The 72,089-nt window shown below is 41.1% G+C and overlaps 1 protein-coding gene across 1 annotated transcript; it reads left to right on the top strand.

Moving 5' to 3' along the window:
- Positions 1–31,763: 31,763 nt before the first annotated feature.
- fgfr4 (fibroblast growth factor receptor 4) lies at positions 31,764–51,713 on the top strand. Its single transcript, XM_084730068.1, has 21 exons — positions 31,764–32,398; positions 34,821–35,031; positions 39,581–39,768; positions 39,862–40,012; positions 40,207–40,257; positions 41,447–41,716; positions 42,456–42,545; positions 42,676–42,842; positions 42,963–43,086; positions 44,044–44,234; positions 44,347–44,485; positions 44,602–44,795; positions 44,939–45,084; positions 45,410–45,531; positions 45,629–45,739; positions 46,059–46,249; positions 48,072–48,194; positions 49,096–49,166; positions 49,808–49,945; positions 50,146–50,251; positions 51,469–51,713. Exons 2-21 carry the CDS (start codon positions 34,944–34,946, stop codon positions 51,643–51,645), a joined length of 2,838 nt encoding a protein of 945 aa, XP_084586194.1. The 5' UTR covers positions 31,764–32,398; positions 34,821–34,943; the 3' UTR covers positions 51,646–51,713.
- Positions 51,714–72,089: the final 20,376 nt, after the last annotated feature.

The raw sequence follows: 72,089 nt of genomic DNA, 5'->3' as shown, positions 1-72,089 counted from the left end.
AGTTTAAAACATTAACATTATTATTAACTACAATTATCACACAACAGATGTAAAGTTCACACTTAAGAGCAAGTCTATAAAAATGGGTTTTAAGAAGTGATTTAAAAGATGTCACTGATTCTGCAGCCTGATCTCCTCGGGCAGGTCGTCCCAAAGTCAGAAAAAGTGCCGTCACCTTTTGATTTAAACCTCGACTTTGGAACAGCCAGGAGGGCCCCGCCCCCCCGGGGATCTATGGCTGCATGTTGGCTCATAAGAGGTCAACATTTCAGCGATGTAGCCAGAGGCCAGACCCATACGGGCTTTAAAAGTGATCAGGAACATCTTAAAATCAATTCTAAAACACACAGGGAGCCAGTGGAGGGAAGCCAGGACTAAAGTGATGTCATGTTTGTTAAAACCAGTAGGAAGCCTCGCTCACTCTGAACCAGTCTGAGACGTGAGAGTGATTTTTGGTTAATGCCAGAGAGGAGTGATCGGTACGAGTGATTAAGTAATTACAAAATTTTCATAACTGCATGTGCAGACTTTGCTTAAGTTTACTAGCATAACTTTTAATAATCTGATTCTACAAAGTAACTAATTACTAAAGTTATCAAATAAATGTAGTTGAGTAAAAAGTATAACATTTGCCAGAAAATGGAAATAATTCGTACATATTAAAACATCTTGGTTGTGTGCAGCGTCATCATAACTGCTAGAAATGATGGTTAAAACTTTGTAAAGTTGCGATTGACCAGAATAATCCTTTAAGTTCTTAGAGGAACAGCAGCAGCTCATTTCTTCTTTCTCCCTAATTTTCTCTTCACTTTCTATTACACAATGAATATTCTGAGCTGTTCTGGTCAAAAGAGGGTTTTTCCCCTCTCGCAGTCTCAATAAATCAATGAGGCTTATGTGCTAATGGGCTGAAATATAACATCTAAACGTGGATGCGTGCGTTGCCCTGGATATTTGGCCCGGTGGCTCGATGCCAACCCAAATCGCCTGCTGGCAGCCTGAATGCAGCAAGTCTGCCTCTGCCTGAGAGCCATTTCACAGGTAATTAATGGACATAATGACTGCAATTCAAGGGGAAAAAAGGAGAGCGTGGGTCGCTCTTATAAATGCACGAACATAGTGATCCACACACACACACACACACACACACACACACACACACACAAAGGCAATTTAGCAAAAAGGCCGGGACACTTTTTTTTTTAATTATTCCTCTACAGAGTTGTATCACTCCGTAAATCTGACCAAAATATAGTGTTTACAGCTCTTAAAATGTGAAAACACATAAGAGCAAATATTTTGACCTCTGCACACTCACAACTTGTCCGTATTTAAACACCACTATACAAACAAAATGTCCTCATTTTCACAATCTGAAATGCCAACTACGCTGTTTCTCTTACAGATTTAAGAATGCACACACACACACACACACACACACACACACACACACACACACGTCTGTCTGAAGAGTTTTCTTTGGCTGGATCTGCGTCATGGCGCTACCACACACGCCTGGAATCACTTATGTCGCCACACATCCATAAACTAACACAGGAAAGACGTGTGGCACCACGAAACTACACGGTTCACCACTCAGGCCAAGAGCTCAAAGTGCTTCCATACTGAACTCTGCAGCTCTGCCCTCCTCGCCGCGTCTTTTACACGTCTGATTACGCTGCCTGTGGTTCGGAGTTACCTGTATTTTATGTGCAGTATATGTGTGTTCAAGTTAAGGTGGTTTCGGTTTAATGTCACAGTTTGGTATCAAGCTTTCTTTTCACAGCACAGCAGACTTCAACACAGCCTCTTGTTGTTTCTTCCGTATCTTAAAGTCTCTGCAAAAACAAATCCACTACAGTCTTCTAACCTTTAATCCAGATCCTCTCATCCAAGTTTTTGTACTCTTTCCAGTTTCTCAAAAACTAATCATAAGAAAAAAAAATCCATGTCAGTTGCTATGTGGGTGCAACAAAACTTCTCTTCTCCTGCAGCTGAAACAGTGATTTTATCTGTCTGACATCAATATCGTTGTAAGTGTACGCTATATTTAGAACATTTCCCCTGTTTGATTTACTGTTAGACACCTATACTGACAGTAAGTCAACTCTCTTCACAGCATATCATGATATCCTCATTCATAAACTCTCCAAATCTGATTTTTATCTTATCTGTCTGACTGAGAACAGTTTGTTACTATTAATAATGAGAAGTCAGGAGTTCCTCAGGGTTCTGTTCTTTGTTTACTTCTTTTTAGTTTATACATAAATAACTTACCACAATCATGTGTTGGAGCAGGTTTTCAGATGAATGCAGATGATAAAGTTATACATCTATCTGGTAAAACTGCTCTTGTATCTACAATAACCCAGCCTCTTATGTTGTTATACAATCAAGCAATTCATATTTTGGACAGGAAACCAATAAGATCACATCATTGCCATGTTCTTCAGAAACTAAATATGTTAAGTTTTCATGGTTTCATGAATCTCAACACTCTTAAACTCATCCACAAATGCCAGCATAATCAGGCTCCTCAGCTGCTCAGTGATTTGTGGTTCCACTCAGATCTTCAGGCTCAGTAACACGTGGAGCACCCAGTGGAACCTGTGAGGTTCCTCCACATAAATCCTCACTTGTACAAACGGCTGTCTGTGTAATTCTTTACCTACAGAACTCAAACTGGATCCTGATTTAGACACTTTAAACTCAAACTGAAAAGGTTTTTGAGGAGGAATCAGTCATGTAGTCATGAATAATTTGGTGATTCTTATTCTATGGTGCTATATTATGTGCCGTAGTTTGTGTGTCGTATTGTTTTGTCTGGATTTTGCACGGTCTCTTGTGTTTTTGTTGCTTAGTCTCTTGCTTCGTTCCAGCTAGGAATGAAGGGCATTGCAAGTTAGCAGTGCTGTGGTGTGTGACACTGATGTATGCTACATACGTATCCCTGTACAAATAAACATTAAATAAATGTGCAAACTTGATATCACCTGCAAACAAATGTGCAAACAGATCTACTAATGGTGCACAGTGAAGATTGTGTCTCTAAAATGTGTAAAACAGACACACTGTCCAATTATTACGTTTGTCTTAATGAATATGCAATATGGGGTGTTTCTACCCTAATATGCAAAATACTGGGAGGAGAAAATGCAAATTAGGTTAAGTTTGCACACGCACTGCAATTTACAGAGCCAGAAAATAATTTGCAGTGACTGTGTCTGTATTTATTACGTTTGAAAGTAAGGTGCTAATCCACCCAGCGGTGCGCAGAGATGGCTGCTGTTACTGCGGTGAGGAGGAGACACTCTGGTTTAAAGGCATTTTTCATGAGCTGTTTTGGGAATGCATTTTCTATTTCATTTTTATTTCATTTTTTATTTTTTTTTTGCTGTAGCTCAGCAATGTGTTTATTTGCCTCCTCCTCTACAACCTCTAAAAAACAAATGTCTCCACAGTGTTTGCACCTGTTTTCATTTACACAATTATTCTAAGATGATCACCTGCATAATGCACACCAACCAAACATGTAATATGTTCGGATGCACATGCAATTCAGCAGTCTTTATTTAGGATCTTAGTAAATCAGGCCCATAGTTCAGGCAGGGTATCATGGAGGCTTGAATATACTAAATTCTAATAAAAATAACAACCTATCACATGAAACTAAGCATAATATTAGCAAGTTAGTCTTTACTATCTGACCAAATCAAACACCCAGCCCCTCACATACTACTGTTATCCATTGTGAAGGACAAAAATAGTCTCTTGGCTGACAGTCAAGACCACATTTCCCATAAATCCTGGTGCTTCCTGGCCCTGAGAGGTTGCTGCTACTCATCTTCAAACTGTTTGTAAAAGTCTGAGAAGACGAGAGCTGTGTGTGAGAGTGTGCTCTGTGTGACGGGACAAAAAGCTCCTCTGTTGTTCTCCCAGAGGACCAATCAGCTGCCCTGCAGCTGTGGGTCTGTACACACTGATGACAGCAGGTCAGTTACACACACACACACACACACACACACACACACACACACACACACACACACACACACACACACTTACCTATAGACTACAATATGCTGGAATATGTGGAAGTGCACATGTGCAAACACATGCACCCTGACCTCTGACCTCTGTGACCTGAGATGTGTCCCAGGAGAGCTCAGCTGGACAGACCCGGACCACCTGCCCCTACAACTACACACAAAACACACACATTCACACGGACATGTCAGCAGCCCCACAACCAGTTCAAGTTGAAAAGTAATCCAGTACCGTCCCGGTTTGTGGCGGGTTATGGTGTGTGAACATGCACCATTTTATTAATTATGATAATAATAATAACGATGATAAAGTTTATTTCTATAGCACTTACCAAAACCAAAGTGTTTTACACGTAAATAACAATACAATAAGTAGTAATGAATGAATAAACAGGCAGGTATAAGGAATAAAGGAGGCATTGTAGAAGCTAGTCTATTACTTAGCCCCTGAGACGTTTAACCCCAGAGTGACCTGGCTGACGCGCTCGACTCTTTGTTGATAACCATACGCCGTGCCGTTCCTTGAATTAATCCACGGGTCGTTCTTCATTGCAGCAAACAATTTATTTCCCTCACGCAATCATGAACGATGTCCATTGTTTCCAAAAGAAAAAGACAAACATTTCAGCATACGGCGTGACAAACATTTGCGCCGTAGCGGTCAAAAACCCTTTGCCCTTCCGGGTCAAACACCTGCCAACAACAGTAACCCAGCCACCTTTACACCTGAGCAGTACAGCGACACCCCATGTTCAAAACAGTGAACTACAACATATTTGGCTCCTACAGGCATGAAACTTAAATTCAGTGCATGATTGATAATAAAACATCAAAGGTAAAATACACAAAGAAGTACAAGACCTGAGTACAACATCAAGAATAAAGTGTAAGTCAACAGTTAAGAATTCCCTTCACTGGCTCCTCATCCACCTTGATTCCACTTGGCACGTCGCCTCTGAAACACAGTTTTGGTCTCCTGCCGCAGGAGCAGCGTTTCAGAAGCAGAGCGTTCTGCCCACCTGATAATGTTGACTTGCTCAGATTTTGCTGATTTTTCCTTGATTTCGCTTCTGTTTTTTGTAATACTTTTTTATTTTTATCGCCAGTTCAATCCCCCGACCGGCAGGATAAATCTAAGTGGATAAAGTTTGCTTTCAAAATAATCTGAATTAAATAATATTTAACAATAATAATGATATTAATAGAAATAATAATAAGAATAATCTTATCATCATATTTAGCCTGTTGAATTGGTGTAATAAAGTTGGGATTTTGTGTGTACTGATATTCATTTCCCTCCATTGTTATTCTGATATATCAATTTGAAATTCCTTCTTAGTTAAATTGTTTCTTTTTTGTCTGTCTTTACAATCACAAGTCTTTTATTTTGAAAATAAAATATATATATATAAAAATAAATAATAATAAAAAACACCCCAACTATGTTGTTTCTCGTGATATACGATTTTAGGGGGCGTTCCAATTGAAATTTCCAAATGGGAACTCCAACTTTCATCAGCTCATGTTTCATTAATCAGTTGGTCTATCTTTGCATGTTGCCTCTGTGTAATGCTAATTAGGTTAAACAAAATCTGAGTAGTTTATTTAATTTTAAGAAAAATATTTCTCTCCTTTGGTTTTGCAGTTCTTGCACCGAGAAGGAAAACACAAAACCTTTATTTTTAACTCAAACTCTCCAGGTGTTAAATGGAAGTGAACTTTAAAAGACCCGAAGCAGCCTGAGCAGAAGGATGTGTGTTTTCTCTGAGGTGAGTTTAAATCAGAGCGCCTTTGGTTGACAGGTGTGTGAGCGGCGTCACCTGAGGGAGGAGGATCAGGTGAGGAGGGTTCGGGGCAGGTGGGGGTGAGGTTAGATAAGCAGAGGTCAGAGGAGGAAACCTTTGCTCTGGGATCTGCATTTTCAACATACCTGAAAACTGATTTTTAGAAATGATTACGAACCCTGGACTGCTCACATGCTACCTGTCAAAGACTCAACAGTTATCAACATGTCTACAATAAGACTGGGACTAAAGTACAGTGTATTTCAGTTTATGTTTTTAGCAGAAAGTTGGCAAAGACAAGGGCGCAGAACTGGGTAGGGACAGCAAGGACACGCAATCTTAGTCAGCAGTCCTCTGGCAGCTTCACTCCACTTGCAGCGTACGCCCTTGTGTGAAATTATAAAATGTTTCTTCATTTGTAATCATTTGACATTTTGTAAAAAGTATTTGGAGGTGTTGTTGTTTAAATGTCATTATGCAGTGGTTTTACTGATGCGGCCCACTTGAAACTTCAAACTGTACGTGGACCACTGAGTTTGACACCTCTGATGGTGTGCAGCGATTCCTCTACTTTTATAACAGGAACAAACATCTTTCAGTCTAGTTATTTTTCTTACAGAGACACATTTATCTTAAAACCTGTCTGCTTTCTTTATTAATGTACAGAATCAAAATAAGTTTTTAAAGTGGAGAAATTGTTGTCTGGTCGGTTGAGCTGCAAGATTTGACTGATCTTCTTCTCAAGACCAAAAACAGAAATATTTAACACTTTGGGTCCCTGGAGCAAAGTTTTTAAAAGCACTAGTCATTTGAACTTACCTGAGAGAAAGTGAAGTCAGCTGAGGTGAGGAGGGCTGTGGAGGGTCAGGAGCTGATGAGCTGCTGCATGTAAACTTCTTCAGGCGCAGTGACATTTTACTCCCACCTCCGAGGCCTGAGAGGACGCAGCGAGGTGCACCTGGTCATTCCTTTCACTGACACCATCCTGTAGGTGTGTGTGTGTGTGTGTGTGAACCAACCTAATGTTTATTTCATGTTCAGATCAACCCTAATGCAGCAAACAAAGTTGCACCTGACTAAAATGTCGCTGCTGCTTTTCCTCGATTGTGTAAACTTGACCCACATGAACGCAACATGACCGCAGCCCTGCTTTTCATCTTAATATCCACTAAATACGAAACAGTTGGCCAAAGTCATTTGATGACTGAATGGAAAATAGTTTTTCCTGGTTCTCCGGCACTAAATTTCTATCTAGTGTGATGAGTTTCCAGTTTCAAGCTGCTTCATGTCCATGTGTCCAAGCAGGTGCAGGAACAAAATTTCCTTCTTAGTAGCTAAATTCTGATCAAGTCTGCTGCAAAGGAATGTAGCTGGACTGCACCCGATCTGCTCCCTTTAATTATAGAAGTATTTGTTCTTTTTTGGAGTGCTTGGGTACAAATAAGCACTCTGAGAGAGCAAACCAGCCAGTGTGGCTATTTACACCCTGAATGCGAACCCAGGTGCAAATAGCATTGTTGGCTACGAAGTTGTATAGTTAGTATAATAAAGTCCGTACTTTGATGCAAGATGATTATATTAGTTATTTGCGCTATTGTCTACTGTGCTTTTTTAAAAATATCATTATAACTATAAAATATATTCTAACAAAAAAATAAGATTCTATTTGTCCTTTGTTTACACAAGGAACATAGCGATCACGCAGATTTTTGTTTGTATATTTGCGACGTGTTCCATCACAGTGAGTCTGATTTTGTAAAGGCCTTCTTATTTTGTTCCAGGCACATTTTTAGTTTTGTGTGGTCATTCAGAGGGCTAAGGATTAGACAGTTTTGAGTTGCCTTGGTTGTTGTGTGTTTTCTTGTGTTATGTACTGAACATGAAAGTTGAATGTGTATTGATGTGTTTTTCTATATTGTTAAAATATTAATGGGAACCCAGGAAGAGTAGCTGCACTTACAATACAGCAGCTAACAGGGATCTAATAAACAAACAAACAGTCTCTGATCCACCTGACTTTCAGATCCGTTCCAATGTGAAGTTTATCACTACCCCCCCCCCCCCCCCCCCGCCTGCTGACGGAGCAGCCAGCTACCCTCTTGCCATAAACCAGCGACAAAATAGCAGCTCCTAATTGTTGAGTTTAACACCTGGTGATTACAGGGGCTCATAAAACTCCCCTCTGACAGAGAAACCCACCCACCCCACCCCCAGCCTCCCTCCCTCCCTGCCTCCCTCTCCTCCAAGGCCACACAGGGCGCCAGTGCCAATCAGCAAGCCTCTTTCTCTGACACCATTTTTTCATTTTACAGCCCAAAGAGGGAGGAGAAGTCTACACTCATTTAGCTAACGGAGACCAATAAACACTGAGAGATTTAGATTAATTGACCATTTACAACCAGGGGAGGAGGCAGGCTGGGTAAACTCTGCTTACTGGAGCGACTGGGCTCACTGTGCTGCTGTTTACCTCCAGAATGACACACATGTTGATGTACTGTAACCCAAGACTGACACAAGCCAAAGGAATTCAGGTTTCAGAATGCATTTACTAACAAAGATTCTGAAAAATAAGAAAGAAAACTGAATTCTTGACTAGAACCAACAAAGGTGAAGTGTCTGTGGCTGGAGGAGACTACAGCCATGTGGCATGTCGGGGCTTTGGGAGACTTGGATCACACCTGATGAGCAGCATGCAGAGTTTTCTTTTTGGTTTTTCCATTTTAAAACTGCTCACCATTCATGTCCATTGTTTGGGAGACACTGCAACAATGTTTTAAACTAAAAAACTGCCAAAGTTATTATTGCCACTGCAGAAGAATAATTATATAACGATGCTCAGAACGGACATGAAAAGAATACGAACTTAAGACGAGTGTGCTTGTATCTGCAGGTTGTGTGTATGTGGATAATGGCACACAAGTTTTAGTCCGTGTTTCCTGGAAGACATTCACAGTGTTGGTGATTCACATGAAGTGACAGACATTGTGTAACAAATAAAAACAGAAAGTTTGAGAGAGAAGTTCAAACTCTCTTTCTCTCCTCTGCATGTCTGGACAATGAAAGTGTGATGTGAGTGTGAAAGTTGGATTGTAAGTTCAGGAAAGTCACAGAAATGGTCAGACACGAGCTTTTCAAATGCCAGTAAAGTATTTTTGACGGAGCTTTAACCTTCACAACTTTATGCCTGACCCCTTTTCACCCTGAAACCGAATCTAAACCTTTGAAAGGTCCTCTCCCTCGGCTGAAACTCAACCACAGAAGGTCCGGCCCAAAGCGAGTCCTCATTTTGCAAAAATGTCCTCTTTCCCAAGGTCTAAAACTCAAAGACAAACACACACATACACACACAGGCGGTGGTGTAATGACAGAGCCATTGTTGTCTGTGTGACACACAGCGTCAGTGAATCTAAACATACAGTAAGTGTCTGTGTATTCCTGAGTGCATCTCCTGTGTAATTTTATTTTACATTTACACAAAAGGGCTCGTCAGACTCTCGGGGAGGCGACTGTAACAACAGGCTGCACACATGGGAAAGTTTTCTGGTAATTTTGACTTTATAAAAACAGAGCATCACAAGCCGCCATTTAAAAGAAAAGATCGATGGTAACACATTGAAGAGCCAGGTTTCCCCTCTCATTTTGGCGGCGGCTGAATGTTTTCATTTTATTTTGGTTCCATGTCGAGCCTCATCTTATTTTCCAGTTTACATTCTTGTCCAGGTTGGAGCACAAAGAACTACTTTCTGGACATGAGAATCTCTCCTCGCCTCATATTTTCGGTTGTTTTTTCTGATCAGGTCTGTTTTGCAGCGGTGGCGGCAGGTTTCTGCCTAATGGATGTGGAGGAAAACACTTGTGTAGTGGTTGTATAGCGTCTTTGTCAGTGGGGTCCTCGAGCCCGGGCTGAAGATGCCTTCTCATTAATTCGGGGGTGCTGGGCCTCATTGTTGTGCTAATCAGGCACAGATGTGGACACCCCGACTCCAGAAAATCATCCAAGCAGTCTTGACAGCAGACGCCTCTCAGGAGGGAGGGGGGGCGTTGAAATCCTGGGGGGACCATTATAATTGTTTTTGACAGGGATCCAATCCAAATATGTACATGCGTGAAAATGAATCAAGCTTGAGCTGTCAACCTCTGAACTGAGATATTTATGATGGTGGTGTGGAGGCAAGAGACGGCTTTCTTTTGTCAGGGATGGGAAAGAGATGATGGGTTGTTTTTTTTTTTTCTTTTTTTTACATTCGGAGCCTCTGGCAAGCTGGGAGAAGTTTGGATTGGAGGAGAGGAAGATTTGGTCCTCCCTTCCTCAGTGAAGACATCCTCTGAGCAAGGCATTTTACTCCCGACTGCTCAGCTGCAGCTTCATTTCACTGTGGAGTTTTGACTGAATAATCAACTTTATTTTTCCCATATAGCCGTGGTTGTCCAGCTCGTTGAGCTGCAACCCTCCAGAATGATCATTTTTGTCTTCACAACCCCCACAAACAATCCATACAACAAACTTAGCAGTTGCAAGTATATACAGGTTTTTTAAACCTGCAAAAACAAAATAGGGGACTGACGCTTGTTCCAGTGCTAGATATCTGATTGCCTTTCTGTCCATTTTTTTTTCTCTGTTTGCTGCTGGTGAGCTGAAACTCAACTTTTGGGCACAAGAAAGCATAGACTTGTTCAGATTTTACTGTTTTGGCTCTCTTTCCTTGCTCTTGGTGGTTCTGCCATGGATAAGTAGTTAAATAGTTTGTTTTCTGTCTTTCTTTATGATCGCAAGTCTGCACAGGATCTTTTATTTTGAAAGTTGACTGCGTTCTCTCTTCTTTTTCTGTCTGACTTCCTGCCTGTTCAACCTGCTCTGTGTAGATTGTCCATCAAAAGTAGACTTGGCACGTATTTGAAGCTGAGGGCTGGTAGAATCACAAGCATTGTGTAGAATGGCTGCAACATGACGCACCGTGCCTGGTGGAATTTAGCAGAAAAAGCCTCTGAGTTGTTAGTTTCTGTCCTGCGTCGCTGTTCGTACTTTTGAGGTCTCAGCTTTAATTTACAGTTCCATGTTAACTTCAGCTTGAGCTCGAGGAGTTTACTGCTGATGAAAACCTAACTTTTCCTGATTTTACTGCTTCAAAATAAAAGCTATTAGTCGGCATTTATTAGGAAGAATTTCTAGGAAATAAAATGTCTAATGTCTAATCTAAAGACGAGTGCTTCTTTAGCAAATGCACACCAAAGTCAAGCAGCACGTGGATGAAAAAAGGAGCACAGAGGTGACTAGTCTTTGTCGCCTCGGCCAAAAAGGGGTGAAATTACTGTGTCCATCCAGATGTCATGTTTCTATCACTGCTGATCGAAGCTGGAGCTGATAAACACCCTTTCCTACTGCAGAGTCATTTGATGACGAATGCTGGTATACCCTTTCCCACTGAAGATAAAAGACAGATGCTACATTTTATTTCAAGGCACTCAAGGACAAAATAAATAGCAAGGGAAACTAAAATATTAGACAGTTTTGACCTGATGGAGCAACATGAATAGTTCAGTCTTTAATGTCTGTGACAAACTGAATCAAATAGTTGACAAGACATTTCACTTAAAACCACAAACATCAGCCTTCTGGTGCAGCTAGAGGAAAACGTGCGGGACCTAAAGTTAGTAGAAACAGACCCTTTTACGGCCGACGTCACTGAAAAACTGCCTGTGCATTTCGGCAACAGAAGTATCCGTCTCCCACAGCCATCCAGACGAGTTATCAAGCTCCAAATGTTGAATTAAACATTTAACTAGCACCAAAATCAAAAGAAAAGAATCAAAAAGAATCTCTGGTTGTTGTGTCTACGATACGTCAGCATTGATTTTCCACTGGTCCACTTAAGTTGTTCAGAATCACGGCTGTTTTAGGGCGAACAGTGGCGTCTACGGCTGCAAGCTGTTAAAAGTGTTGACTGGACTGAGGATCAAATCTGCTGGCTTGACACCCTTTCAGGCTGTACAACATGCAGCAGGATGCAATTCTGTTAATAGCATTTATGGTTTATGGTTTTTGAATTATTCCAACGTTTCAGTGAATGCATCATGGGAGAGGTTCCAGCGATGTTAAATGTTGTATAAACTCTTTCTAATGTTACAGCAGCCGCCATTGACAAGCTGTGTGTTCCACCACGCCTCCTTTGCCAAACTGCACATGTATCTGTAAAAGGCTCTATTATCCTCCAAAGAAAATTAATGTTTATGTAAGATGTGATGAGAATATTCCAGTTTGGACTAAAGTAGTGGACAAACTCACCAACTTTTGTCTAGTTTCCAGGCTGTAAGACGCGCCAGAGTCACCTGATTTTGTTAAGAATAAATAAAGGACAAACTAATATTAATCTGTCCTTTTAATGGACTTCTGTTTGGTCTTGATGTTGTTCCTGGTGACCTGATGGAGGCTCTGATGATCTCCCAGGTGTTTCTTCACACAGGTGTTTTTTTTTTTACCCTCGACTGAGCAGCAGAACCCAAACATGCAAGTGAACCTTCAGAAGATCAGGTTTATCACCACCGCCGTTTGTCTTCTTCATTCACACACACACACTGAAAGGGAGGTGTGTTTCCGCCTCTGTCACCGACTCTGTGTGTGTGTGTGTGTGTGTGTGTGTGTGTGTGTGTGTGTTTCTATAGAGTTACACGGTAGTGATAGTGAGGTATGGACACACACGTAGACTGTGTATGTGTGTGTGTGGACCAGGTGGTTAGCAGCTTTTTGTGCTTTTATAAACTGTGTGATTTAGCGTCTCTGATCCGTGATCCCTGCCTCAAGAAGCACCTGCTGACAACAGACAACACACACACACACACACACACACACACACACACACACACACACACACACACACAAACACAAAGTATAGATATTATTTTCAAAGATTTTAGGATTTAAACCTATCTATTAAACCATCTACAGCTCCAACTCGGTGTTTGGGCTGCAGTATGTACAGATTTTGCTCCTGTAAGATTTCTGCCATTCTCATGTTGTATTAAAACGACTTTACAGGGGAATCACACACACACACACACACACACACACACACACACACACACACACACAAAGTTTATTATGTTTAATTCTGTATAATGTGATATCAAACCCAACTTTCCTACTGCTGCTGCTTCACATCAAAAGTTCAACTGGCTTTTATTGTGAAGATGTCACAGGAAACACAATATTTTAGTCACTGAGATTCACGCTGACAGTGATAATAAAAAATATAAGACGTGGTCAGAAGACACAGCAGCCATAGTGAGCCGTTAGATAAAGAACTGCAGTTATAAAAGCTTTAAAGTGAAACTCGTAGGTTAAATTTCTATGTAATCTATGTAATCCTGTGTAAAATTGCAACTTTTATAACTTAATTTGAGATTATTTTGGACATAAGGACAAAAATTCAGAGGAAACTGTGATCTGTTTGGGCAAGGCTCATAAAAACACTTTTTTTTTCAAATATTGCATCATATTATGTATGAAGAAGAAGTTTCTGTGTCTGAGTCTGCCTCTGACAGACGTGCTGAAGTAGGTGGTGTTGAGTCTGAGTGGTCGTCTTTCAGTGAGTTGATGTTGTTTTAGCTCTCCCAGTCTCCGTCCCTCTGTCACCGTCTCCCTCGTCCTCTCTTTCTCGCCGCTCAGACAAAGTGAGACAGGACTGATAAAAGCTGTAAAGCTCGAACATGAGCTGAAAACAGGATCAGCTGTTAGCTAACACCGTTCACTCACCAAGACACCTGCCCGGTTCTCCACTGACTCTCCTCATGACTCAACTCTAACTCTCTCCTGAGACCGGCATTTCTCCTGACCCTGTTCTGATGCCGAGGCTCAAAATCATGAGCTTGTGGTCCATCTTATCCATAGGAATATACTATTTCAACCTCTTCAGAGTTAATTAATGCTAATTATGATCTAGGCCATGTTGTTAAAAGTACAGTTTGTCCCTCTGAAGTGTTGTGATGGTGCAGTAATAAGCAGTATGAAATGAAAATACTCACATAAACTCAAATTTGTACCTCGATGCAGCACTGAAGTGAATGTAGTTTCTGCCTCTGCAGACTCAAAATCAACAACTTCTTCTAAATTTCAGTGATGATTGCTACTTTCACCTCCTGCTGAAGCACATTCCTGCACATATTACTTGACAATAACATCTACAACAAACACAAACTCTCATTCCAGCTTGACCAGCTTTAATTAACCCTTTGTGAGCCCGTTGATGGTGAAGAGGGCCCGACTCATGTCAGGGAATGAATGAGCCGATACTGCAGGATTAAGAATATCCCCCCGTGGAGGATGATGGGACATGAAGGGAGGGGAGTCACTCTGTTGAGATTAACACCTCGGTTTGCTTTTCCCACATGACCTCTCAATCCCTCTGGAATGCTGCATCACTGTCCCCTCACACTAACGTCTTTCTTTGCAATCACAGCTAATTAGAATATGAAGTCTGGACCTGAATGGGGTCACGGGTTTTCTTCTGTCTCCACGTGAAAAGAGGCTGGTTTTCATAAGCAAAAGACTGGTGCATTAATGCAAAATGATCATATATCTATGAGAGATTGTCAGGTTGTTGATCAACCAATAAATTTGAAACTCAATAAATTAGTTTTTTAATCAGTAAGGTACAAATAAAAATATTTATCATGGTGATGTTTATTTCTTTCAGAAACTTCTTTATGATCTCATCATTATGTTTAATCTACATCAGAAATATGACTCTCACTGGCCACCTGTTGATGTTTTTGCAATTGCACTGTTGCTGATACAGATCATGAAAAATCATTAATTATGTAACGGCTCTTTTGCTTTCCATTTTCCCTTTAAAAGACCTCAGCTTGTTTTTGTGTCGTGCTCTCAGTCGGTTTGCAAAAGTAGGTTTTACTTTAATGTCTCTCATGTCGGAAGCAAAGTGTAGTTTTTGCTTAGTTTTGCTTAAAAATCAGGCTGCATGGTGATGTGATGGAGCTGCAGGCCTGGGTTTGAACCTGCTGGGACCTTTTGGTGTTTGCATAGTTTTTTAGTCCACAAAACAGGAAAGGTGTTGCAGAATCTCCCAAACAATGGAAGTGACCAGAGTGCCTCCATACTTCTCGTCTGCTGTAATCCTGACTATAAAAAAGGTAATTTACACCATGTTTTTAACCTGAATCTTTGCTGTAGATCTTTAGCTTGGAGCCACGTTCACATGCACGCTGTCTGAACTGTGTGTGTGTGTTGTGACGGCGTGCAAACAGCATGTCGGAAAACTACTGAAAACTGGTCACCGTTCATTTACATTGTTTGGGAGATTCTGAAACTCCAGCAGTGTTTTGCAGACTAACAAAATAAACCCATCAACCAGCATGAAGGTGAGTAGATAATGACTTTTCATGAATTTTAATGTTTGAGTGATCTATCCCTTTCTGTCAATCATTAGCATGAAAGCGATGGTTTACTCAGCCTACATTTGCAAAATGACACGTGGCAAAACAGCCAGTTAACAAAAAAACTATATTTATCAGATATAAATAGATAAACATTAAGAGGCCTATAGCTCATCTCTTTTATTCTTTATTTTAAAATTAACTGACTTAATTTAACCTTTTAACTAAACTGACTTGGTGCAAGGATTGACAGATAAATCAAATATTTTATAGTATTTAATAACTTTTGTAACATTAGAAAGAGTTTATACAACATTTAACATCGCTGGAACCTCTCCCATGATGCATTCACTGAAACGTTGGAATAATTCAAAAACCATAAACCATAAATGCTATTAACAGAATTGCATCCTGCTGCATGTTGTACAGCCTGAAAGGGTGTCAGCCGCCTCATTTATCCCGTCATGCAAAACTGGAATATCTGCCCTTCTTTCCTGGGTAAAAACAATATGAATCGATTTATTTTCATTGTGAATTAGAAGACGGCCTGCAGGCTGTCTGTTTGATGTTTTACGGTGTGTTTAGTCTCGGCACTCGTGTTTATTATAACAGGTTTACACATGTGCAACAAATTCAGCTCGTTTTTCCATATCCAGTGTTTGTAATGGACCTTTGATGCAATGTTAAGGAACGTGAAAAATAATTTACGTATCTGCTCCTGGATTCAGATCCTCTCCAAAATTTAATAGGGTCTTCTTCGGTCCATGCTACACTCTTCCATCAAGTTTCATGACAATCTGGCCAGGAGTTTTCCTGTAATCCTGCAGACAAACAGACAAACAAATTGAACTGAAAACATAATTTACAGAAGTAAAAATATAAGATGAAAAATCTTGCCCCTGCCTTATCTAACCACGTTGACATGTTTAATACTTTCAACAGATTTTTGCTACAAAATAGGAGCATAACCATTTCTAATATTATTACGTCCATCTGCAGATTATTCTTTTCTATCAAAAAATATCATTTTTCCTCAAATCGTTTAGATGAATAAAAGTACGGGACCGAATACTAAACCTTGTGGAGCTCCATATTTATTAGAATCAAAGTGGCTCCATTTTTCCTTTAAAGAATTTTGAAAAAACAAAACAAATGAACTTAATTTACTTAAATATGCTTTAAAAAGAGGGATCAAAAACCCCTGCGATTAATAAAGCACAAGGAATCTGTCCACTTTCCACTGCCGAGTTTGTGAGTGACAACGTTCCTGGCAGCGATTTGACGTGATCACAGTTTTTATTGAGACGTTTTGATGTGATCGATCAGTTTATATTGAGATGTTGCCTTCAGTGTCACTGCACATCTAAAGACGGACCGGGACGTCACAGAGCAGTGGACGGCCACGGGCCCTAAAAGTCTGAGCTTAAGGTTTAAATCCCTCATCGTCTAACATCCCATTGTCCCTCAAATCCAGCCGACCTTTAAAAGAAGCTTCTCTGAGTCCTGCAACAATGTGGCCCATAAGACCACCACCACCACCCCACCCCCCCAGACAAAAAGAAAGAAAGATCCTCTCTCTTTCTTACCCTCAGCTCCCTCTCCTTCACTTCTCTGTAAAAGCCTGATCCTCCAGTGTGAGAAGCTCTTAATCAGGGGCCAAACAATGAGACCCCAGATCCCTGCTTTTTGACAGAGGGCCTGATCTAATAAGCAGAGGAGGCCTGAGATGAGGAGGGGGGGTTTGGGGGGTTTGGGGTGGGGGGGGGTCGGGTGGCCTGATCCAAGGGATTACTGGGAGAGATCTACCCTGGAGAGGGGGCCTCCTCATGGGGCAGGACGGGACAGGAGGGAATGAAAAGGATAGGCACATGGACATACACATATTATATGTAGATATAAAGAACAAATACTCAGACTATTGTAATTATGTAGTTTTTTTGGGGGGTACTTGTTCTTTTATGAGCAGATTTTCAAGTCTGCACTTTAAACTTTACACTATGTAATCTACTCAGTTACTTTTAACGTCATAATTGAGTACTGAGTACAATTTGAATTAATATCCAAACCTTTCATCTGTATTTTTGCAGCCAATCAGGTGATCTGATCACAAACAGGCCAATGAAAACCAGGACATATTACTGAAAAACAAAATAAAACACTGCAGCAGCACACACTTGGAGTAAGGATGTTAGTGGTCAATCATTAACCAATTAAGTGCTGTTAAACATTTAACCAATTAAACATGTATTGATGGTTGTTTAATCAATACTTGCTGCACCTCATTTGACATTCTTTTGTCTGGCTGAGCCTTTTGTCGACTAAAGGAAACTTAAACTTAGATTTAAAATGAGAAAAAAAATATGTGAAGTGTTTTGCATGTCATAAATTATTAATCATTAATTGATTATTAGTATTTTCAACTACGTAGGAACGAATTAGCTCTTAGACAAGAAGGACATGAAGGAGAAACTTAAATACTAAGGTGTAATTAAAATACCAGTTAAAGTGCTGTAAATGATGATGAAATAATTGTCTGTAACAGTAAACTTAATTCTGCAAACCCATAATAATGTTGTGGAATTATTCCCACTGAAATATATAAACTACAACGTAAACTTTGACCACTTCCTGTTCTCACTGTGCAGACAACAACAATCACTTGTGAATGATGTCTGAGCAGATTTATGGACGTCTGTCCTTGATGGACATCAGAGATTCTGACATCACCACAGTGACGTGTGTATGTGAGGTGAGTTATGGCTAACTGAGAGGTAAAAAAGGAACTTGTTGCTGATTGGGTGAGGGGGACAGGAAGGAGCAGTAGGACTCACAGAGACCCCCCTCCTCTCCTTCGCCTTTTTTCTTCCCCTGAGCCTCTCCATCCAAAAGCCTTCCCTTATCCCCCTCTCAACCCGACCATCACCCCGAGGCCCCTTCTCCTCTGTCCGCCCCCTCTTCTATCACCCCCCCACCCCCCCTCTCTGCTGTCTCAATCACATGATCACATCTCACTCATAATCTGACCAACGGGTGGACAAATTACACCTAACAAAGTGTTCTCAGCTACGCATGTTCACACCAGTAGAGAACATTAAAAGCAAAATAATCATATGAATCCTACAAAAACTAACAGCCTATAATCACTTGTCACTTTATTCTCATTATCCTGTTTGAATTGCTAAAACTGAATCATAGATGTGGGCTGGATCAGGCTGGAACAGTAAAAATAAGGTGCTGGACTGAACGTGACAGAGAACAGGAACAGCTGTGAGAGAGGATGAACTGCTGATCAATTCACAAGCACGAATGTGAAGAAACCAGCTCCATAAAACTCATTAGTATAAAAACTTTTCACTTCCCGCACCAGCCTTAAAATCTTCTTTTAATGGACCGATGTGTAGGATTTAGCAGCATCTCTTGGCGTGCTTGCAGACTGCAAACACCTCGTCTCGTCCCTTTTTTTGACACATCTGTCAAACTCTGTCAAACACCTGCGGGCTGATTCAGCCCGGCTCCTCAATCTATGAGGCTCACGAGAGACACACCAGCCTCAGTTTCAAGCAAATTTACATTTTGGACATTTCTTGTGGGCTGTACTTATTGTTATTATTTTTATTTTTCATGACCTGCAGGGTTTTCACGCCCCACACTTTGGGAATCACTGGTGTATTATATCTATTTTTTTTTTTTTGCAGTTTTCTCCTCATGTTTGTGATAATCATATAAATCATAGATAAACAATACATTGCTGGTGTTCCCTTTAAATGATTTAAACACTGAATATCAGCTGTTGTTATTAGGGTCCAACAGGAGACTACATGGTGTGTGAGGGTCATTCACCGCAGAGCTGGAGTGCATGGCTCTTAATGTGAAGGAGGGGGTGTCTCGCTTCCTGTCCCAATGGAGAGGGCGGATCCATTAGCAAAAGCTACTGTAACACCGGGCGCTCGAGACCTTTGATGTCCTCACAGCAGCAGGCTGCAGAGGCGGAGGAGCGAAGACCTGAGGGAGTTTTCAAAGAGGAGACCTGGTGTGTCCATATGGAGTCTCCATCCATTCACAGTGATGTCTGCTGATGAATGAGAGAAGTTCACTTTACTTGTCATGATTTGTAGTTCTTTTATGTTTTATGTGATTAAATTTTACATGATCGATCAAATTCTGAACAACTGATTAATTGATCATTGATTAATTGTTATCATCCTTAAATAAAATGGAACTCAAGTCCAAAATAAGTACAGTATTTGAAGTAAATGTACTTAGTTACTGTCCACCACTGATTACAACTCTGAACTAATGCAAGATGGAAATGAATGGACTGACATTCACTGATGATTGATTAAATATTGAATTAAAATCAATTAACTGACTTATTATTAAGTAACCAGGCTCTATAGATCTTCTTACTGTTTGACCGACAGATGGAGCAAACTGTTCTAAAGGAGGGAGGACTGCAGTGGGATCTGTCAGCTGTGACTGTGTGGTAAATGATTCACGTGACTCTCCGGTCAGTTAGGACGGCTAGTGTCAAATAACTGTAGTGGAGTCACAGTAAATGGAAATTACAAGTACAAGTATGTCAAAATTGTATATGTAAAATAAAATCGACAAATCAAACTGTCATTTAAAACTTTATCAGGTTTGTTGTGTAACAGCTCTCTAAAACAGAGTCACAGTTTATTTCAGGAGACTTTCATGTTCAACAACGAGGCAAACAAGCACAAGAATAACATGTTACTGTATAACAGCAGCAGAAGAAGAAGTGAATATGTAATCAGAGGAGATGAGCAGAGAAAGAAAAGACAGGAGAGAGGAGGAGAAGACGAGAGAAAGCAGAGGAGGTCAGGAGGAAGAGTCAGACCACAGATCCGTTTCCATCCTCTCTCTCTGTTTATTGAACTGTAATCATGAATAATACCCTCCATATGTAGCACCGTTACCGGATTTCCTCCAGAATCCTGCAGCCAGGAGTCTGCGTTCGCTCAAGTCCCAGTGTTGAGGTTAACTAAACATGTGTCTGCATGTACATCCTGGGTATTTCACACACTGTGTGTTTGGATCCTTCTGTTGCCAGCCAACTCCGTACCACAATACCAACACATGCCAATAAACTACATACAAATATGCCTTTATAAACATGGACACATACCTCACTGGCACTTTATAGCAAGTAAGTAGGTGTTGTGAATTAGAACAAGAAAAGTTCAGTTTACATGGAACCACTGATGGACTCAGAGAGGAGGAACGGAAGGTGCAAAACACTGCAAAAGACACTGCACCATTAAGGCTACATGCTACATGCTAGAAAATTAGTTGGCATCTTTCTACCTCTAAACCAGGGGTGGGTAATTATTTTCCCGGTGGGGTACATGGGAAATCTCTATTAATGGACTGGTCAGAAATGTTCTAGTGTTGGTCACCCTTTCTGAATTGTCATGTGATGAATTGTGGGCTAATATTTTGTTGGCAATGTCTAAAACTTTATGTGTTACAGTGTACCGTGCATACTGCATTCTGGTTCACATCTTTAGTTATTAACAACAATTTACAAAAATTTGAGAAACAGCAAACTTGAACACCAGCACACTGTTGCAACTTTCAACTGGCAACTCGAAGAGGCCGAAACCAAATTTCAAATCAATCCATCCAAGAGAAGTTGAGACTATGACTACGAACCAAAAATGGCAACGTTGTGGAGGTGAAATTTCTACAATATGACCAGAGATATGTAAATAAGGCCCAGTCTGTTCACATACTGGCTCGATCACTGTTTGTTATATGTTGAAGCGTCCTGTATCATCACTTCACGTCATCTCTCCACAGATAAATGTGGGAAGAAGTGACGTAACAAAAAGAAAAAGAGGGAATCCTCGTCCTTATCCTCCTCCTCCTCCTCTGGTCGAGGTTATCAGAGCTGGGGTTGTTTCACCCGTGGCATACGTCCCAAATACTTCAAAGAGGGACGTGTTCACGCACACACACAGAGGCAGTGAGCCAGCCAAACAAATAATTAACAAAGTCAGTGAGATTAATTAAAGCAGCAGGGTTCAGGCAGGGTTCAGCCTTCTGTGTGTGTGTGTGTGTGTGTGAGGGGGGGAACAGGACTGCCCTGCTGGATGTGATTAGAGAAGCAAAGAAGAAAGGCAGAAGAGGCGAGGGAAAACAGTGGCTGTCATTGATATCCATCTTCATGTAAACAGCTGGCTGTGTGGAGGTGTGTGTGTGTGTGTGTGTGTGTGTGTGTGTGTGTGTGTGTGTGATTGGAAGGCAAGAGGAGAAACTTCAGTAATTTCATGTTCTACTGAGCTTCAAATTTGGGTGAAAGGAAAAAATGTTTGCAATGTTATCTGTTGTTTTCCCCAGGAATTTTAATGAAAACATTAAATTTTCATCTACCAGCTGAACAAGCTGATTCACACTGACACAAATAGTTAAACTGTATTTTTAATGAAACCAGAAATACATCAAATACAAAATGTTTGTAGGAAAATGTCTTCGACCCATCAGCCCAGCACGGCAGGGGATTGCATTTTTTATTACAACAGGGCTTTGTACTTGAAGATGTGTCTTAAAGCTTGAAGACGAGCCCAAGGAGGCTCAAGATGAGGGGCTGGAAAGTGGTGGATAAACCATTTATATATGTCTCTGGGATATCCTTAAACTCTTAACAATAAAATTTGTTATTTAAACACTTTTATTATGAAGCAGCACAAACAGGAAATGTTTTCGTTCAGGGGTTTCATCAGCAGTTACTAAACACGACTCCAACGTAGCTGGAAGCGAATATGAAACAGTAAAATAAAGCAAATACCTGAAAGTACAAACAGCAACAGAGGAGATAAAATATATTTCAAAACTTAAAGATTCTTTTATATGATACAAAACTACTGAGAATTGAACATAAAGAGACTTTAGGAAATGTCTTTCTCTCTGCTCTCCTGCGCACACATGAGCTGAGCATAAAACACTCGCTTCTTCAAGGGCGAGAAAGACGGGTCACAGTCAGGCTTGCTTTGGCCCCACTCCAGAGTAGGTCCATCTTGGCCACAAATCAGTGTGACACAGTTTGACTTGGTACAGCCAAAAGTGTCAGTGGAAAAGCCAAAGAAGGCAAAGGTGTTTCCACTTCCTCCCACTGTACAAAAATGGAGCAAAAATATCCCAGATATGAGCGCTGCTGTCTTGAACTGGTGACCTCATAGGAAGTCAGAGTCTACACAGTAGTAGCAGGGTTTCAAGATCCCACCCCTACATATCAGTCATGACATGAAACACCCTAAAACCAAGTAAAACCAAACTGGTCAGAAGAATAATCACTTTTACAAACATCAGCATGATAAGAACTACCTTAAATGACAGAAACATTTTTGAGAAAAATTTATTTGACATATATTTTGATGTTTTAGTTTCGCCCATTTCCTATCTGCTAATGTGGAGGAGGGCGTTAGGTTTATGACCTATACTGGACCCAGCCACCAGGGGGCGATCGAGATGTTTTGGCTTCACTTTTGGGAAGCTGTCATGATGTCCATCTCTATATATGTCAATGACGTACACATGCAAGAAAATTTTCAGTGTTCACAGGAAGACAGCACTGGACATTCAGTGAACAAAGTGAGGTCAAGTAGATGGAAAAAATAAGTGTGTATGTTTTGACATAAATAAAAAGCAAGACTGAACAACAACATACAAGTCAAATGTTTCTGTAAATTGTAAACGAATACAAGTAATTCAAATGAATAAACTTTAAATTGAACTTTCCTTAATTGGAAACACTGAACATAATCCAGTTTTGCATCCAATACTGATGTTCCTGCACATCTTTGCACTTCCATTACAGCACTGGTGTAAGGTAACACACTGTATATATCATTCTGACTTTGATTTATTTGGCCGTTCACAGATTTCCTTTTAATCTGTGCTCTTGTAATGCTAAATTTACCTCCTGAGAAATCAATAAAGTCTTATCTTATCTGTAAAAAGTTCATTTCAAAGTTTCTAAACTTCAAAATGGTGTTACTTTCTGTTATCGGTTTGCATTTATTCTTTGTTTTGTGGGTGTTAAGTATGAAAACACCAAATTTCTGATTGCATTTTCTGCACAAAACAGGCAGAAATTCAATTATTTATTTAAAACATGCCCCTTTTGTGTCATTTTAAGAGCCTTGATGATTGTAAAAACTATCTTGTTCCTTATATGAGCCCATTACGTATCAGTTTGTAGCTCTTCATTGAAGTTAAATGATGTGAAATATTCAAACCCAAACACTCAACCTAAGTTTTTCATGGCTGCTGCACTCCTTCAGATGGAAATATTTCCCCCTCAAATTCAATCCAACATATTTGGTATATTTAGAAACTTTGAGGTCTCCTCTACAACTCAAAATAAAGTTTGGCTGCACAGCATGCATCCGTACTGACAGGACCACCAGTACGTCAGATGACTTGTTTTAATAGCAGATCTCTTGCTGTGGGACCCTCCTCCCTGCCCTCTCTGGTCCTTTCTCTCTCCCTCCCCCTCCTGCCTCTCTGGCTCTGTCACTCTTTCAGCCCTGTGTTTTGGCAGCAGCGCTCTCCCCTGCATCACAAAGCCCGTACTCTCAGCTTGTCCCATTGTGTTGCGAACATCGCAGGTAATGATTAACACAAACACACAACAATGGGAGCTTCAGCACCCAGCCAGCGTGGGAGTCGATTGTCATGAGGTCAGGGCTGACCTGTACTTAGATTCCACGGATACTGCATGATTTTAGCTTTTTAGTTGAAAGATGTAAAAGAAGAAAAATCCTTTACGGTGCTGCTCAACTGAATTTTTGTTCTGGAGATGATTTTTGCATATGTGATGTACAATCTTGGAGTAAAGCTGATAAGAGAGTCTGAAATCAGGTGAAAAGCTCCAGGATGTTTGGTCTGATTTGCAGCTTCCAGCGGAAACCACACACTACCAGAACTCAGAAACCTGCTGGATGTAAAGAAATTGTGTAAAAGACAAAGAAAACTAAGTATCTGCACATTAATCTCCATTGCAAACAAACCGTTTACCGTCTGAGCTTTCAGTCAAACGGACTTCTGAATGCAAAGTCTGTTTAACTGAAAGCTCAGACATCAGACATTTACAACTGCAAAACATGCACAGGTGCTTTAATTTATTTTAATTTAAGTTAAGCTAAACCTACAACAAGGACTTTGTAACTGCTTATGAAACAGTATATCTCTAGATCAGTGTTTCCCAAACCTTTTTTTTCCCACTTTTTCAAAAATGACAAACCATCGTGACACAAATCAAAATATGTGTATCCATGTGATCTGCCTGTTTTCACATGTTTGGACCTATTTTTCAATCTGATGATCATTTTTCCACTAATCGATCAGTTATTTGGTCCATAAAATGTCAGCAAATAATGAAAATCAATTAATTAATTCTGTCACAATCTTGTCAATTGAAAAATCCAAACATGTGAAAAGAGGTGGAGCACACGGACATACGTCCAACCATTTTGCAATCATCATTGCAATCATTTTTCCTCTAATCAATTAGTAGTTTGGTCCATAAAATATCAGAAAATGTTGATCAAAGTCCAAGATGACGTCTAATAATGTCTTGTTTTGTTCACAAGTCAACGATATTCAGTTTACTGTCAGAGAGGAGTAAAAAAAACAGAAAATATTCACATTTAAGAAGCTGAAATCAGAACAATCTGGACTTCTTTCTTAAAAATTTACTCAAACCATCCAATCATTTACAAAAATAGTTTAATGCTCGCTTAATAATTGAAACCGATATAGGACAGTTTTAGTCTAATTCATAAATGAGACAAAATAAGTTACATTTTAAATACTTTATTAAAGCTGTGCTGCAGATATAAATCTGAAATTTGCAGAATTTTTTCCACGATCTTTTATTGATTTGCCGAACCAAATAAAAACTCCTCAGAGGTGAAGAAATGGGGCAGAGGCTCAAACATGCTGCAACTTCTGACCTCCACATTTCCCACATTCCTACTACGTCCACTGATCAATGCTGAACTGTAGAAGTCGGCTTGGTGCCAGTAGAGTTGGACACAATGGTGCAAAATATGTTCATGTCACTACAATATATGCAATTCCTTGGTTTTGTTCTTCTATTAGTATTAAAACTGTTCTGAGAAGGTATGTTTCAGATTCAGGATCAAAACAAAAAAGAAAGCACTATTGTTTACATGGTTATTTTGCAGAGGAGCGTTCACTAAAGAGTCAGAAATTTAAATGTAAATGGGACCTGATGTTTCCATAATGTGTGCATGCTGTGAAGGAGACTAATGAGCGACCGGCCACACCTCACACATTCCTCCTGACCTTTATTCCACCTCACTTTCCCTCCACACACACACAGAGAGACACACACAGATGCTCCTAACCTCACCTCACCCCGATGATCATCATTTACCCCAACATCGCCCCTCCTCCTCCTCCTCCTCCTCCTCCTCCCCAATCTGTTATCAGCTGTCAGGCACCAAGCAGCCCTGGTATTCTCCATTAGCATTAACATCAGTATGCAGCAGCAGCAGCTATCAATGCTATCTGGACCTGAGGGCTCCGGGAGGGTCGGGAGGGATCCCCCATATCTCTGATGTCATCAGATAAAGAGGTGGGACGGAGGGTCTGGTCCCGATCGATGGGGGTCAGGTTCTCAGATTGAGGTATTTGATTCTATCATCAATAGTTTTTGTGATTTGAATACGAGCTAAAGGTTTATTCAGCAGTTTACTTTATTAGTGAATCGTCTTTACCTGGTTCTCTGTTATCTCACCTTCAGTCTGTGACTTCCTGTGGTTCCCTGACCATCATCTAGAACACCCGCAGGAAATCAAATAAAAGTGTCCTGGGAAAATATAAATAATACTTTGCAAGGGTTTTAGCTAGAACCTACCCAGGGGGTTCTACCGAGAATCAAAAAGGGTTCTCCTATCGGAACAAGCTGAAGAACACTTTCGGGTTCTAGTTAACACTTTTATTTCTAAGGATGTGTATTGTTTTCACAAATTTATGTCAAACTCATAAAGTATTTAACATGTTTATATAATTTAAGAACACTGGCAGTAAAAATAGTTGGGAATATTAATTTCTGCACAATTTAAGAATATTATGACTCGAGTCACAGTGGTATGTCATTTTTAAAAAGTGGATCCTGATTTATAGTTTATAGCTTCAGAGCTGTCAGAAATTGTCTCGCTGTTGGTCTCAGTCAGCGTTACGTGTGTTAAAGTGTTAGAAATGTTGGCATGAAGCAGCCGAGCTAAGTAACCTCTTTATTGTGTGTAATTTGGCTCATGAATCGATGTTAAATAGATAAAATTGGCTCCCCCAAAACATGTTGTGTTTACTTTAAATGCTTCATTTAGGAGTGCGTCAATAGACTTTGAATATAAGGTGTTTGTGTGTGTGAAGCAATAGAGGTGCCTGCAATCCCGCCTCATTGTCTCATTAGCACAACAACAAAGTGCAATAACATTAACACTGCTGTCCCCTCCCAAAACACAGGTATCTAATATAATCTGTCAGCACACACACACACACACACACACACACACACACACACACACACACACTACAATGACTTACATTCATTATTCTAACCTTAAACCAAGTCTTGACCCTAAAATGTAATGATTTATGCCTACAGTCCCCATAAGGAAGGTGGGTCCCCACTATGTGAGTCAGAAAACAGATCTATGTCCCCACAACTTGACTAACATCCCACAAACACACTCACACAGATTACACTGAAATAAACCTGTTGCCCTAACTTTAACCTTAAACCAAGATATTTAATGATTTAAACCAGGGATCTGCAATTTTTGAAATACATTTTTTATATTTCTAAAACTCAACGATTCAAGTTCATCTAAAGAATAAAGTTTAAAGTTTATTTCAAAAGTCAAAAAGTTTGAGTTGTCTCAACTTTTTTTTTTTTTTACAGTGTAAAGTGATTCTTACTGTCTCCAGTTATAAAAATATGTTCAAAAAGTTAATATTTTGTTGACTAAAATTTGCATCGTAGTGTGTGACTGTGACCTGGTGCCTTTTTCTCTATTATTTGCTGGTGTCTCTTCTTCTCGAGTCTCCATAAGATACGGATGCCAAATCAACAAAAGAAAAGTCTTCAGGGAAAAGGGAGAGTTAAATTGTTTTGGCTCCAGCACTTTTGATCGTCAAGGTTGTGGACCCTTGGGACAGGGACTTGCATTAGGTCCCCATAAGGAAGATAAGTCCCCACTATGTGAGTGAGAAAGTGGATTTATGTCCTCACAATATGAGTAACATCCCCCAACACACACACACTACATTGAATTAAATTTTATTACCCTAACCCTAACTTTAAACCAAGTTTTCATCCTAGTATTTAATGATTTACACTTATGTTACAGGGACTTGCATTAGGTCGCCATAAGGAAGATGAGTCCTCACTATGTGAGTGTGAAAACAGGTCCTGATAACGTGAGTAATACATATCCTCATACACACACACAGACACACACATGCTCAGGTATGACACAAACACATCTCCCAGCACCCATCCACGTACCTCCGGCTGACATTAGCACGGCTCTTATCTGCTTTATGACTTCCACTCTGCCTCGTTTATTTGTGTACTTTGACTTTCGCTGTAAAGCGCCGTCTGACCTTAAGTACCACCGCGCAGTGTCAAAGGTCAAATCTGGAATTTATTTCAACACATAAATTTCCGCTAAACTCACTAACACCGCGGCCACTCGAAGAGTTTGACCCACAGATAAAAGTAAACGGACTGTGCAGCAGCTTCTTTACCCGTTTTTGTGATTTATATGGGACTTTTATTTTGAAGTTGGCAGAGAAGAGATTTAGTCAAACATTTCTTTGAGCGTCCCCGTCGCTCACTTGGCTAACGCAGGTATCATGTAACCACGTTTCAATCCGGGCCAGGACCTTTGTAGCTTGTGATTGCCCTCTCTTTTCCTGTGACTTCCTGTCCTCTCCTCGCAATAAAAATTGTCCAGCAGAGGAAAAACAATAATCCTCCAGGATTTCTCAGAGGCTGAAATGAGTTTAGTGGCGGAGTTTAACTTCTGTGAGCATTTATAGAGACACAGATCAGCAAACTAACAAACTTTAACTCAGAATCAACTCTAGTTAAAATAGAGGTTGATATTATTTGACTAAAAATTATTTGACTAAAATCTTGACTTAGATCTGATATATTTTCTTTGTTTTTCAAAAGATTTATATATCCACAGTCACGTAATGTTTTTTTTTTTTTTGTAAAATCAACTCTTTTCCTTAGGTTTTTAATTTTCCATGTAGCCAAAAGTATGTGGACACTCAAACATTCCACCATATTTGATGAATGAACATGAACAAGAGTTAATAAAGTCTGGACCCCCCTTTTACCCGAGCTGTTCAAGACAGAAGTGTTGCACCATTATTCTGCCTTGCTCTTGTATAAAAACACAAACATGGGTGTGTGTTGCATGTCATGCCTCTTCAGCTTCTACTGTGGCAGCATTTTTCAGTGTAAAAAAGCGAAGTTGGTGTAATAAGGGACGTTCTCCACCGCAGCGCTCTGGGATCTCTGTTTAATAAAAGTTCCACTTCATCCCGGTGGTGTTGAATCGGGATGTGGGCTTGAGGTCAGGACTCTGTGGAGGCTAGTCAAGTTCTTCGAAATCCACTAAAACTGGGAAAACGATTTCTTTATGGAGCTGGATTTGTGCCCAGGGCCACTGTCATGTTGAAACAGGAAAAAGTTTTTGTCCCAGTTTGAAAAAATATGTCCACAATAATATTCTCAGTTATGACAAATGCATATACGAAATCCTCTAAAAGCCACAAGTACACCAGAGAGAAGGAAGAGTTGAAACCGAGACAGAAACAAGAAAGGGAGTCCAAACTTCATACTGACTTTTTCTGAACTTAAGTGGTAATAGATCCATAATCTTTTTTTGTGGGGTTGAACTTTGACACAAGTTACCTGTAATGCTGCTGATGTATAACTGAACACTTTACTACTCCTTTACCCGAAATCATAGATTTAAAGCTACAGTTTCTTGCTCTGAAAGCTAAACCCGACTTACATATTTTTTTTCAGGATTACTATCATGCACATTTCAGATATTTTATTTATTTATCTATTTATTTATTATGAAGGTGAGATATGGACAGATTTTTTGTTCATTGTTCTCAATTTCTTTTTTTAAAATAAAATTTCAGCAGAATCCGGTCTGACACTGAGGCATATATAAGAAAAGGTGTGAACTGGGGAAGAAAGGAGAATGTTAATGAGTTTTTGATGTGAGTTTATTCATGTGATCTTCATATTTTTATCACTTTATTGTCGTTATCAGGTGTTTTCTTTATCTCCTGTGTATCTGCTGATCTCAGATGACTTTGACTTACTGTAATAACTTACTTTTCATGCTTTTTTTGTGTTTTTTCATGAATCAAAATCCACATTTCTTTGCACTGACCTTCCATGAGAAATTAACAGAAGGTTCTTAAACTCAGACATTAAGGCTCAGAGTGTTAAGCTGATAAAAAAAACGGGGCTGATCTTGATTCTCTGCCGCAGCTAATGGGATTACAGGGTCTTACTCTTTTACTGATGCAATTAAAACGTGGAGGCAGTTCACAGCATTCACCATGAATGTGTCTCCTAAAGAGGCCTTAATGCTTTGTTTGCATAGAGGACAATTAACCCGCAATAAATTATGAGGCTGTTTTGATAATGTGACCTTCTTCTCTCTGTTGTTACCGTTTTCCAGTTCTTCCAGGCTGTGGGTAGGAAGCAGACTACAGCTTCTCTTTCTGTCTCTTTTCTTTCTTTTAATTTTAATTTAATTCTTCTTTTAATCACCACCAAAAAAATAAAATAAATTTAAAAAAAAAAAGGCAGTACAGTTCAACCAACTTCACTCTGTCAGGGTTCACAGCAGGCTTCTCACTCTCTCACTCTGCATACCTGTCCCTCCTGAACAATGGCAGGTAAGAACTAATTAACTCACAGGCAAGGGGAGATGAAGAAGCAACTTAAAGCTACTAAAGGTAACTTCACTATTTGGTTGATTTTGGAGGCCCCAGTGGACAAAAGTGTAGTTTTCCCACCATAATAACCACAAAATTTAATGTAAAAAATAAAATAATCCAAATGAAAATTTCCTCCTGCTTCATTTTAACTGGTTAACATATGATTCACGGTAACTCTGCCTGGAAAAATGTAAACACAGGCTTGTCTCATCAGAATTTAAAGAGAATAATGCATGTCATGAAGAGCAGCGCTTCCCAAACTTTTTCTCTGCACTTTTTAAATTGTGACAGACACATTAAATACGTTTTAAATGACAAATAAATGCTGAGTTAACAAGCATCTTATTGTTTTTATTTCCTCTTATGAGGAAAACAATATATGACATTTTAGCCTACTTATTAAATGAAAAATATACATGCATTTAGACAGAATTCACAAACTCTCAATTTCCTCTAATCAGTAACACACACATTTTAAGTGCTTTAGAAAAATCTGTACTGCAGATATAAATCTTAAATTTTCAGAATTTCTGTCATAGCCTTTTATTTATTTGATGACCAAAATAAAATGTCCTGTGGCCCACCTGTGGGTCACAACCCAGTGTTTGGGAATGACTGATTAAGGAGTTCAAAACTCCTTAGATCAGACGAGATTTAAAAAGGATGTTGTGCGTGAAAATATAGAAAGTGCTGGAAGTGAAAATTAAATAATGATGCATTTACCAGTAAACTTAATGTTGTGGAAATATTCCTGCTGAAATGTATAATGTACACAGCTTAATAAGTAACATATATTGGCATATAACTAAAGTAATACAAATAACCCAAAATGCAACAGCTGCAGTAACTATGGTTAAAGTTTAATTCATTTATGTGTCACTTTAAAAAGCAAACAGTGCTTCACAAAAGAGAAACATATAAGGACACATAAGAGAAGGACGGACTCTGTAAGTGCATGAAAGATGTTGTGCAATTAAGAAAACAGGTTTAACCACAATTTAAAACCCACCAAAAAAGAAAAATAGATATGGGTTTAACCACATTGTAAATAAACAAAAACAGGTTGAACACAAAAAAATGCCAGAGAATAAAAGTAAGTGTTCATGAATGGAAATGACTGCAGGAAAGAAGTATTTATTTTATTTATTCATTTATTTTCTTTTAAGTGTTGTTTAGTCACAAAAGAATAAATGTTTGGTGGAGAACTTCAGCAGGCTGTGCCCTGTGGAGAGGAGGGAGAGGCAGAGGGTCTTGGGTTTTATTTGCCAGCTCTTTGCAGGGATGGGGGGTGTTTTGTGTATGTGTGTGTGTGTATGCGGGGGTGCGGGGGTAACAGAAGTGCACCCCTCCCACCTCTCTCCTCCCTCTCTCCCTCCCTCTCTCCCTCCCTCCTCCTGCTCCCCTGGCCGCTCTCTCAGACCATTGTTGTTGTGACTGCCGTCCGGAGAGCAGCACAGTGCTGTAGGAGGCTCGGTGTGTGAAGGACGCTGTCTCTCTCTCACCCCCCCCCCTCTCTCTCTGCTGTACAAGAAAAACGGACTGAAGAAGAGGCTGAGCTCCACATTTCAGCAGGCAGAGCTCAGATCTCACCCGGATAAACTCGGCGAGGAGAGGAGCAGTTGCAGAAGCGCTGCGTAAAGACGCACGAAAAGAGTTATCCAAGATTAACCAAGAGGGGACTCTGAGCTACGAGGCACGTTTTACCACACATTTTTCTCTCATTCTTCGCAACGTCGGATATTTTTCAACATTTTTCAGAGCGAGAAAGGACAGGTTTCCACTCGTGTTCTCGCTGCGTGTTTGGTTTTCTGTCTCTTCATGGATTTAGCGCTCTGAGCGGCCGGCCGCAGTGGACTTTGCCCAGCCAGGCGGCTCCTTTCCCCCCGGCCATCAGGAGAGCCCGCCGGCAGCTGTCGTTCATGTTCCAGGGGGCTGTTTTTGATGGATTTATAACCTCGACTTGGTTTTCAGACGGATACACGGCAGCCGAGAGCCGCTCACAGACTGCTTTGGTGAAGGATACAGCTCGGACACAAGGGCTCCAAATGAGGATTTCAATACTCAGTCGTATCGACCGGGACAAGGAGTGATTTTCTCCCCCTGGTGCCACTCATCTCTGCGAGGACAGAGCCCGGAGCAAAGGTGGGTGAAAACAGACGGAGACAGCTGGAGATTCTTGGAGAGTTTCATTCATTTTCAGCGGGCGCTGCGGAGTGTGGGTTAGATTACGACCAAACAAACCTCATATCCAGTTACTTAAACCCTCAAATCTTAGCATTGGCTGGAGGAAAGTCTACATTCTCATTTGCTTTAAGCGACTTTCTAGTAAAAACACAGTACATTTACTGAATCGGTGCACAAAAAGGTTTATTTCTCCACTCATTTGCATCGTAAACTCGCCAATTAAATCGCGTTTTCTGATTTTAAACGCGGATTTCAGGTGAGAAACTGCTGCTTTAACACAAGGCGAAGTTTAACTTATTGTGTTTTGCAACTCACAGAGCCAAACAAGTCACTTATTAGACATTGAACCTTCCACATGGACTATTTGTCAGGAGAAAAAGCCTGTTTGTGTCACGGAGTTTGAACTCTGTCAAACCACAAATCACAAGAATCTAAATAATTAAATTTTGTCATTATCTCACGCACATTAAGTTGACAAATCGACACTTTAAATGAAGAAACGATTGAGGGTTAAACTCCGATTTCAGGTGCATTTAAAGTTAAAATTATATTTTAAACTCCTCTGCAGATTTATTTGAATTATTTTATTGATCTCAGGATGTGTAACTTCTGGATGAATCGATCTGACTGACTGCAGGACACGTGCAAACATTGTGACCCTGTCAGTTTAAGTGTATAACATAAATAGTGACAGTCGAACTCGTGTTTTGGCAGCTTTCAGGTTCATTATAACCTATAAGGGCTGTTGGAGACTAATAGAGCATACGGCTGGTTTATTAAGTGCGATTTATGTGTCAGAAATAAGCAGTGCATTAGAAATAAAAAAGCCTCCACAGTGACGTGCTCGACTGAAAAATAGAATACAGTAGAACTATTTTGGCTGCAGCTGAACGCAGCAGCGTGCCAGCGGAATTAGCAGCAGCAGGAGAAAACGTTTTTTTTTCCAGCCCTTAATTGAGAAAGAATACGTTTCATTCAGCAAGCTGGTTCTTTAAACGGTGTGTGTGTGTGTGTGTGTGTGTGTGTGTGTGTGTGTGTGTGGGCGCGGCATGCATGCGTGGAGCGCACGCACCAGGGTCTGGCGCCTGTGCGCAGTTGGCCCGACTCTCAGCAGAAAAATCACTGTATTATTCCTTTAGTGTCTTACAGGCTGTCAGCGTTTATAGTTTGTGTGTAGAGTGAGTTTATGGAGACTGTTGCGCTTAATTTAGATTTTAAAATATCTGAACATTTTTGAATTATAGTCAGAAATTATAGAGAGAAAACTTAATTAGTGTGAAGTTCCTTGAATGCCATTGGCACATTGAGTAGTTAAGCATATTTTCTTTAGGTTAAAATCGTTAAAACATGCTCATGTTGGAGCTGAAACAAAAGTTGACTGACCGAAAAGTTCATTTGCAGAAGTCATTTTTTAATGTAAAAATGTCAACCTTTGCTTTGGATTTGCTGCTTTTCTTGATCATCTGTGATAATAAACTGAATATTTTGGGGTTTTTGTTCTGTTGGTCACTGGTGGCCATTTTTTCTTACTATTTTCATCATTGATTAATCTGCTGATTATTTTCACTTTCTGTCTATAAAATGTCCAAAAAAAGAAAAAAAAAATGTGAAAAGCACTGTTACAATATCTCAGAGCCCAAAGTGACGTCTTCAGCTTGTGATCGGACAAAACAGCTTATTTTGTCCAATCACAAGTCCAGAACCCAAAGACTCTCTGTTTACTGTCATAAATGACAAAGAAAAGCAGAAAATCCTCATTCATAAGAAGCTGGAACCAGAAAATGTTTAAGATTTTTGCTTGGAAAAATGACTGAAACAATCGGTTATGAAAATGGTTTGTCATGTGTTAGTTGCAGCCCAGATTTCTAGTTTCCAATCTGAGGTACTGAAAAATCCAAATCTGCTCCCGGTTAGGACCACGATGGTATAAAACAGTCAGATTTAAGTTGTCAAAGTGAGGCGATGGTGCTCGGCTGCCTGTCTCATCAGCTGCAGCTCTGCGCCACTCCTTCAGATTCTGCAGCTTCCTGGCAAGTTTCAAGTGTTTTTCTAGCGAGGGCCCATTATCCCGGGGCAGACCGACCGAGCGCCATCCATTGACAAACAACAGGCGGTAACAGCCCTGCTCCTTATTCATGACGCAGGATAGCCTGGACAATGTAAGGCAGACGAGTGGGACAGTTAGCAGGACATCTGGTTAAGAATACAGACGCTCACAGTCAAAACAGCCTCTTTAACTGTTCCTCTGCACAATCATTTGTGGGGTTTTTTTGCCACCTGAGTTGAAAAGTTTGCTGCACTCTGGCCAGATCTCCTCAGAGAGTCAAGTTTCTGACCAGCAGATAACCGTCTCCTCTGTGTGTTTCGTTTGCCTCTGCAGGATCCAGATTTAGAGACTTTGTGGGTTTCCGATGCCAGCGACCGGAGTGTGAGGCCAACTCCAGGCTTCCAGTGTACATTTCTTGCCTGTTTAAGCACAAGGAACGCACGTCGCGTCAAGAAGATGGCGAGGGTCTGCACGTTCTGCGTTCTCCTGTTCTGTCTGACGGACAAACTCTCTGCCAGGGCCATCGATGAAGGACGAACCAAAGGTAAATCCTTAATTTTTCTGCAGATGATGACACTGCAACACCTGAAATATCAGCTGTGCATTTTTACTTTCAAGGATTTGTGTTCCTCAGTCCAACAGGGGTCCTTGAATGGGTCTCCAGCAAAGGGAAGAGCAGAACAGAATGGCAGTTTTACTCTCAAACCTAAAAAAAAAAACAGTCAGAGGGGATTCCTTAAGACGAAACCTTCTCAGACTGAGGGTGTGCGGTCTAATGTGCATCTTTGTGACCGTCCTTGACATGAAAAAGTTTGAAAACCCCTGGTGCAAAGTTTAGATAAGCATGGCTGGAAGGTTGCTGGTTTGAATGCACAGATAACTTGTGGAAATCTGATTGTGTCACAGTTTTTTATCCAGGGCCAAATAGTTCCAAAAAAGTGCCACAACACAGCAGTTTGAATGTACCTGTAAAGGTTTTCGATCGGTCCACCTTCCTCTCTTAGAAAGTGTCTGTTTTTGGCAGCCATGACCGCGGAGGAAGTCGAGGTGACAGGAAAAATGACAGAGAGTCTGAAGTGGAGTCTTGGATGGAGCAAGGAAGGAAAGAGGGGGGAAAAAAAGCTCTCAGTGTTTTTGCTGCTGTAAACGGCGCTACCTGATCCGTCCGAGGCCCTGAGGCTCGGAAGTGTAAATCTGCCTGGCTGCGTGCCAGCTGTAGAGGATGAAGGGAGGGGGCGACAGGGGCTTTTTCATTCATGCTTTCCAAACAGAAGCCAATGCAATAAGTCAGCCATTGTCAGCTCTAAGTTCTGTTAAAATGTTAAAGACGTAATCAGCATAATTGTTCGATCAATCAGCATCTTTCGGGAACAAACTTACTTCTAAATTTGCTGTAAATAAAATTTCTCTGATTAAAGGACTTAAGGGTGACATTTTTCTGAGGGATGTGTGCAGATTGATGAAAGACAAAGTGGATTGTTGCCCCGGAGGCATCGAAGCACAGAAGCTGTCTCTTTTTTCCGTCTCTGTGGCCCCACTTTGTTCTGCGGGGCCAAGCGAGGCCAGCCGGGGCTTGCTGTTCAGACGACAATGTGCGGGAGGGGGCCCAGAAAAACCTTTAAGGTTTATTTACAGGACAGAGAGGAGCAGAAAGTCAAAGGAGGATTGATAATAGAAAGATCTCATGGTTGGAAAGCGTACAGGTTGCAGATGTGGAGGCAACTTTTTTTTATCTTGGTGCTTAGGAGTTTAAAAAATAGTCAGTTCCACCACAAATCTGTCATAAACTCAAAGTCAGAACTTTTTTCTGATTATCAGAATTGGTGTTTTTTTAAAATCTGGTTGCTGAAGAGATTAATTAATTTAAAGATGCACTGCCTTGGCTCTGATGCAGGTCCTCTCTGTCTCCTGAGGTCTCATTCAGTGTCACAACACAACACTATCTGATTGTTCGAATGTTGAAAAGTTTTCATTTTTACTTCAAATGTGTATCAGTTAAAAATATCAGTTTCCTCAATTACTTCTAATCTGCACCGTGTCCACCCTGAAAAGAATCATATCAGTTAATCAGCACCTCCCAATTTTACAATTTTCCACTTATGTGAGCAAAAAAAAAAAAAAAATCAAGCCTCAATTTCCATAAACAAACTTCTTTGTAACAATTTTGTCGTTTCCCAGCGGAAAATTCAGTAAACAATTGTAATTCTCTACATCTGTTTTGCAGTTTGGAAATATTACTGTAATAGCAGCGCAAAAAATGGGCACATATTATAGCTCAGTTTTTAGGAATTCAGTCACTACGAGCCAAAACAAACACAGCAACACATAATCTGAATGTCATCATCCTCAGTGACTGAGAGGAGACAGAGACGATCAAACAGGGGAAAAAAAAGATGAACTCCCCCTTGATGTCAGTTAAAAAGAGTGAAAAGATGAGTCCAGCTGAGGAGAGGTGATGAGGGTCAGAGGGACCCACAATGCACTGCTCAGACTCCTCACGGGGTAAGATGTCAGTCAGACTCGTCTCTGGAGGGATTTGATGCCATGACAGTTTCAGACACAAAGGAAATAGTTCAGATTTAACATGAATTGCTAATTTGATAACAGCCCTGAGAGAAAATAGATCACTACACTCTCAAAATATAATTATACATCTAATGTTACTAACCGCCTGCTGCTAAATGCAGGGATCTAACCAATCCAGTGTTTATCTTTCTTCCCCCGGAAAAACTTATTTTAAGCCACATTATTACAGATTATATAAAAATCTGAGCGTAGGTTTTGTGTGTCCAGGCCTGCTGTACTTTCAGCTGCTCTTTATCCTGGAAATCGGCAACTTAAATCCTCTGAATATTGACTGAAAACCAAAATAGATGAGTAGCATTCATGAAAAAAAAAAAAAAAGCCAGAAAATGTTGTTAATTGTTTTATTTCATAATGACTGGGAGCAATTTGCGACATTACGGGGAACAGAGGGTGCCAGCAAATGCCATCTTTTGCTTTGATCTCTGCACAGAATAAGCGGCCAGGCGCTTTTTTTTTGTAGGAGTGCATCTGCTGGTCAAGCTGAGCGTTCAGACCAGAGTCAGACCACTGAGGCTTTTTGAGTTCAAGACAAACTTATTACAAAACATATGAAAAAATCCTTAGATTGAATGTTTATTTTATAAATCAGTGATGCTGAGCTTGAAGGTTCATTCTTGCCTTAAGAAATTGCAGCATGACAAAAAACTTGTAACTTGATTTCTTCCAGGGCTTTCAGTTGCATCTTGTGGCCTTCATCAGCAGACAGTGTTTGCTCAGTTGCAGCTGAAATATTGATGCTTAATTAGATTTATGAGTATAACAAGTAGGGCTGCACAATTAATCAAAATATTGTCAAAAAGTGCAAAATCCAAATGACAAAAGATGCAAGAAAACATGTTTGTTTGGTTCAGACACCAGCAAATGTCACAACATCATGATTTTGCAAATGATCACCTGTCAAAATAATCATAATGTGACTTTTTTATCACACTGGACAGCCTTAATAATTATTAAACTGATCAATAGCGTTACAAATGCATTAGATTATATTGTTAATCATGCATACATCTATTCATACACCAGAGTCAATGTTTCTCAGGAGGAATTATCGTTGTGAGAAAATAAATCAATTGACAAAAGTACTCATGACTATACTGTAATATGTTATAAATAATTTCATATACTTTCTATGAATTCTAAACAGGGGGTTGAAATAAAGAGTTATTATATTGAATTAAAGCTGCATACTGACTGACTGATTGGATGAAATTTCAGGAATTCTCCAGCGTCAGGAATCGAAACTGAATGATTTTGACATGTTCTGGTAATAAAACTGACCTGATACAAAGTGCTCTGATGTGTTCCCAGTTCGGGGCATGAAACTCTTCATTGTCCCAACTGGTTTCCACTCTGCTCCGCTCTGCTCTGTTGCCAGCCCAGCCGGCCGGCCGGCTGGCTGACTGACTGGCTGGCTCGCACCAGCCGGGCGGTTTGTTTGTGTTGTGTTGTGTTTTGTTTGCCCCCTCGCCTCTGGGTGACAATTCACACTCTGCCGCGAGTTCAACTCCGGGGCATCGTCCCTGTCTCTGCAAGTTCATTAGGATGGCTCTAAAAGTGTGTGTGTGTGTGTGTGTGTGTGTGTGTGTGTGTGTGTGTGTGTGTTTGTGTCCATCTCTGTGATTTACTGCTGACTGTTTTACTGAGTTCAAACTTGACCCATTGCATGAAAAATGTTTGGCTTGTTGGGATCTCACATTATTAATATTTTGAACCTAAATGATACAAAACAAATTAACTGGTGATTAAAACCAACCATGAAAAATTTTCTTTTAATTTGTTTTCCTTTTGGCTGCTTTGACCAATCACTCTTCCTGATTTCCCACTTACAACCTTGTAACATGGACTCTGAGTGATTAAAAAAAAAAAAAAGGCAGCACTTCACTCCGACAAGGGAACAGATTGCCTTTTCACTAAGCGCTCGCAGGAAGCAATCAGACAGAAAATTGCCCTGGAAAATTGCTTGTTCTGAGTGACTGAGCAGTAAGCGAGGTTCCCCCGGCCAGGGTGCACATATGCTCCAACAAGTGAGTGGGCGAGCACATAAATGGGCGAGTGACCCACTGAATGGATGGCACTGTAGCTGATGGTGACACGATAGTTGCCGGGTTATCAGGGCACTCTATCGGCAGTTCCTGCTAGCATTAAATGACAACGGTTGTTTAGGAACATGGTGTGCTTCTATTGCCGGACCTTTCAGAGGTAAACTGAAACCGGCAGGGTGTGTTTTGACAATTTTAGTCTTGTTCCCTTGGACCAAGGAGATTTGTAGCAGTTTATTACGACTCTAAACTGTGAAATAACCATGATACAACACCTAAAATCTGGTTGTTTCAAACGAAGTGTTGTAAATTTAGGAGTAAATAAGAATCGGTCAGAGGAAAAAGGTCCTAAAATAGGTTCAAAGGTTAAAGGAGTCAATTCTTCATGCTCAGTTGACCATGAAATTCACAAGGAGGTGAAATCATGACTGATTTTCAGTCTTTCCTGCCTCCTTTCTTTATATCCAGATCTTCGGCTCTCCAGGCCTCTGATCGTACCGGGTTACCCAGAAAACACCACTGCGGTGGTGGGTGGTCAGGCGAAACTGGTGTGTAAAGTCCACCGACCGGCGTCCACCAAGGTGCAGTGGCTGAAGACGGAGGCCAGCGCACAGGGACGGAGCCAGGAAGGACAGCCTCGCCTCAGGGCTCTGACGGTGAGGACAGATGACAGACACAAACCGGCTGATTGTTCATGTTCTATTTTTAATTCTGTCCCTGATGTTTAAATGATCTTTCCTCCATTCCAGGCCCTGCAGAGCAACGCTTCCAAGGTGAATACACTGCATCTGTCCAACATCAGTATGGAGGATGCTGGAGAGTACATCTGCATGGCCGAGAGCAACCACGCAGGACAGACGGTGCAGGCCATGCAGTCGGCGTGGCTGGAGGTCCTGCCCGGTGAGGAATCCTTATCGTCACGCCAACATTTCGGCATATCTCACAAGTTCTTGTGCTAGTTAACTTGTCAGACAGCTTCTTCCAAAGTTGTGTTACTTTTAGCCCAGTTACCACTACAATTTAGCAACCATGTGACCACTCATTTATAAGGCAGTATCATACTATTTTATAAACTCAACTTTTCCTTTCTACAGGTACCATCATTTCCCGGACTGTGGACCTGACTGCTGCTGAAATCCCCCCAGGTACAATAACTTAGTTAGCTAGCCAGCATTTTGCTAACATTAGCTGACTAAAGATGAATATATGCCGCTTTAACAGGTCCCCCACCAACATCTTTTAACCATTTGCAAAATGTCATTTTGTTTTCAACATAGATGAGCTGTGCATATATATATTGAAGTACAGAGAAAGTTGAGTGAGGTTACAGGCTTGCTCAACTATTATTGGAGCACAGAGTGAAGTGCTTGAAATAGAAAAACAGAATTTATAAAGTGCTTTCATGAACAAAATCAAAAGTGTGGTACCCAGAAGGCAGTATGACAAAAACCCAAGTATTAAAGCTAAACAAAAGCAAGACAGAAGTAAGGTAGCATTAAAACAAAATCCTGTGTCAACATTTCCGCTATGTAGCTTGGGGCCAGACCCAGACAGGCTTTAAAAGTGATCAGTAAAATCTTAAAATCAATTCTAAAACAAACAGGGAGCCAATGGAGAGCAGTCAGAATTGGAGTGTCATGATACTGTCTGTTCAAACCGGTAAGAAGAAGTAACTGGTAACTAGTTTGACAGAGGCAAGAGAAATAAGTCTGTTAAACTCAGAAGTGACAGTACAGACAGTTGAAGATGGTATGGCGGCCATCTGTGTGGGCTCAAACGCCGCCGTCCTCCTCCTCCTCCCAAGACTGGAATGAACTTTTCTCCTCCCTTTGCTCACTTAGATCTCCAGTGAACCTTCACCACCCCTCAGATTTACTCTCCGTCCACTGTCACGCTGCAACATGTTCATTAGCTTCAGTCGCTCTTCCTCCACGTTTCCTTTCTTCTTCTTTTTTTTCGGAGTGAGCAAGGAAGGGAGGGAGATTGCAATGTTGGGGAGGAGGAGGAGGAGGAGGGGGGGGGGTGGAGGAGGGTTGGGTCGGTTAGGCCTCCTGGTCTCCATGGTAATGTCATTGTGTGTGTGTTTGTGGGGGTGTAGGACATAATGGGGTTGAAGAGCTGAAGGTCATAGTTGAGGGGATGGCTACTTGCTTTAGAAGGGAGATGAAGAAGTAATCTGTTGACTGGCTGGTGCGGCGATGTGTGACAAAGATCAAAATAAATAGAAAGAAATAAAGGAAAGAAAAAGAGCGTGAAATAAAAAGTTCAGAAAAACAAGAAACAAACAAAACAAAAAACGCCACGTGAACACCTCCTGTGCTGCTTTTTCTGCAGATGTTCTTGAGGACCTGAGTGAAGACACCACAGAGCATCTTCTGTTGGAGCCGGGCAACGTCCTGAAACTGCGCTGCGACATGAGCACGCGGCCCGGCATGGCGGTGAACTGGTACAAGGAAGGCGCGCGGGTTCTGCCCACGCCCCGCATCCAGATCCGTGGTGCCATCATGGAGATCACGGACGTGACGTACGAAGATTCAGGCATCTATGTTTGTGTTCTCCGGGGATCCAAAGCACCTGTGAGGAACTTCACCATCACCGTGGCAGGTAAGGACACTAAAACCACATCAATGTTAGCTTCATTCAGTGCTAATATCTTTAGCTAAATGATTGCTAGCAAAAAGTTAGCCCATTAATGTCTTGGCAAAAAAACTGAGGACCTCCAATATGTTACATTACTTTTGAGCCAAAATGATGATTGATAAACTGTTTTTTGGTAGACATAAAGTTAATTTCAATCTGAAAAACTGGTTTAACTTTTTGCAAAAATGTCAGAAATTTACTTGTTCCAGCTTCCAAAATGTAACTATTTAAGATTTATGTTAAATCATGTTAATGTTAGCTTTATTCAGTGCTAATATTTTTTAGTTAAACAGATGCTAGCATGAATTTAGCCCATTCACAACATTCCTTAAAATAAGGTGAGGACCTCCAATATGGCGGCACATTTGAGTCAATAAGATGATGCGTTAATTGACAGAAAGTTGACTTTAAGGATGAAGACAAGCTGGCAACAAAATTAGGGAAAACAGAAACAAGGGATCTAATCCTGGACAGGTGAAACAGTTTTCAAAAAAGGCGGGAAAAAGAGGCAGACACATGAGTGAAGACTCCTGCCCAAAATAAAACAGGAAATAACCGAGCAGAAACCAAAAATACCAAAAACTTGGCTTGCCCCAACCTCTAAAATGTCAAAATTTGCTCCTCTTTTTTGTCTCATAAAATAATAAACAGATTATTTTTAGGATTCTTCCTCTTATATTGCCTTTATTTGTCATGTTTCCAGATTCGTTGGGGTCCGGGGATGACGATGAGGACAACGGCTTGGAGGACTCGTTGGCTGAGATCGAAAATGACCAGGTTTACTTCTCCAGAGGTGTGTTGTTTTTTTCTGCATAGTAGCTGCAATCACTGTAGACTTGGTGCAACTCGTAGACATCATCAGAGTAATCTGGCATAATGGCTCATTGGCTGTTTTTTTTTGTTTGTTTTTTTTGTGCATACAGGTCCCTACTGGACGCACACCCAGCGTATGGAGAAGAAGCTTTATGCCGTTCCTGCAGGGAACACGGTGAAGTTTCGCTGTCCGGCCATGGGCAGCCCCATGCCGAGCATTCGCTGGCTCAAAAATGGACGCGAATTTAGAGGAGAGCACCGGATCGGCGGCATTAAGGTGAGGATAGAAGCTGTTTGTGCTGATTTTTCTTTTTGCTCTCAGATTGTTTGTGCTTCTTCTTGTTATCCTGATAATAAAGTGAGTGTCTCTGATGATATTTTGTGTTTCTTTGGCCAGCTGAGACACCAGCACTGGAGTCTGGTGATGGAGAGCGTCGTGCCTTCAGACAGAGGGAACTACACCTGCGTGGTGGAGAACAAATATGGCTCCATCACTCACAGCTACGTCCTCGATGTCCTCGGTAAGACACGTCTTGCTGCAATTTCTGTTTTGAACTGCAAATTAAAAAGTTACGCCATGGATATGGATTGATTATTTGATTGAATATCAGTAAAACAGATGGAAGAGATTATTTTTCAGAGTGAATTTAGATGCTTTGTGATCTTGCTGACTGTATTCTTGGCAGAAATAGCAACAGTTATTAGTTGGCATCGTGCCTTCAAATAAAAAAAAGCCTTCCTTCTGAGGGAGGGGATGACCGGGGGGGTGAGCAGAAGGTGACAGGGGCGCCTGGCGTCAGCCGGTGCGGGCAGGATGTGGACGTTCAGGCGTCCACACCAGTTTTCTACCTGACCTGTGACAGGAGATCGAGGAGGGCCGCGGTTTGTTTGTTCATTTGTTCGCTGTCCATCCACCACGGGGTCAGTTTCCGTCCCCGTCGACGGGGGGAGAGGACTAACGAGACAACTAACGAGATCAGAGAGGGAGAGTAACCACAGATCAAAGAGAGCCCGGCGACCAGCTGACAAAGAACCACGCTAATGGAACTGATTTCCATCCCAAAATGACATTTCCTGCTCTTTTGCCAGCATACAAACACATTATAGGTGACAGCGACAACTGCTGGGCATTTTTAGATGTTTGTTTACAAAGCAGGCATGTTTGCCAGCTGTTAAACAGCCAAATATCTGGATATTTTTGTCCTGCCCATATGGACGCCTGGTGAGAGGAGTATTTCTGAGAGTCTGTCTCTTTGTCCCTGAATCACCTTTGTATGAATTGAACACACAGGGTCACGCTGAGGAAAAACTTACTGCAGGAAAAAATTTGTGATTTTGCATTTCAAACTCTTCCTTACATTTGAGCTGTTGACCTTAGAAGAAGAAAATCGTCTGAGCTCTGTCTTGTTTATCTGGAGTTTGATGCCATCTTTCATCTTTGCCCACTTTGCTCACGTCTCATTTTCTTCCTGATTCAGAGCGTTCCCCACACAGACCCATCCTGCAGGCCGGTCTACCAGCCAACACTACAGCAGTGGTGGGCAGGGACGTCCAGTTCCACTGTAAGGTCTACAGCGACGCTCAGCCTCACATCCAGTGGCTCAAACACATAGAGAGGAACGGCAGCCGCTACGGCTCTGATGGGACGCCCTACGTTCAGATCCTCAAGGTTTGTGACTTTAATACATCTACAGACTAATTTCTCCTGCCTACAATAACTTTTGTACCATAATAATTGTTGCATACTAACTGTTTATGTCACTTTTCTTGCATCTGTGCAGACCGGCAGTCTGAACATGTCAGAGGTTGAGGTGCTCTACCTGTCCAAAGTTACCATGGAGGATGCAGGAGAGTACACCTGTCTGGCTGGAAACTCAATTGGATTTGCCCACCAGTCCGCCTGGCTCACCGTCATCTCAGGTAAAGAATGAACTGAATTCAATGCTGTAAAGAACAAATATTCATTTGTTGCTCTAAATTAGCAGCAAGACATTTAGCAAGGCTTTTTTGTAAAAATGTTCCCTCTGTTGCTGTAGAAGAGGAAGCAGCAGATTCTATGGACAACATGGAGACCAAGTACACCGACATCATCATCTACGCCTGCGGCTTCCTGGCTCTGATCATGGCCATCGTCATCGTGGTGTTGTGTCGAATGCAGGTCCACCCCAGGAGGGAGCCATTCGATGCCCTCCCTGTGCAGAAGCTCTCCAAGTTTCCACTTCGCAGACAGGTACAGGGCACCGTGCATCATGGGAGATTAACTCTGTCTTCTCTAACAGCTGTTTTGGCAAATGTCCGACCATCACTTAAGGCTTGAAAGACTTTCCTGAAGGCTGACAACTAAATCCTCTGTCTCTGCATCTCTTCCCGCAGTACTCGGTGGAGTCCAACTCGTCAGGGAAGTCCAGTGCGTCTCTGATGAGGGTGGCTCGCCTCTCGTCCAGCTGCTCCCCCATGCTGGCTGGAGTCATGGAGTTTGAACTGCCCTACGACCCGGACTGGGAGTTCCCCAGGGAGAAGTAAGTTATCTGCAAATTCAGGGATCATTTTCAAAAATTAAGACGAGGTTTTGGAAAGGAAATCTACTGCACTCTTAATCTGAAACGATTATGAAAGTTTACTTAAAAGCTCTGAGTGTTTCTTCACTAAGTTTACTTTGGCTTCTGGGATCCAGACTCATTTAGACGCTGTAGGTCTCGCGTCATGTGGGGACCTAAAAAGAAACAAGCCCGCAACCCATTTTTGGCTCTAACCAACCTATGTTTTAAGAAACCAGAGCCCCAAATTATGGATCTGTACAGTTTTCATTTCTTATTTTCACTAACTTTCTCTTTCTCTCTCTAGTTTAACGTTGGGCAAACCTCTAGGAGAAGGCTGCTTCGGTCAGGTGGTCAGAGCTGAGGCTTATGGCATCAACAAGGACTGTCCAGATCAGGCCACCACTGTGGCGGTCAAGATGCTCAAAGGTAGGACAGAAAATATACAGGCACAAAAATCCCTCCAGAGATCAGCTAAAAGCGTGAAGGCATGTTTTTTTCTAAACAAGGTATATTTCTCCCTCAGATGACGCCACAGACAAAGATCTGGCAGACCTCATCTCGGAGATGGAGCTGATGAAGGTGATGGACAAACACAAGAACATCATCAACCTGCTCGGCGTCTGCACGCAGGACGGTGAGTTTTCTGATCTGACTAAAACCGTTGATCTTCAGGTTAAACTCTTGGCTCTTGAGCCGATGATTAAAACAATGATTAAAGGACAGCCTCCTTCCTGTTAAACCTAATTATGACGCCCACACCCATATTTTGTAGAGAAAACAATGCCTCTGCTTTACCTCCCTCTTGAAACCCCCTTTTATTGTAAATCACAACCTAATTTAGTGAGTGTTTGTTTCAACTTTGGTGGTCCCAGGCCTCCAGGCTAAAAACAACAATAGAAACAACCCTGTCCTTCATCTTGTTTGTGTCCCTGTGTCCCTTCCCCCCGCCTCAGGCCCTCTGTATGTGCTGGTGGAGTACGCCTCCAAAGGCAGTCTGAGGGAGTACCTGCGGGCCCGGCGACCCCCAGGCATGGACTACACCTTTGATGTGACCAAGGTACCTGAAGAGCAGCTCACCTTCAAAGACCTGCTGTCCTGCGCCTACCAGGTCGCCAGAGGGATGGAGTACCTCGCCTCGAAAAGGGTAGGTTCACTTTTAATCTGGGAGTCAAGCTGAAAAGCTCTAAATCTTTTCAGGATACAAGAGGAAGCTTGTCAGGAAACTAAGAGCAGGTTCAGTGATCTTCATGGACCAATGCAAGGATCATACAACTTTCCAGGTGGTCCTGTTTGTGTTCAGTTGATCATGCAGTGGAAATGTTTGATTATCGGTCATCATGAGGCACAGTCAGGTTCTGTCCATTGTGATGTTGATCTGGAGCGCATATCAGTAGACTTCAGAGGAGTTTAATAATACAGGCACGTCTCACTCTGTTGAGCAAGTCGACATTTTGGTCGCAAACTCGCCCGCTAGTTCTCCAGTCAACAAAAGAGAAAATGTCTGACTCACGGAAAGTGAACTGGCAAGTATTTTTCTCATTGGTAATGCATTTGCCCTGGATTTTTCACATTGGTGGAATGACAAAACAGATATTTGAAGATATTACATTGAGTTTGGAGATGATTTTTATCAGTGATTCTTTGACAAAACTTTTACTCTTCCGGCCTCAGGCCAACACAGATGTTACCGAATCATCTGACCTTATTACAGTAAAATGGATCCTTGTTCCTGGGCAGGAAATACAGCCACAAAATGAAAGCTGGATAGTAAAATACTCAACTTTTGTAGATTTCGTGAGCTCTATAAGCTCAGGCTGTAACATCAGCTGTTGGTGTGATTGAGATCTTGTGTAATGTTTTGGATTCAGGCTCTTTCAGATGGATGGGTTTGGTCCAGGCGGGTCTGGCAGCACTGGCCTTGCCCTTCGTCTTTCCTGCCACCATCCTCTGTGCCTCTGTCCGTCCCTTTCTTTCCTTTCTTCCCATTCCCACCCCCCATGTTTCGACTCCTTTCATTTACCCAGCATGCACTCTGTCTGTGTGCTTCTTCTTATCAACATGTCTCTTTGTCTGCCAGCCGGTGTCTCAGACAGGCATTCCTGAGCAGAAAGCCGCCGCAGCTTCAGTCCTGTTTACTCTTCTCCATCCATCTGTCCGTCCCTCCGTCGCAGGGCTTTGTCCTTTTTAGCGCTGCCATAAATCTGTTAGCAAACAGGCAGCAGAGCCGTCGTCTGGGTGTAGGCATCAGGTTTCTGGCTCTACGGCCTCCTAAGAATGCAGGAGCCTGAAACTAACCCTCCATTATGAGGAGACCCGCAAACCAAGGCTGGTTCATTTCGCACGTCCCCACAAATCCCACGTCTATTTCGAATGAAAACCAAAATAAACTTAATGACATCCATTCAATGTGGGCAAACAGTGCCTTTCTTTTTTCCTCCCAAAGGGTTGTTTTTACTTCAAACTCCTGGGGTTCTATATAAAGACATTTTAATTTTGTTGCGTTCACTAAAATGAGGCACTGTGTGTTGACTTTAGACTCCTGAGTCTTTTCATTTTTGGAGAAAATGTGGAGTGAATCATTTCTACCTCCCTGTGTTTTTTACATGATCGCTCCAAACCGCAGCCTGAAGCAGATGAAAACGTGTCGTGTCACACATCTAAATTTAAAAGAGCATTCAATTATTTTGTTTAGTTCAAATTTCTTGTTTGGCCAAGACTGTAAAGTTATCATTTTGCCAAAAAAAAAAAAAAACATAAAAAAAAAAACAAAGAAAGAAAGAAAAAGAGGCAACATAAAAATGATGCATTCAGCTCATTTTCTAAATTAAAATTAAATCTCTGAGCCCATTAAATCAGGAGCATTTAAACTTTATGCTAATCTTCTAATCTGGAGACCCAGCAGTTGGCCTTAAGCTCACTTTAGGGTTTTGTGTCAGTCTTTAATTCCCTCTCTTCTCTCTCTGCAGTGCATCCACAGAGATCTGGCAGCCAGAAACGTTCTGGTGACCGAGGACAACGTGATGAAGATCGCAGACTTCGGCCTGGCCAGAGGAGTCCACCAGATCGACTACTACAAGAAAACCACCAACGTGAGTTACAGTTTCTAGCAACGTACTTTCAGGAATAATTACTTTGCTGTCAGACAGTCTTTTCACACAAGAAACTGATGCTATATAAGCTGTGTGTCGCACTTTCTCTCACTCAACCAAACTCCATAGGCGAAACCAGCAATTTTACCTCACAGAAAATGAAAGCTGCTGCCTCAATCTGTTAGTTTGTTTGTGTTATTGTGTGACCTTAGTGTTTTAAAAGGTTAGTTTGGATTTACCAAAGTCTCACAGTAACACAAACTAACTACAGATCAAGGCAACGGTAGACAAGTGACTCCTGCGTTCTGCATGGTACAATTACTGATTTCGCCTATGGAGTTTGGTTGGTGTGGAGAGCCATTTAGATTCAGATTTACCAAAGACTCACAAATAACACAAAAAAACAGATCAAATGTTAATGAAGTAGAAGATCAGATGTTGAAAACATAATGAGGTCTGTCTCTGTCTCATCCGTCTGAAGTGAAATGAACATTTCCCCTCAGGGATCAATAAAGTATCATGTTAATGTCATTAAATCAAACAATCAGTTGTCACGTCAAGATGTTCGGATTGTTAAATGGTTAAACTGGAAACTACCTCACCAGCCCTGCTTGTAAACACGTCTGTTCCTCAGCCAGGTTTCCTCCTGCCTGGCTCCTTTCACAGCTTTAACACTCCTCAGGACAGATGTCTGATGTTTGCCTCTGATTGGCAGCAGCCTTAATGGGACTTAATTAGAAAGGAGGGGGGACCAGGGGGGAGGAGGATATGTGAGGGAGATCTGAGCAAGAAACAGAGAGTTAGAATTTGGTTTAAAAAAAAAAAAATAGCGCTGAGATGAAAAGTGAGCTGCTGCGGTCGATGAAGGTTGAGCTCTAACGTGTTTGTGTCTGCTCTGCAGGGACGGCTGCCAGTGAAGTGGATGGCACCGGAGGCTTTGTTTGACAGAGTCTACACACACCAGAGTGACGTGTAAGTCCAATTCATCACATGCAAAATCGCTGCAGGAAAAATTTAAGTGTCGTACAGGAAACGCTGGAAATTCTTGAAAACTTTTTTTCAATGTGAAGTTTGAAACTGCTTGAAATTGCTGTTGCATTTCTTTCATAATATCAAACTGAATAGTTCACTTTTTAATAAAGATATCAGGATATCAAGTCCACAGGTGACACATTTGGAAACATGAAAGTTTGTGTTTTCCTTTAATTTCTCGCCCTTCTGTAGAATGCTATTGCAAAACATAATTAGCACAAAAACATCTGATTCACTGTGATGAAGAAGTGAAATAAAGATTTAATTTATCACTGCTGTAAGGTGCTGGAAAAGCTTGAAAATGCACCATGGAAAGTCTTGCAAAGTTCTTGAATTTGACTTTGGAAAAGATGTAGAAACTTTGCATTAAGTGCTTTACAAATGCATAAAAGTTACAAATGTCTGAGTTTATTTTTTCCTGTCTTGTTTTGTCTTGTCACTTTAAAACCAAAAAGATTGTATCGTAACCTGAAACTTGTCTGTTTGGCAAACATCCTTGTACTTCTTCTACTATTTTTAGCACAAAAATTATATGTCCTGATGGTAAATATTGTTTTTCCTCTCCTTGCATCTGTGCTCAGGTGGTCGTTTGGGGTACTGATGTGGGAGATCTTCACGCTGGGCGGTTCTCCGTACCCCGGTATCCCTGTCGAGGAGCTTTTTAAGCTGCTGAAGGAAGGACACCGCATGGACAAACCCTCCAACTGCACACATGAACTGTAAGCAGCAACTGCTCTTCTATAAATGTCCTGTATTTTCCGATGAAACCACGCTCGTAGATATTGCATCAGTCGAAGAGTCGTCCTCATGTTGTTTTTAGGGTATTTTTGGGCTACAGTAGCAGTAAACTCAAACCAGTCATGACTCAAGATTGTCCAGATGTCAGAAATCATTTTTGTGTTTGTTTCTCTGCTCGTAGCTACATGATGATGCGTGAGTGCTGGCATGCTGTTCCCACCCAGAGGCCGACCTTCAAACAGCTGGTGGAGGAGCTGGACAGGGTGCTGCTGTCCATCTCTGACGAGGTGGGTTTCAAACACACACACACACACACATTCGTGCACCAACTCCCTACTATAAAACCACACACTCAATGTCCACACACACATTCTGTCTCTCTTTCTAAATCTGCTGTCCAGATGTCTTCAGCGTGGGGAGCAGAATCCAGGGTTTATGAACTCCAAACAACAAAAACAACAAAATCAAACTGTGTTTGGCTGCAGTGTCACAATTTTGAGAAATGTTCAGAACCGCCTTTTTTTTTATCAAATATTTACCAATGCACCATCGTGTACTGATAGGCGGTAAAAGTACACACATTGTTTACTCAAGTCAAAGATAATGAAAAAAGGAAGATGACTGGTTGCTCTGGATACTCAACTGTAGATGAACAATGTGTCTCCTGGAAAACCAGTAAAATAAAACAAGAATCAATAATCAAAGAAAGGCAGTAAAAGAACCTCAAAAAAAGCTTTGATTAAAGCCATGATTTAGCCATTATAATCATCACTACTTTTTACTTTTTAGACTTTCTGGATTGCCTTTCTTAGAGGTACAGATACTTGTGTAAAAAAAAAAAGACTGATTCAACTTCTTAAATCAAGTAAAAGTGAAAAAGTACAGCCTCTGAAATGTACTCAGAGTGTAAAAGAGTGCAAAGATGATTTGAACTGATGGATACACCAAGGAATATGTTTTATTGTCCTGTCCGTTATGAAATCTGATGGTCTCGATGTTGGGAAGGCTGTGCACAATAATGCAAAATAAAATGCAATGAAACTGAAATAATGAGTCAGTTTTGACAACGTGAGGAGTAGAAAGTAGAAAGTTGTGTTAAAATGTAGGGAACATAAGTAAAAAGTATTAGTACTTTGTTACTTCCCACCTCTGCTGATAGATCAGCAGTTCATGTGATTGAATTGTTGTTTTTTTCACTTAAACACAGAAATTTCTAGACTTTAAAATCGACCAGCTCAGAACTGTTGGTCTCCATAACTGATGCTGTGGTCTAAAACTGCGATGGCAGCACTTTTTTCCATCTGCATCCATTTTACAGTGGACACCATTAAATGAACAGCATGTTCAATAACCTTTGAGCTCGTGCCAAATTCAATTTCCCCCGCTGTTTACCGCCAATTTCACAAACATTTCACTGTGGGTTAGTTTTTTTTTTTTCTCTGTTTCTGCGGAGAAACCAACATTTCTCTAACTTATGAACTTCCTCCCTCTGTCTCCTCCGCAGTACTTGGACCTGTCGACACCCTTCGAGCAGTACTCCCCGTCGTGCGAGGACACGTCCAGCTCCTGCTCCTCCGACAACGACTCTGTTTTCACCCACGATGCCTTGTCCACCGACCCCTGCCTCCTGGGCTACCAGGACGTGCGCTCCCGGATAGACATGAAGACGGCGCTCCGATAGACACGCAGTTTAATGCACCCACACACATAAACAGACATGAACGCAACGCTGCAGAGGGGAAACAAAAGTGATGGCGGCCATATTGGAGGTTCACAGCTGCATTTCTAAAGTCAAGCTAAGGTTTTCCATCCGGACCTCCACTATGGCACCGGACAGAGCCCTTAGATGTAGTCGGGCATTTATACACGCACATTAACACACACATACACACACAGACACACATGTACGTGGAGCACTGAGGCCGGTGGGCTTCATCACATGGTGAAAGTTTGAAGAAAAACATTTCGTTGCGGGCAGAAGAACGAGCGGAAGAAAAGAGGACAAACAAAACCTTACGTACTTCGGACTATCAGCTCTGGCACTGTGCCCAAGAACAGTTGTAATGTCAGAAAACTGCGGCACTAAACTCAACAGAAGAAACCCTGGTACTGAAAAAAAAAAAAAAAAAAAAACGCCTCAAGATGCTTCTTCTTCGATCAACTCTCCGTCAAGAGAGGCGACGGACTATGATCTCCTCACACAAACTCAACCCAAAACCAGGGATTGAAACCTTGGTGATAAAGACATTTTAACAAAAAAAAAAGATTTATTTTGCTATGATAAAAAAAGAAGAAACTGATTGTTAAATATAAATCTCTTTATATAAGATTATTTTACTTTTGTGTTGCTTATTTAAAAAAAAAAAGAAAACGGTCTTAAATCTCAGGATCTCTTGTGCTAAGAAGTTGCTGTAGTGGCAGCAAAGTGCCTGAATTTACGATTTCCTGTGAATATATTAGAATATTAAAATATTGTATGTACATATCAACAGCAGAAAGACGATTGCCGTTTATAAATTATTCTGAATGCCGCAAAAAAGAAAATGAAGGTTATTGGAGGCGAAAGGAGAGAGGAATTTAATCAAGTGTTTTCAAGTGCCAAACAAGTGTCACGGCTGTCGCACTCGTCTTCATGTTCAGGTTTCATTCCAAAATACCACCAGTGTTCAAATCTGACCTCCCACATGAAATTGGCTCAGTGGAAATTGGTTTACATCAGCGACTTTTGGAAGCATTTTGGAAAAAAGCAGCCTGTGTTTTGAGCTGTAACCAAGTGAGAAACCCAAAGTTCTCATTTCTCGTCAAACCTCAAATGGACGCGGTTAAAAAAATTAAGGATTTGACCTTTAAAGATGGCTTAACATTGGTACATTTTAGAATGAAACCCTCCATTTGTTGTAATCTGCTTCAACCTCCAGCCCAGCTAAAACAATTTGTGGTTAAAAACCAGAGGGAGTCCAGGTCTTGTTGCTGTTGTTGGACGAAAACCACATCTCTTTAAGTCATAAAATGAGTTTTCAGAGACCCAAAGGTCATGAGACAGACTCATTTACATGTACAAACATTCAAGACGACGTTACGTGGTCTTCCTCGAACAACAGCTTGACCGCTTTGTCAGAGACAGGGTGTCCATGGTGGGACTCGTCCTGAAAAGGAGGACTGACGATTCAGCACTGGGGACTCTGTTGGGGAGCTGGGCCAAGCCCCACTGTCACTGCTGACAAGGAGAGGAGTGCATGGTGGGGGGGGGGGGGTTACTGAATGTGAAAGCCAGTGTGATTGATTTCAAATAGAGGAGTAGGGGGAGGGACCCTCCTTTGTCTGGCTGTAACCCTTCACCCAGCCCAATCTGTTGGCGAGGGGTCCTCAGGTCCGCAGCCTGGCCGGACAATGAAGGCTTTGCAGACTTAATGGGTGTGACTACGGACCAGAGGGAGTTTTTTTTTTGGAGGGGGGGGGGGGGTGTGGTGGTTGTGGGGATAGCTTGGGCTTGTGTGCAAATGAAGAGGCTCTTATTATGGTAATGTCTCCTCTTCTCTTCCCAAACGCCCCTATCTTTATCCCCACGGCCACCATCTTTTAAATTACAAATCTTAATTCAGATTCGCCGCTGCCGCCGGGACCAGCTGCAGAAAATTCCCCCGTGGGGTGAAAAAGATGCCAACTGAGTCCCCGGTCCACCTCCTCAATCTGACCACAAGGCAAAACAATTGAGACACAAACAGAATAACCAGTGACAGTCTCCACAAAAGAGATCAAACCGTGTGATCAGCTCATGTCTTTCCCCACCCTGCCCTCCACTGATCGCAGTGATTCCATTAAACCAAACAGACTTTTTTTTGTCCTTCAGAAGTTTAAAGAAAAATGGAGGGTTTCATTCCAAAAGTGCATCTTCCTGTGTGTAAAAACCAGTCGACCTTTGTGTCACCGAAGGATTTCTGTACCTTCTCTCCTCATTTGTTTGCGTTTTATGCTGTTAATCATCTTGTGACCGTTGGCGTCACCGATGGATCTCTCATTTTTTGGAATGAAGCTCTTTTTTTTTTTTTCACATTTGCATACACAAAGTGTCCGGACACGTTTGCATCTTTACATTCCAGTTATCTGCCCCAGATACAAACTGTAAACAATCACAACGTTCTTAAACATTTCCTCAAGAGAATTATTTTAGAAATATCTAATTTATTTGTTTATTGTTTTGTTTTTATATGAAATAAAGTATAATTTAAAATAAAGCTGCTCTGTTTCCTCGTCTGTCTTTGCAGAGTGTCAGGTTTGACGGAAGCCGAAATGATCCTGATTCTTAGCAGGTTGTCGTTGTAATCGTCAGTTATTATTGGCTCCCTCCCACTGTGGGCTCAGGAGGTAACCTGCTGACAGCAACGGTCTGCTATAAAGAAACAACCAACCTGAGAATGCTGTAATTGACCAATCAGAATCAGCCTGAAAAGTTGAAAAGTTCCTATTGTTATCCATAATGACAAAATTAAGCAGATATTTTCATAGAAAAACTGCCATGATTGACCATCAGTTATCTGCAAAAAGACAAAAATAATGTATTTTCTCCTCCACCTCAGGTCTTTTGGGGCAAGTTTTTTGTCCTGATGTTTGTTGTTTATGATGTAACAGACGGAGCTGCTGTGATGCACGACAAAAGTATCAATCAGTCAATCAATATTAGCTGATCTCAACAGGAGATCGATCAGGTTGTAGTTTTCGTTTGATTGAGGTGGAGAAGGTGAGTGGAGATGATGTCTTGTGAGTATTTCTGACTTCCTGTGGGCCAGTTTCTGGTTGTTGTTTGGTGATTCACTGCAGGACAATCCTCAAATATATGTGTATAAATCACCTTCCCTGAATCGGTTTGTGCCCATTTCCAATTTAAAGGATGATGGTGCTTCGATGAAGTCTGAACAAGGGACAAACACAACTTATGAACAAACCTACTCTATTTAGAGGAAGATTTTACTGTTTGTCTTTGTTTGCTCTTCCACATTAGTTTTGCTAAACGATGGCTTGTTTCTCAGCTTGTCTGACTTCTTTTTAATTCCCAGAATCCTCAGAAATTAACTTAATGAGTTAAACTAACCTAAATAATGACCAAAACACCAGAATTTCACACAAAATCTGCACTTGAATTTGTGCAATTGGACTTCTGTCTGCAGCTCCAGAAAGAAGAAAATATGTGAAATATGTGACAAAGTGGATAAATGTGTATTTTTTTTCCAATTACAGTTTAAAAGAAAATCACAAAAGGATAGACTCTGAAGCTATGGACAGTGATAAAAGCAAAAAAGTGATCAAGCAGAAATGGGAAAGAAACAAATGTGAGAAAGATGAAAGACAGAGACGGACAGAGAGAGGGAGGGACGGCGAGACTGAAGAATGAAGAGACGGAGGTTAAAGGTCAAGAGGAGGGAGGAGAGGGCAGCGGTGATCCCAGCCAGCCCAGCCTTTTGATGTGTGTGTGTGTGTGTGTGTGTGTTACTTTACTGTGTCTGTGTACATGATTATGTGTCAGTGTATGTGTGTGTGTTATCTCCTGTGTACATAGTGTGTGGTCTGTTCATGTGTGTGTGTCTTATCTCCTGTGTACAATAAATCTCGATCACCCAGAGAGCCTCTCTCTCTCTCCCTGAGCTCCCTCCTGCTCCAACTGATAAAAGTCTCAGTCTGGGATTTGTGTCTGGGGTGTGTGTGTGTGTGTGTGTGTGTGTGTGTGTGTGTGTGTGACATTAATTGTAACAACAATTAGTGTGTTGCGGCTCAGCAGCTGGACCGGGACTGAAGACGGCCTCCAAGACTGTCAGGAAATACTGAACTGAAACTTCCCTTTGACAGGACGTCAAACTCCAAACTTGTAAAGTTCTTCTTTTGACTCTTACACCATTTTCATGAGAACACTTCCTGACATATGGGGCAGGAAGCGCAGCCTTATATGATATTATTGGGGCATCAATTACACTAATTTTTAAGTCTCATGCAGTCAAATCTGCAGATGCGGATCATTTACACAGTTAAGTTACAAGCGTCTGCTGACGTGGCGTGTGAAATGTAAGATAAGAATACGAAAATGTTCTTGCATGAGGCCCATTTTTATTAGACAACTTGGGAATGAGAACGGGCTGGGAACACACACACACACACACACACACACACACACACACACACACACATCTCTTATCTCCATAGTCCAGTGTGTTCAATATGTTGCGGTTGCTTAACTCCAGATATCAAGAGTGTGTGTGTGTGTGTGTGTGTGTGTGTGTGTGTGTGTGTGTATGTGTGTGTGTGTGTGTTTCGTCTGCTGACCTAGTAACAAAAGGAAACAGCTGAGGTCATTTAATGTTTGTCCACTTTTAAGTCGAAAAATAAAGTGAATTTACATTTCAGCCAAAATATGTGATGGTCTGGTGCTTTAGTGGTTACCGTGACAACTAATGAAGACATTTTAGGAGAGCAGTTCAACAATTTGACAAAAGTTATACACCAAACTATCAGTGCATCCAAAACTCACATGCTATGAAAAAACTAAATAAATTCAAGATTCAAGAACTTTATTGTCGCTGTGCGGGCCAAACAAAATTGTTGCATCATCGTTAAATCGTGCTATAGTCACACCTCTTACAAATAAAATGTACACATATAAACAAGAATAAATAGTCAAAAAATACTGAATTGAAAGCCGTTTTCTCTAGCCCTGAGCAGCCGTTTGGTTTCTCCTTTTGCTAACAGTGACATCATCCATGCAATAGTTAATGTAGAAGTGTCCTCCTCCAGGTCTGTCTGATGATTGAATATATTCCACTCTGTGTTCAAAACAGTCCTGGAGTCATGTCACTTCCTGAAAGCCTCCTTGCCAGTTGGAGACCCGTAACCATGGTAACCCATACAACATGTGACAATATATTCCGCCTAGCAAAATGAAACCTTACTTACATTTAAGTTGAAGCGTTATTGACATTACACAGAGGTGCCGTGATCACTGTCTGCCTAGGTCCTGCATTGCATTGCATTGTGGGATTTCTGCCGGCATCATCTCCACTGCCTGCTTATTGTAATCTCACATACTGTTTTAGCGAACAAAACAGCACATCAGGATGAATTTTCAGACACAGCCTACAGTATATCTTGGCTCTGATCAGTTGCCAGACAACCAGCGGAGACTCTAGGATGTCACTGGTCTCTTTAGGCCGGAGACATATTTGCTTTTTAACCACGCAGTGCTAATTTCTGAGGACGTACACAACCATCACTCCAAACTGACACAGGATACTTAAGGTAGCCAATCCACGTGCGCGTGTGTCAAGTACATCTGCAGCCTTACTCCCCCCAAAACTTTTTTTCATGCCTTAATCTTTGAACACATAAAATAAACAAATACAAAATGTTAATTAGAGAGTTTTAGAGGTGCAGATAGGCAGAGCCAAGCCAGCTCTTTATCTCATAGGATCTTTAAGACGTTCTTTGCTGTGGTTGTTGACATGTTGTCGATGATTTTCACTGGACCGATACTGCAACTTTGTTGTGGTTCATTCCTTTAAATGTTCTGCTCAGGGCCGTATTATGGCTGTGTGGGTGTATATGAGTGCAGTGTTAGACTCAGTGGGCAGTTTATCTGCTGACTTGTTTCCTACACAACTCGTCTGATTAGTCAGCGAGGGTCCAGCCCTTTATTGTGGGACTCTATTTGACGACTAATCCACCTCCCATTCAGTCAAATGAACTGTTGCTGCGGCTGCCGCTAGAAAAAACCCCAGACAAGTTTAATGACACCATGATGCCACCTACTCTGTAAAAGAAAGAAGGAATAAGTCTAAACTAAGTGGGCTGAACTTGAACATGTATCTTTGTGTCTGGGTTTTGGCCCTCCATCAACAATAAGCCTTTATGTTTCACACCCCATAATGCAACTTTTTAAAAGTTTTCAAAACTCTGATGATTATTTCACCTCTTCATCACATTAAATCAGATGTTATTGTGCTGTAATGAACCAAAGTTTTATGACAGAAACTTTAATTCTTTAACACATCCAAGGATAAAAGGTTGGGAACCACTGTTCTAAAGCCCTAACATGCCATTCCTTTGCACATCCACACACACCCAGTTCAGACAGTGTGCAAGCTAAAGATCTGCAGTGAAGATTCAGGATAAAAACATGGTGGAAATAACATTTTTTAAGTCAGTTTAGCATACTGGGACTTTAGGGGACTTGGATTACACCAGACAACAGTATGGAGGCTTTTTATGTTTTTATTCTGTTGGGTTTTTTTTACGTTTGAAAACTGGTCACCATTCACTTCCATTGTTTGGGAGATTCTGCAACGCTGCTTTCCTGTGAGACTACTGCGAAACGCGACCTTCAGTCATCATGAGGGGGAGCAGATAATGACTGAGTTTTCACTTTTGGATTAACTATCCCTTTAAGATGAATATTTGGCTCAAAGTCATCGTTTGAGTTCTGAAAATGTAAAGCAACTTGAGAAAATAAGTTCAAAAATAAATAATAAACAAGTCAAGACAACATGCAAGGCTGCTTCTCAGGAAGGTGAACTAGGGAAGGGACTGAACGTGACTAATCTTCATCGTGTTTAGCGTTGTTTTCATTCCTATAAAAAGAAAGAACTGTGATTGATTTTAACGTGTGGCGTTTCACATAACAGCTTCAAGTGAATATGAATCTGATAGAAGTCCAACTTACAGTGAACAAAACTTACATATCTAAAACAGAAGTTGAGTCCTCTAAATTGTTTATTGGACAGTTAGACTTTTGTTTGTTTTCATGTATTTGTTGTTGTTGCTGTTTTCTTCAGTTTCTCTGTGGGTTTATTCTCACATTCGTCACTAAAACGCTGTTTTCTTGGAACGTCAGATCTTCACTTTAAGGCATCTTTGTGTGGTTATTGTGAGTCAAACACACGACTGTGCAAAAAAAAAAAAAAATTTCAAACAAGAGAGAGAAATGAGAGAGAAAGTCTGGAGTTCGAATGAACTGCAGGTCATGGTAACAGCAGACTGTCTGAGGGTTTAAACCCACATCCTTTGCCACCCATGAAACAGAGCGTAGACATATTCCAGATAAATTTTCATTAAATTCCAGCCTGTATTTGTTGAATCAACAGCAGTTATCATCACTTGGCAAATTTCAATAATCAAAGGATCATATTTGTTATGAAGGCACAGAGACCAGATGCTTTGATCCTTAAAAAGGCAAGAAAAATGTCGGAGTTGGAGACACAATAAACCGTACTGCTGACATTATCTGTCTCGTCTTTCTCTGCTCGTCATCCTTACGTCATCATAGAAATTCCAACAGAAATAGCCTCTCATCTCGAGCAGCCTAAATATTTAAGGTTTGCTGCGCCAAAAATGGTATCATACCAACTCCAAACAGCCTCCCTGGTTACCTGGCAGCTTTAAACTCACAATCTGACAGGCTGAAAAGATAAAAGAAAGAAAGACGTCATCTGAGATCATGAAAGATGAACAGATATAAACTTTAAAACAAAGAAACTGTCCCCACAGATCAGGTCTTCAAATCTGATTCATTAAGCACGAGTTAATGTCCCGTTTGGTTTGGAGAATGGTGTCTGTTTTGGCGTTAATTGGCAAAATTGCATGGTGATTGTTTGGTCTGTCTAGCTAGCATTAGCGGTTAGTCTGTGTAGCTAATGTTAGTGGTTGACGGGCTAAATATTAACCCGGTGAAAACTTTTTCTTTACTAGGGGCCGTGATAATGAATAGATTGTAAGACTAGCTGGTTTCACACAGTGAAAGACCACAGTGTTGTGAGACTGAAGTGTTCTAATACAATGAATGGTGGTACATTGTTCTTTATTTCAAAATGTATTTTAACACTGTAATCCTGCTAATAGTAATTTTTACTAAATGCGTCTGTAATCTGATTACATCTTTTTTAAAAACAGTTACCTTTTTTTTTGGGACTTTTTGTCATTTGAATATCTAATCAGGCAGCAAACAGATGGGAGATGGACGAGACATGGAGCAACTCGTCCGTTTATCAGTGTTTAAAGTTTAACTGCTTTGCTGCAGCACACTGAACCCTGGACCATCAGCACACACACACACACACACACAGATTACAACTGGAGCAGCCCTGTACTGTATGAGTGTGTGTGTGTGTGTGTGTGTGTGTGTGTGTGTATGTGTCAGGTCCAGTGCAATGTTTGTTGCTCTACTTTATCTATTGACCTCCGGAAGTATTTGTGATTCTGTCTACACACACACACACACACACACACACACACACACACACACACACACACACACACACACACACACACACACACACACACACACACAGTGATAAGGCCAGGAAGAGAGTGTGTGGACACAGGATGTTGAGTTAACACTGGGACAACATGAGAGCAGCTTATCACACAGAGGAGCAGCCAAAACACAAGAGGATCCATACTGGTGTCTGCTGACAGAGAAGAAACCAGTTCCATCAGATTCTCATACTGTCTTAACACACACCTGTGAAAAACTGGTGGAACTACTGTATGAATATTTAAAGATATAAGCAGGGTTGAAGAGATTCATTTAAAAATATATTCTGATACAATTACTGCAACTATAAAGTAATATGTCATTGTCAGATTTTATTAATTGTTTCTCCAGCTATTCATTCCTTTGTTAGTCACAGATACATGTTAAGATTAAAAGATATGATATGTGTAGCTAATATCAGCGGTTGGTCTGTGTCGCTAATGTTAGGGCTGGATGGATGGATGGATGGATGGATGGATAGATAGATAGATAGATAGATAGATAGATAGATAGATAGATAGATAGATAGATAGATAGATAGATAGATAGATAGATAGATAGATAGATAGATAGATAGATAGATCATTTCTGACAGAAAAACATCATTGAAAACTCTAAATTTCTGACCAGGCAGCTGCTCACATGAACCGTCAGAGGCCTTCAAGCTGTTTTTAATTGACTGGTATGTGGTAATTTGATGAAATTCAAATTATGCTTGAAATATGCACCGCTTAATCCCAGTATTCCCACAGTGGAGCCTTGTAAGTACATGGCCGAGAGAGGGGATGTGACATATCTGGGAGGTCGTGGTGGATGTTCAACATAGCAGAAGGTCGGAAATTGCAGTATTTCTGTGTTGTGCAAAGAGTTTGATCGAACCAGTCATTTCACAAGTCTGTCATTATGTTAAGTACGTTTAACCCTTATATACCACTTATTTTATTAGCAGATATTTGCACCCGGGATGGAACTATGCACCTATACACCTAACCTGGCAAAGACAAGCACCCAGGTGTCCATGGCCAATAATTCTATTTGCACCAGGGGTGTAATTAGCCATTGTGGGTATTTACTGTTGACAACCATGAGTATTCCCTAAACCTAACTAAATCAGTTTGTTTCATAACCTAACCAAGTATTTTTGCTGCCTAAACCTGACCAAACTGTGACTGAAAACTGAAAATAATAATTAAAAAACTGTAAATAAGATACCACTGATATGCAGTTTCACATTCCTGTCAAGTCTTAGCCCCTCGGAGCTTGAAATAAACTTCACTCTTCCGAAAGTTGTGTTTGTTTTGCTGCTCTTTTTGTAAAACTGTGGGACTGCAGATTGATGAGGGCCTGATTCTTGGTTTCTGGAAGTATTTTAGAGAGCAGAAAATTAATTTTCAGCACTACTCAAAATCTGGAAGTCAGCATTTTTGAGTGCTACTGGAACTACTGTCTTTCAGCTTGCAAGAAAATAGTTCCTACATTAAACTGCTCACAACTTTTTGTGCTAAAATAGAGGCTAAAAGAATCTAATTTAGGGTGTTTTTACAGCTTTAAACTGTAACTAATGGTGTTACATAAAGTTAAAACGTCTCACATTAACAATATTTTGCCAACTCTGTTTTGCTTTCACACATAATTATTTGAAAACTTAAAAGTGTGTGTGTGCGTTGGAGACAGAGAGATGCTTTGACCGGGACAGTCTGCAACAAACCGGATCAGGTAACATCAGAGGACGGCCCAAGGTCACGGGGGGATGCAGCACCCCAAAAACGCCACCCCTTCCCCCCGCCTGGCGTCTACAGTTACCCCACAGTAACAGATGGAGCTCATGGTAATATCTATTAAAGAAAATATTTAAGAGATCTATTCTTCTCTTACTGTAAATGCATACAGAAAAGAATATTTTTGTACACATTTAAATGACAGTAAATAAAGTTTGAGATATTGTTCTTTAAATGAAAGAATAAAATGAAAACCAAAACCAAAGTTCAACAAGCTTTTTTCTTTCCCTTAAAACCAAACACTCCAAACACATTTAGTCATTCTGTGAATATCACGCAGTGAAGCACATAAAAAGCTCATATTGTGATATTGTTGGAGGCCCCGGCATCCTGAGCTGCTCACGCAGACAGGAGGGGCCCCATAACTCTGGTTTCCCCTCCGCCCGTCTCCTCCGCTGCCGACTGGCCCTCGTTATTTATTGCTCTGTAATTTCTGCAGACTAATTGATTTGGCTCGGCTTTCAGGCTGCAGGGAGGCAGGAAGTCAGGCAAGCAAGAGGTTAAGAGGGAGGATGGTGTGTGTGCGTGTGTGTGTGTGTGTGTGTGTGTGTGTGTGTATGTGTGTGCGTGTGTGTGTGTGTGTGTGTGTGTTAGAAAGAGAGTGTCAGACATAGGAAGGGATAAAAAAGAAGTGTTTGTTTGTTAGAGATAGAACAATGATCATGAGAACAAAGTAGAGAAAGAGAGGATGTGTAAGTGTGTTCAAGTGACAGTGTGTGTGTGTGTGTGTGTGTGTGTGTGTGTGTGTGTGTGTGTGTATTGTCATTATTATTATTTATTTATTTGTAAGTGTTATAGGGTGCTGCAGGAATGAGTCCTAACACCTGGAAAAGAATTAGCATATCTTGAAGTCAGATGCTTTTTACGAGTTGTTTTACAAAATAAAATACATCAGCAAACTCTGAAGCTTTTACGTGTCTCACTGTGTAATTTAGCTGCTACTAAATGAGACTACAGAGTGATGTAGTTTGTTTACAACCGAACGTTAGCATTTCACCTCTGGTTATGACATTTATCCTTCAAAACTCATAAAAGTGTTCACCCATGAACATTATCCTCCTGAACAAAACATGCAAGTATCATAAACTTTTGTTTATTTTCTGCACTAATCCAAAATCAAATGGAAAAATCCCATCAGGTATTTCTGAGGAAACCAAACCGATGCTAATGGTGAGAAGACTATAATAAGCGCTATTACACGAGAGGGAGTGATGTTGTACTGAATATCAGCACGGCTGTGATTCGGTTATTGGCACGAGGCCACAGATATGCTAATATTCAGTACAACAGCACGACCTCAAGTGTGATATTGCTTTTAATCAACAGTTCTACAAGGACCGTTTATTAGTTAGCAGTAATAACTGACGACAGTTTATGATTTCTTTGTTTCTTTATTCATTTATTTGGCTCCAGCAATACAAATAGTTCTGACTCTGGACAGGACTGTGGCGGCTGCAGCGAACGCCCGATCGTCCTTCCCCTTCAGTCTTGATCGCGGCACAGCTAAGAGCAGCTGGTCCGAGGAGCTGAGCTCAGGTAAGTACTGGTGTGCCAGGCCTAGAGAGCTTTAAAAACAAATAAAAGAAACTTAAATTCTGTCCTGTACTTTACTGGAAGCACATGGAGGGACGCCAGAATGGGTGTGATGCCGTCACGTTTGTCACGCCACGGGCTCACACCACACCTGAGTGCCCATTGCACAGCACATGTATCCGAATTATTAGTGTGTTTTGGTGCGCCTACAGGCTTCAGTTCAAACTGAAGCTGGACTACAGTCCAGCTGAGCGTGCAGCGATAATGGAGCATAAGACGACTGTCTTGCACTGGAAAATTAGTAAAACTAAAGTAAGAACGCAGTAAAGATTCATTCACCCCACTTTATTTTGACATAATCAAATATAAAAACAAGAATTAGAGAGGCAAACTGAAGCCAACCTCCGTCCACAACATCATATTTTACCCATTATTAATATCCATGCAAGCATAACTTCCAGTTAATCAAAACAACCATTTAAGGATCCGTTCAATATAAGTTACTTTATTCTATTCTTCTATATCTGATGGACAAAACTACAAAAATAAGACCCATGTTATAATAAACTGCAATTATGCTTTAAAGTCTGTTGTGCAACTAACTGGTAAGGTTACCTGAACTCGAGCAAATTGATTTTTATCGTGAAATGAAAACACCAGCTATGTTGATTGAAGGAAAACACATTCAAAATAACCCAAAAGCAGCACAGTTTGCTTTTGAAACTGGTCAGCAGGAATGTAAATTAAACATTAAGTATATATAATTAGCAGTAAATGAGGCAAAACACACACAGATCCATGTATGGTGCCTTCAGCCAAACGGAGCAGCGTTTTAGCTGTGGCTTTGGGTCAGCGTCAGATTTCTACAATTTATGGCTCCATGCTAAGTGGTTTCAGGTCAGAAAATGAGGGTTCAATTAAATTATCCCCCTGACAACACTTAGTGAAGGTCAGGAGCTGCTGAGATCAGCCTGCTCAATGTAAAAAGCATCAATGAACTGCTGTCCAGCTGCTCTGTCGACAGACGGCTTTGCAGAGGACACTGTCACACCCTGCGGCCTAAACCGACCCTCAGGCCTCATTTTAGATGCTCGATGGACAGCAGGTGGACGAGGACTGAAAAAGACACAAACTCCCTCCACCGCCTCGAAATCCTACTTCATATTGTCGCTATAAGATGTAATGTTCATGTGTTCCCTCCAGATCTAACTGAACAGCCATTGGCTATAAATGTTCACATGTTTGACGCAAGAGAATTACATTTATGTTCAATTAATTTGCATCTTGTAGGGTGCATAATGATCTTATTTTTATCAAGACAAAAAGGAAGGGTTTATAGTGACTGGATCTGCGGTGTTTCTGAAAAAAAAAAATTAGGGACATGCAAAGAGCCAATCATGGAGTTACATGCGAGATGACAATGTGCAAAATTGCTGCAGATAAAAGAAATTTCAGTTGGACGACTATCAGACATTGAAGGGCTTTGGACACACCGAGGGATGGAAGGAGCCAGCTGAGGTGGAGGAGCTGGAAAGCGTTGTGAAGGAGAAGGATGTCATGCTTGGCCAGTTGCCACCTCAACCTGACCGCTGATATGGAAGAATCAGACCACTGGAGGGTGTTAACTACAGGAATAGCTTCCCTGCCGAGGCCGACAGTTGTTACACAAGCTACATGATCAATAATTATCAATATCTACTGAAACACACAGATGGACTCTTCTGTCAGTCACTACTCTGCGTTTATTTTGTTTGTATTTCTGCACGTTTTCTAAACACTTACTGATGCGGAAGAAAAGGAGCAGCATGACGAAAAAGTTTTAAAAAACATGCTTATGATGCATTTAATGACCACACTGACCATCGGTGTCTACAATGCTGCCTCCACAAAGATACATCATTCCAACCTCTTCCTTCTTCCTCTTCTGTGGGGTAACGTTTGACCCTGAGCGGCGCCCTCTAGAGGATGTATTACTTAACATTAATGTCAATGTAAAGGATGCTTTGAAGTATGTAGGCAGTGACAGTTGCATTGTTTGAAACAAGCAGTTCTACTGTATTTTCAACAGTAAAGGAGACATAAATGAGCTGTTAGATGTTCATTTAGATTTTCTTAACTTTGGCCAGAGCCAGGCGAGCTGTTTCTACAGTCATTATGCTAAGCTAAGCTAAGCTAAGCATCTCTCTGATGCAGCTATGTATTTAATAGACAGATATGAGTGTGATCCTCTAATCCAGTGTTTCCCAACCCTGGTCCTCAGGGCCCACTGTCTTGCATGTTTTAGATGTTTCTCTGCACCAACACACCTGATTCAAATGATCAGGTTGTTGTCAGGCTTCTGCAGAGGCTTGATGACGAGCTGATCATGTGAATCAGGTGTGTTGGAGCAGAGAAACATCTAAAACATGCAGGACAGTGAGCTCTGAGGACCAGGGTTGGGAAACACTGCTCTAATCTAACACTCACCAAGAAAGCAAATAAGTGTATTTCCTAAAATGTTGAACTGTTTCTTTAAATGTTTTATTTTATAGTTTAGGTGATTTGCATAATAAATCACATCACTCTGCCAAGATTCAAAAGGCAGACATCTGCTGCTGGAGTTAAAGTGTTTACCTTTGAGCTGTTGCAGAGCTTAAGTTGGATTTAATGAAAAAAAGTGAGCCTTCTTAGCTTAATGTCTCCCAGGAGTCTCGATATATTTCCTAATGAGAGCATTTGCTGATGCCGTGTCGTCAGGTGTCAGCGCAGAGGTCACGCAAACATTTGCAAGATTGTCAGAGTCTCAGCATCTGTTGCATGTGTGTGTGTCGTGTTACAGATGCAGAGTCGACATGCATGAAGAGAAAATGAGGGAGACGGCGAGGCTGCATGAGAGCAAGAAAATCAGTCAGAGAGATCAGTTTATAATGGGGGGGGGGGGGAGAGGGAAAAAAAAAAACGTTGTGTCTCCGAGTCTGAAGGAAGCAGAAAAATGTGTGAATAATCCAATCCTACCCAAAACTTAACGGCTGCCTCTTTTTAATGGGGAAAGATTTCTGGATCAGAACCCAGACACGCTGGTGCTGGCTAGACTTCCCTAAGAGTCAGGCCAATGTGTCTTTAGGTGGAAAAATAGAGGATTTAATAACATAAGTGAGAACTACTCGGCTAAGTGGTTATTTTGTGAATGAAAGCTCCGACTCTGGAGCCTTGAAACAACAAAATGGGTTTGATTTTAACCACTGTGTTGATATCAAGATGGTTCTTTTTCACGGGAAATTACATAATGTGATTTATTTCTTAAATGGGATATAACCAAACACTTATGAGCCCTCACTGGTTTCCCACCAATTAACACAATTGCATTCACCTAAGATAAGGAGCCAGTATAGTCTATCAGAACTACTTTGAGACGGTTGAATAGCTTCCCTCTACCCGACATCTTTCTGACATCAGATAAGGAGGAGGTGGGGGTGGGGCCGACCATTTATGTAACTTTCTGAAGCAGATGATCTGACATCGACACCCCCTTCATGCCATGACTGACCAGCTGTTCGGCCAGGGTTTGAACTTCTCTGTTAAGCTCTAAGAATTTCTGTCACTTTCCTTGTGAACATACGAGTGAAACCCTATGATTGTCCTCCAGTGAGAGACTGGACTGTCTGAAAATATGCACTGTTGTCCACATATTTAAAGGATATCACATCATGTGAGAGACAGTTTTTCATCCCAGCTTTGAGTGTAGCCACTGTGTAGTGTAGCCACCATCAATGATACCCCATGTGATCAGACAACATATTGTATGAAACACTTTTCTAGGCGTCAGTATGCTTCTAGTCTGATGCACACTGCAGGTAAAAGTGCTGCCGTTGGTCACTTGTTTCAAGCAGCATTGCAGCGTTCGCTGTCTATCTTTTCAAAGTCCCCAGAAATATTGGTATGAACGTAAGCAAGCTAATAGCTGTTACCTTTTCTTTTGCAGTGACATAGTCATTTTAACACCAGAGCTCGCCTCCCAATGTGCAAATGTTGCACCAAAACAAGTTCACCCTCTACACTATTTTGAAGCAGCATCATCATTACATCCTGGGCTTAGTGCCTCCCAAGACATTTGTGATTGGTTTAAATAAATGCAAACAAGGCAGGGTGTTTTTTCACTTATAGCAGTGCATGTGTGCACAATGTGAGACTAGTATGCATCAAAGTCGAGTCATTGAACAGAATTAAAACCTGCCCCCGACTCCTTGCTTCCAACAATTTCTGTAACTTTCTGCAAAAGACAATCCAACTTTCACACCACTTTTCGTAGTGATTTGCAAGGTGTGTGGAGGTTTTACACTGCTGCCTCGCGCTCTGCAGGCGTCTCCATGCGTCTAAGCTGCACATATTATTTCCAACATGTGTGAACACGTCTGACACTGGCATTCAGATGATGTCCCGATCTGATTTTTGGGGCATAGTTCAAAGTGCATATGTGAAAACAACTTATGACAGCAGAGTTTTTTTTTTACTTCAAGTGTGAAAATAAGAGAAAATGGACTGTGAAAAAAATCTGCAAATTTAAGATTAATACCTGCAGTACAGCTTTTAAAAAGCATTTAAAATGTGTATATTGTTTCACTGATCCAAGGACGGGCTGAGGTTTCTCCCAGAACCATTTGCATCTGGGGAACCCTCCTCTGAATAAAGGGTTCGTCAAGGGTCCTTTGTAAGACTAAGGTTTTCATTAAGAACCCCTTTAGTCCAAACAACTATTTTTGATGATTTAAGGATTGTTGAAGCGTTTTCTCGAGGGGTTTTTGTGAAGGGTTCTTTATAGCATAAAATAAAAGAGTTCTTGGTTGAACTCCCCTGGGTTGGTTCTAGATAAACCCTTGGAATATAAAGCGGTTCCTGGGAGGGTTCTTGTTAGCACACTTAAAGGATGGAAAGGTTCTGGATACTCCCAGAGAGGGTTATGGGTGAAACCTTTAGTTCTAGGTACAACCGTTTGTGTTGGGTTCAAGGTAGAACTCTCTGAAAGGGTTTTGAAGTGGAACGTTTTTAAAAAGGTTCTAACAAGAATTTAAAAAGGGTTCTCCTATGGGGACAAGCCAAAGAACGCCTTATGGTTCTAGTTAGCACTTTTTTAAAGTATATAACATGTTTACATGGTTTAGTAACACATGTCAAGATATTATAAGGTGGGAACGGCAGTATAAATGACGGGAATGTTAATTTCTGCACAAATTAAGAGGACCTGACGAGGCGTACGATGAATCGGGTCGCAATGGTTTGTCATTTTTGAAAAGTGGGTCCTCAGAGAACAAGTTTAGGAAACACTGGGATAGACGACACTTTGTGCAAACTGGTTTGTTTGTGACACTCAAACACTCCAAAAAAAATTTTTTTATGCAAAAAAACTTGCAGTGTTTTTAAATTAGCATGTCATCTGGATTTCTGGTTGCGGAGTGGTTGGGATGAATACCACATAATAGCAAACGTCCGCTGTTGAATTCTGGCCAGCCATCTTTCCTGTCTGTATCTCTACAATCACTATCAAATAAAGGCAAAAATCTTTACAATGTAAGTAAATTATAATGTCATTTATTGTTATGTGAAAACCCTGTAACCCCAGATTTGGTCAGTGCTGCGCGCCAACAAAAACTGCACGATCGGATCGTCTTCTGTGGTTTGACAAGCTTCCACCTCCGCGTTGGCTCAGGAAACCTCCTCAGAATGGGATAAACCAAAATAATGTTCGAGAGGTTTTCAGCTAACAGCCGTGTATAATGTGTGGTGGCAGCAGGGACAGAGATGACAGAGAAGGTGTGAAAAAAAAAAAAAAAACACAAGACAGCAGATGTCATCCAGGCAGGAGGTCCGTCTCATCCCTCCCCATCCAGATGACTTATTACCTCTCACTGTGTCTGTCTGACTCACTGTCTCTGTTCTCATGCTAACTGTGCCTGCTACACATGTTGGATAACATGTGATGGAGCCGCTGAAGCTGTTGGTGTTTTTACTCCTTTTTGACCAAAGAGTCCCAGAAACAAGAGGCGTTCAGGGGTCCTCTCGGTCTCTAGTCACCAAGACTCAACCCAGGAGCTGAGTTAAATTATATTCAGTGTAACTGTGTAGGGATATGAGTATATTAACTGGCCTTGGCACTGTGCATATGTCTTTTCACACCTATAGTTTGCATCTCATCAAACCGTGGTCAGCCAGCGCCAGTGTCTAATCTCAAATACCCACACACTACAAGATTTTACAGGATATTATTAAGACTATCGTGCCAGAGTGAGATCGATCTTGCATGATTTCACAGTGAGGCAGATGTAAATAATGGAGACGGACATAGTGGAACAACTCGCTGTAGTAACGTAAATGCACAGCAGTGAGAAAAAAACCAAAGCAGAAATTAATTAATGAATTAATGAATAGTGGAAGCAACATTTAAGACTTTACTTTGGGTTTTAAACAATTAAAATCAGTTACTTTACCCTTTAAAGTTACTTCCTCTGTGTCCATTCTACTTTAAACTCAAGTTTTAGGACCTTTTAAGGTATAAAATTGAATCTCACAAATGCAAATAGTGATAAATTGTATATACATTCTGTTTGTGTATCTTCAGGTTGATTGCATGTGGCTCTTTGGTCTGCTGCACCATCGTGACGCCCTCGCTCAGCGGTTTTTAGGAACTCTGCTTCGTGTCTGTTAGTGCTTCAGCGACCACATCACAGGTCGATCCACACATGGCGGAGACGTTTCAGAGCCGCGGCCATGTGTGAGCTGCAGTAATTGGGGGTGGGTGGTAATTGCACAGGCGTCACTAAACGGCTGTGTTTGTATGTATATAGGATGTGTGTGTGTGTGTGTGTGTGTGTGTGTGTGTGTGTGTGTGTGTGTGTGTGTGTGTGCGTGTGTGTGTGTGTGTATACTGTGTCTCCACAGTGTCTCGAGGTCTCTGCTCTCTCTGAGCTGCTGACAGTTCCCCATTAGACACTTCATTACTGTCAAAGCAGCAGAAACAAACCGTCCACCACTCGCCTTTTACCCTCCTCCTCCTCCTCCTCTCCCTCTGTCTTTGTCTCAGAAGTGAACTTTATTACTTTATCTCATTTTTATCTCTTCTTTCACTTTTCGGCTGCTTGTGTTCATATTTTATAAGCTTCTAATAACTTCTGAATCCAAGATGAACCGACGGTGGAGGGCTCGTCTACGCTTGTTATTGTCAGATTACAATGTCAGGCTTGTCTTGCACTCCTGCAGTATTCCTGCAGCCTGCCAGAGCTTCCTGTGGTCTGAGGAGGAGAGGGCAGAGGGAAAAAACTTGCTTCAACCATAGATCGTATATTAAATAGGATTGCGACCTATTTAATACATAGTCTATGGCTCCAACTCACTATTTGGCCTGCTGTACTCATTCTTGGATGTGCAATTGCTACATATTTCTCTTTTAATGCTCAGTGTCAGGAAAAACCCGAGATACGGGATCTGTCATGAACTTTTGGTCATTTTTGGTCCAGCTGTTACTGTTTTTCATTGTCCACTGGTGTTGACCATATTTCATACGTTCAGCCAAAAGCAAAAACAAAGAAATAAACTTGTCAATATTTTTAATGCATCAAGTAACAAACATATAACCGCATGTGGCTCCATCTACATGGAAAACACAGCGGGTGAGGAGGCTGTGGTGCGCAGATATTTCAGCTTTCAGGAAATCCAAAACCACTTTAGGGTTGTTTTGTGATTAAACTGAATTGCTTGTCAGTTGGATCACACAAGGTCAAAGTCATTTATTCAATAAATATGTTTGTGTGACTGTTTAATACATGCTTCCATCCCTCATGAGCATTTTTTAGGTACTGAAAGAAACTGGATATTGATTTCTGGTATTTCCTTTAACTTTTTCTAACTCAATAGACAATAATTCAATAAACAACATTCAGAGCTACAGCTGGAACGTGCCAAAATATTTGCTGGACTTTAAGGCAGGAAATCGGTCTAAAAATTGGACAATGCTCACAGGTTATTTCTCTGTAGATTCAATGTTTATAACCTCTGTGTCATTCGCTCAGGAGGAAAAATTTCAGTGTCATTTTTTCCCCCCACAAGATTTCTCATTTTGAAGTTTTGTTTTTAAAATATACCTTCAATTTTCCTGGATAATTAAACAAAAGAATAATCTTTAACTTGCTCTTAATGGTGCACACATCAGAACTTTAGTTGTTTGGGTGTTTCTTTCTAAACTGGACCTTGAAAGTCTCGAAAGTCGACTTCTCTCTTTACACTGAATCAACGGCGGAAACTCCTGCAGGAAAAGTCACTATAAAACGAGATTCAGAAAGAGAATCTTAAAAAAGAGTCCAGATAATGAGCAACATGCTCAGCCCAGGAGTTTGTCAGCTCACCTGGTTACCAAAGACAGACCGGAGCTTCTGGAAGAAGAAACACTGAGGCAGAGACGCGCTGATTCTGCTCTGATGACGACTCCTTTACTGGCAGGAGCAGAGCTCAGACATTGTTTGAAATTTATGGGATTAAAAAGCGGATTTATCTTCC

Source organism: Lutjanus erythropterus, chromosome 11 (assembly GCF_056507025.1).
Source record: "Lutjanus erythropterus isolate fLutEry1 chromosome 11, fLutEry1.hap2, whole genome shotgun sequence".
Classification (NCBI taxonomy): Eukaryota; Metazoa; Chordata; class Actinopteri; order Lutjaniformes; family Lutjanidae; genus Lutjanus; species Lutjanus erythropterus.
The sequence above is the reverse complement of the archived record's forward strand: the minus strand, read 5'-3'. Positions and strand labels throughout refer to the sequence as shown.

Bases quoted from the DNA above. Each gene is read 5' to 3' on its own strand.
- fgfr4 (XM_084730068.1), top strand. From the start codon at position 34,944: ATGGCGAGGGTCTGCACGTTCTGCGTTCTCCTGTTCTGTCTGACGGAC. The intron at 40,258-41,446 runs GTACAATAACTT...CTTTTTCTGCAG, and splicing joins TGCTGCTGAAATCCCCCCAG to ATGTTCTTGAGGACCTGAGT. The intron at 42,843-42,962 runs GTGAGGATAGAA...TTCTTTGGCCAG, and splicing joins ACCGGATCGGCGGCATTAAG to CTGAGACACCAGCACTGGAG.